Here is a 61,479-nt window from a genome sequence, read left to right on the forward strand (position 1 = left end):
ATCAAGTCATAGACAGACAGGAAGTGAAGCAAAGAATCCATACATGGGGGCACGGATTGACTTGGGAGGGAGATAGAGATGTATGGTATTTTTTTATATGAATCAGGGCATTAAGGCCTATTGGAGGGCTATTCAATTATCTCTTTGGAGGCTCGAGCCCTACAGGAATGGCTGTAATTAGTAAGTGAGCTAGGGGACACTTGTGGGTGAGCTAGAGACCAATCAAATACTCAGTTGAAACACAATTGAATTAAAAGGCATTGCAATCGTTTATTTAAATTCCGTAATAAGAGACAGGGACTTGGAGAATAGACCTATCAACCGGGGGGACCCTTGGGGTCATGCACAGCAGAGCTACCCTAACCCTAACCCCAAAAATGGTTGGTTCGCGGGTTGAGACATCGTGAGATGGAGCATTTGCCGCGGCTTTGTAAAACACTTTCTGTAGGCCTGGAGCCCTCCATAATGGATAATTGTGCATGTCCTTAAGGCCCTTCGTTGTATTAAAGAGACCCCAGGTCTCTAGCTCACTCCCAAGTGTCTTTGAACCCTAGTAATTACATCACTTCCTGTAGGGCAAGGGCCTTAATGCCAGCTCACATATTAAGTACTTTCTAAGCTTCACAACAATGTCTAAAGTTCAACCCTACAACAATGGTACCGCTCAGTAAAGGGCCTCACTCAGACACACACAGCACACCTAGGCACACACCAACACATTCTCTCACATACACTCACACATTCCCAGCCTGGCCATGGATTTCTAATAACCTTCATAAAAATAGCCTTTAATTATAATAACCCTGATAATTATCTCTCTCCAGAGAAAGGCAGCCTACTTGTTGTTCTATCGTCAACAAGATCCCTCCTTTCCCCGTCACTAGCCATGACCCGTCTGCACGCCATAACGCCGTCGATGATCACTTCCTGTTCCAACGCGGGCGTGGAGCAGGGTGACGCCTGTGCAGCCATGGCAAAACCGTGGCAACGAGTGATTCAACCGGGGGAGTGTTTCTTTACATGAATGGGGCTTGTGTAATTATTATATAATACTGCTATTATATAAAAAAAAGTATATCTTGATTCAAATTCAAATAATTATCATGAATTCTTTGGGCCTTTTGCTCAAAGAGGCCTCCAGGTAAGCTACGGATATTGGGGGATGGAAGGCAGTACCTGAGCTGAGAGACAAGCGCCCTAGCCACTACACCATCCTGTCCTATAAATATATCATATATCATATCGTCATCATTAAAGAATGTCTTTCCAACCTCCGGCTGTGTGTGTGGGGTATACTATTACGATTTTTGGACATTTTAATTCCATCGGAAATGTTATAAATCATTTGAGTGGTCCGTCGTCCGCCTGACTAGATGAACCCTCCAGGTGAGGTGGGTGCTGGTTAAACTGAAGGTGTTTGATTTTGTTAAGGTCAAGGTAGTAAGGTCCCTGGGGGTGTGGGAGCTGGCAAGGCATCATGGGACATAACACCAGGTTATTCTAGGTTCATCGGATTGCCCCAACTGTATAGCTGCCATATATTTTACATTTTTCCTGCTTCTTCCTGGGTCTTCAGATCCGCACCACCAGCAGTAGGCTGTACCTTAATATCTCTTCTTTTAGCTTTCCAGAGATCAAACCTTACTTTCTTACATGGGAATATCCTTCACATCTTATTTCCTCGGTCTAATGGGCATGTTTGTGTGATATGGTTTATGATACCATATATTTTTCCCTGACCCTTTTCTTTGATATAAACTGCAATCCTTTAACCATATATATATATATATATATATATATATATATATATGCAAAAAATATGTATTTTGGAAAGTCACTTGAACAATTTCTGACATAATTGCAGTGTGAAGATTCCAGAGCCCAAAAGTTTTCCAAATATATTCGAATTTCAACATTTACATCAAATGTATTTGATCCTATTTTATTTATTATAATAATATATTTGATCCTATTTAGTTTATTTTAATAATGATAGTATTCATAGAGTGTAAAAAGACTGCTGGTGAAAAGAGCAAATTTACCTGTAGGCGTCTGTGGCGTCACGTACGTCAGACTTTCCCTAGACGCTGATTGGTTGAGCAGCTCATCCCTAGTTCCCTGCTGTAGCGATATCTACTGTTGATGTGTCACCTCCTCGACTAGCCGGAGAGATCAATATTCAGTTCATTTCAGATCCCCATCCAACAACAATGGCTCTGGCGCATTCGGTAGGTGAATAATAATAACGTGGTATATCTGCTAGCATGCTACATGATCCACCAAACTGTTGCTAACGATAGCAGCCAATAGAGCTAGCTAATGCTACGGCTAGCCATATCCTCTGTTGCCCTGTACTGTTTCTTAAGCGACTTGCTTAAACGTGTATGGTGTTGAACGTATTGCTGCTATTCATGTCCTTAGTAGTGTATCAGTCTGCCTTTCTAAGTTATGTTTAGCAGTGGTTGATTACATGTCAAAGGACAAGCTAAAGCAAACAAGTGTTGCTAGTCCTGTCAAGCCAGTGCAGCTGGATTAACCGAGCTCACCTAAAAAGCTTGAAGTGTAAATCATTACGTTTAACTTTCGTTCCTGACAGCTGTCTAATCGTCATGTAATGGGGTCCCCCCAGCACTGACCATTTCAAAACGCCTCTGTGAAGAAACAACCATGCACTTTGTGGGTTAGTTTAGCCGGTGGCTTGATGTGTACCCTGATGTTAGTGCCGTGTGTGGTCGTGGTGTTGTGTTGATTGTCATTGTAATGACAGCACAGGTACTGTGGGTCTTTTTATTGACCGATCTACGGTTTATCTCCCCCCACATATCAACACGCACACGCAGACACAAACTTACACACACCCACAATTCCTGAAATAGCTTAGATTCAAAGGGATTGTGGACTTCGCCACACCTGTGTAATCGTTATCTGAGAAGAAGATAATTTACTAGAAAACTACGTTGTGGTCTGTCGATTTTTTGGGGTGTATGCTACAGCTCTAGCTGTATCGTTGCTGGGTTTGTCATTGTTTACTTTTGGACCTGAGAATAGCTAATCTTAACCTATCAAAGTTTAAAATGGGGCCACAGCGACTGAGTGCTCTCTAACAATAACTCGCTTATAGGGGTTTGTTAGGTAAGGGTTACACGTCTTTTGCTGATAGTATTATACTTGACAACTAGTAACGCTCCCATCCATCCGTCTCTTCATCTGCCAGGCGTGGAGGTGAGCCGGACCATGGACGAGCCGGGTGCTGACGGCGTCATGGACGTACCAAAGGAAGCCCTCCCAGCCGACCTGCTCCACAACATCAACAATAACAACCATGGTGATGACAAAGACGGCGGTGTCGGCGACCCCACACCTTCGGATCCTGATGAGGAAGAGATCTGTCTGGATAGTGGGGACGAGGCAGAGGGAACCAACACGCCTCTCGCCTGTAACGAGAACAAGGCCGAGCCGGACGTTCAAAAGGATGCTCAGTCTACACCCAGCGAGCCTGCCCCTCCAACCCAGCACTTAGGTCAGGCGCCAGCAGGGGACCAGGAGGGGCGACCCGGGGCCGGTTCTAACAGTGGAGACCATCAACCTTCAACCCGCTCTCTTCCAGACCGGGCTGGGGAACCACTGCCCCCCACAACTGGCCCTTCAGGTGACCTGAAAGAAAGCTCCCCCTCAGTTCTCGAGGGGAACACAGAGGAAGACCTATTGACTTTGGAGGAGGTGAGAGACACTCCTCCTCCTATTCCTCCTGCTGCTGAGGCTTCTCAGGAGGGGGACGCGGCCCCCTCGAACCCGAGTCCTGAAGGTTTAACGGGGTCCTCCCCGGCCTTCGGAGCCACAACGAGCGAGACCGGGGCGCTCCCCTCCCCCGCCCAGCGTCCCCCGGAACCGTCGCCGCCGCCGACCCTCGCGGCCAACGGCGGCGTCCCGAACGGCGGTGTCCCGAACGGCCCCGCCACCCCGCCCTCCGTCCCGGCGGGCTCCTCCGTCGCCCCCAGCCCGCAAACCGACTCCCCCGATCCGGCCGCCGTCCGCTCCCACGCCCTGTCCAGCCCCTACGACACGGACTGCAGCCGCAAGCTCCTCGCGGAGATCCAGCGCTCGGTGTCGCAGGAGTCCCTGCTGGACGAGCTGGAGTCGGAGATCCTGGCCTGCCGCCTGCCCGGGACCACCACCGGCGGCGGGGGGGGCCCCGGAGGAAAGGGGAACCGGCCGGTGAACGGGGCTCCCAAGGAGCAGCAGAGGGAGGAGGAGGAGTGCATGGCGGCCTTTGAGAAGTGTGTGCAGCACAAGTACACGCAGCAGGAGCACGCCATCAAGAGGTAGGCCAGCACGCTGAACCCCGTCCGCCTACGAAATGGCTTTCTGTTCCATCTGCAGTGATGCTGGATAATGGTGTGGTGTATGGCTGGGCCATATGGACCAAAACTCCTATCTCGATATTTTTTGTTTGAATGGCGATATACAATATATTCTAAAGATATTTTGAATAAAACGGGTAAAGTTTGTAGTTTTAACTACACGCCATGAGTATTCACCATCAACCATTTATTTAGGTTTAAAAGCACAGCTGTGCTTTAACAACAGATATGTAAGGGATAATGTATAGAATGCCAGTCATTATCGGGAAAATAAGCCCCGACAGGGCGAACAGGACACTGATGCGCAGCGGAGGTGTCTTGCGATAATGATCGGCAACATTCTATACATTATCCCGCTTATTACAAGACTACTTGACTGAGCGTGTGTCTCTTTACAATTTATTTGTAAGCAGCATTCGTAGTGTAATAGTAATAATAATAGTAATAGTAATAATAATGTAATCAGCAGAGAAATAGTCCGCCAAAGACGTTGAAGTCGCTTGGAAACCGAAGACGCTGGGGCTGACAAGTTACCGGACTACTTGCGGAGTGATACCAAAGACGTCATTAGAGACCAAAAATCCTTTGTTTTTCTTGACAGCGGTCAATTATGCTTAGCAACAGTGAATTATCAAATATAAATTCACCGCCGGAAGTTGTGAAGGGCCCATGCAAGTGAACAGAGCGTTCCCCGGCATTGACAGGGAGACGTTCCCTCCAGGGCCCATGCTCTCAGGGGCAACACCCTTCACTTTGCCGGCAGTGGGTCTGCTTATAGTTCGGAATATGGTCGGAATGAAGCGGCCACCGATTCTTGACAGGCTGGGTACTTTATTCTTACACACAACCAGACCCGTTCATTACTTCACTAAACTGACACGCACACTACCGCTCGCTCTCCTCGCTCGTCCACTCACTCGCTGACGACACACACACACACACACACACACACACACACACACACACACACACACACACGTATCTCGTGCACACACACACACACACACGTATCTCGTGCACACAAGATACTTTATCATGAGCACCAGATACTTTCTCGTTCTCAGAAGAAATGCTAAAAAATGTTTTTTTACCACATGTCCCTTTACGGGTTCCGTACTCTCTACCACCGTGTTTTTGTTCAAAGTTTGTTGTGATGCGTAACGTGGGTGGGAGAACACTACGTACATGTAAGGGGCGGGATTGAGCAGCTGAACATGGATTGTAGGCTCAGAGAGCAGCGGTCAGCCTTATAAAATAGCGCTCGCAAGGCAACATCAAAATAATATGTAATATACCAATACGGCGATATTGTCTCAACTACATATCGCTTTCAAAAATATACCGGTATAAATTTGACTACCGGTATATCGCCCAGCCCTAGTGTGGTGCATATGTATGGTGTGATGCACACGGTATAGCAGGGTAGAGTAGGCTCGGTCACGAACAAATCAGTTCGAATGAACAAATCTTTAAGACGAACGAACCGAACTGGTTCCTCTCTCTCGTTCGTCTCGTTCGTCTCGTTCGTTCTCAGACTCGACTCCTCCCAGACCCACTAGTCGCTGACTTGCTTACAGTTCGTTCACTCACGTGTGAGTGGTGAGGAGGGACCGACTGAGAGACGTCACGACTCACGAGAGCCAGCCAATCGTATGCTGTTCTAGGACTGAGTCTAGGACGCTCTCGTTGAATTTTAGCCAATGAGAGACAGAAATCAACCGGTTTCTTAGGGAACAAACAAATGGGCTTAGTGAGAGAGCTATCTATTATTCACATTGGCCATCTGTTGCATGGACATATTTAAAGGATACATTGCACATATTTATAATTCGAAATTCGTCCCAGCCTTTATACCACATTTTTCACATCCTACGAGCTCTCGTTGTGAAGGCTAGTCACTGCGCCATTCGTTTCAATGGGAATCGCGACGGTATACTTTCAACATAAAGTGTACATATTTATCATTTGAAATTCTTCGCAGCCTTTATACCACAGATAATATAGGGTCTATAGCATATAACAGCGTTTTCTAATTACAGTTTATTGTATTTTTCACAATTAACCAGTTTTAGTTTTGAAGGCAGTGTTAAACTTGGCCGTAAGATTTAGTCTTGGGCTGCACAGGGTTCTGTTTATGAGAGCCTAAAACACCCGGGACCCCCACCATCATTGCTAAATCAAGTCTATTATCTTGCTGATGTTAAACATCCAATAATCAACTACACCCCCCCATCCCGCTGTGTTTGGTTAAAGTTGTGATGTTGATGTTTGAGAATGAGAATGAGGGTCTGAGAACTGTGCATTCCATGATTCAATTCACCGCTACCGGAAACTCGACTGAACGAACGAACGAACGAGGGGCTGAGTCTGACTGACTCAGAGAACCGTACATGATTCTATTCACCGCTACCGGAAGCTCGACTGAACGAACGATTCGCGAACGACTCCTCTTGGCGAACTGAATGATGCGAACTGAACGACGGAAACAAATCACTAAATCCAACCCTATAGCAGGGTACTGTGTTTGCACACAGTTTATATAATGGAATATTCTGCATACGGAGCCGGGCTCAGTGTGATGTGGACAGCGGTCAAGATAAACAAAATATGTGCTTGGCGATGTTTGTAGACCATAACTTCAAAAAAGGGATTTCATAGTAACCTTTACGAAATGGAGAAACATTTACTTTAAATGTTAACTTTGTATTCAACAAACCTAGTTCGAAAAAATAAATAAAAGCTTATCTTAAAATGGCCCGCTGTGAGGTTTTTCCTTCACATTTCAAAGACCGGAACGTTCCAATATTCTCAAAATAAATATATAAAAGTGCACATTGAAAAATTATGAATTGCCATCATGGCTGATTTTCTCTAATGGTAAATGGACTGCATTTATATAGCGCTTTTCTAACCAGTGGCCACTCAAAGAGCTTTACAAGAGGTGTAAGCCACGCAAAGCGACAAGCCAGCTCGTCAGGAACAATTAGGGTTGGGTGTCTTGCTCAGGGACACCTCAACACCCGAGGAGCCGGGGATAGAACTAGCAACCTTCCGGTTACCAGCCAACCCGCACTACCTCTAGGCCACACCCAGCTGTCACACATGAATCATCAATGACGTGCAGCAGCCAGTAGCGGTTCGAGAACAACTGGTGATGGAGGCCAGGGGGGGTGAACCTATAAGCTAATCTGTTGGTTCTGGTCCATCTGCCGCTCTCTGTCAGCAAGGGAGAGCGCTTCAGAGGTCCTCCAGCCCTTTGGTTAATGTTTCATCTAATCACGTTGAGTGCACACACATCATCACCAGAGCCCCCCAAAAGTAGCCATGTAACTGCTGGATACGTCACACATGACGCCTTGGCAGAGTGTGTGAGACGAAGAGACGCGTCCATAACCTTAGTCCATCATGCAGCTTCAAACCGGCTTTGCATTCCCCGCTGCATTGCAGATGATTGAAATGCACGCCACCGGCGTCTTTTGTCCAGATACGCTGCCAGAACGAAATGCACGTCACTCGATGGAGAGAAACTGTTCCACTTGTTGTGGCTTTGTGTTCATCTAATGTGTCGAGCTCATAGGGTCTTCTGCTGCTCTGCTGTACGTTGTTGAATCCTCCACTGAGCTGATTACAGTAAGATCGTTTCCCCAGCCATGGCGGTGTGGCCATCCGGGTGAGGCACTGGTGAGGCTCAATCAGCCGCAGCAGGACCAGGCTTCAGTCCCAGCCTTACTGCCGTGTTCACTCGTTTAATGAACCCCTATTTTACCAACAGCTGTGATTCGGATCCGTTGGTCCGTCGGTCAGTTGAACATCCAATCCCTCTATCCGGACACTCCCACTGTATTTTATGTGTCTTGTAATGGCTAATGAACCCTGCAGCTGGTGGTAATATAGGGGTCCTCCATTTCTTTATTTTTTTTAAGTGACAATTGCATTCTAGATAGGCGCTATGCATTCCCCTGGTGTCCTTAATTGATTAACCTGAATTAAGTACTTAAGCATGACATGGTTGATGTGTCTGAGTTCCTGTGCAGTGTGATATGCATGTATCCATAAGAAGTAGTATTCATCTTAAATTGTGTGTGTGCGTTTGTGTTCCTCTGTCTAGGCTGCAGGATGAGAACAAGAAGCACCAGGATCTGATCCTGGGTATCTGCTCGGAGAAGGACACCATGCGGGGGGAGCTGAAGAAGAGAGGCGAGATGGAGAGGCTCCATGTGGCCACCATCAGCAAGGTCAGCGTCATGGAAACCACCCCCCCCCCCCCCCCCACACACACACACACACACACAACTGGCCGGCCACTGCAGCACCGTGCTATAGCGTCCGTACCTAATCGTTACCATGGCATCTATACCTAATCGTTACCATGGCTTCTATACCTAATCGTTACCATGGCTTCTATACCTAATCGTTACCATGGCTTCTATACCTAATCGTTACCATGGCTTTTATACCTAATCGTTACCATGGCTTTTATACCTAATCGTTACCATGGCTTCTATACCTAATCGTTACCATGGCTTTTATACCTAATCGTTACCATGGCTTCTATACCTAATCGTTACCATGGCTTCTATACCTAATCGTTACCATGGCTTCTATACCTAATCGTTACCATGGCTTCTATACCTAATCGTTACCATGGCTTCTATACCTAATCGGTACCATGGCTTCTATACCTAATCGGTACCATGGCTTCTATACCTAATCGTTACCATGGCTTTTCTTCTGTGTGACACATGGCTTATCGTGGATATCAACCGTTTTTTTTAACAGTTAATCTTCCCTATTTGGTTCTCAATACTAGGGGTAATTTTTTTGGTATTTCATCTTGATAAATGTGTTTTTTGTATGGATTATTTTAAGATGATTATATATTTATCAAACGTTGGTTATGTGTGGATTATGAGTATATATCAATTAAATAGGTTTGGGTTATACATTCATTCATTTGAATTTGGGTTATATATAGTTCTTCACCCTCACTCTCAATGGCTTTAAATATTCTTGACTAGGCCCAATGATTCGTATGTGTTAGGGATGCAAGAAATGCCACGAGATTCTAATTGAATTACTGGTCCAAATCTCTACTCACAATAATTTCCATCAATTTGCATATATCAAGGTCAGTATAAATCAGTGTTCTGTGTTTGTTACTCCAACACCAGAGCTCCAAACACTTTTTCACCTGCATTTCACTGGTTTAGCTCTAGCCCTTCCAAACAACAGTCAGTGTTCTAACCATTTGGGAAATTCCGAAACGTGAGACAGACATATCCTTATCCCCAAGGTGGAAAGTGGGAGGGTCCCCCCATGCACACAATCACAAAACATGTGCTATACCTCCCATTCTAAGAGCGAGTGATAGAGATGAGGTATAAACATTACGACAAAACATTTGCTGTTAAACCAGTAAGAAGCTTAATAAAAAAAGCATATAATTAGCATGTTGGAAATTTCAACAGCCAAAGGCACAAAATACTTTTTCCTAAAACGAGGCATTTTCAGACGGCAACTGGTCAGGTTAAGGGGTGGATGTCCTGTCTTAGAATGGTCTTGACCTTCCTCCTGCTGTTGACCTCCACGACGTCCCAGGGCGTGAGGAGGCAAGCCGATACGAGAGCGCGCCTCTTTCATCAACTTTCCGATCCGGTTTCCGTCCCGAACATTTTTGTATTTTTGTTGTTCGATTGTTTATGGTTTGATAGATGAGTCCTGGTTTACTGGAGTATATTAGTGCCTCCCTTGTTTATGATTGGGAAAAGGATGCCGTTATCATATAAATAGCCGTGTTTTTTAATCAAGAGGAGAGGAAAATATACACCATGGCTGAATTTGTCCGTGGCTCCTCACTGTAATAGGCAGGAGGGTAAATGTTAAATGCCACATTGCAGCCCTGGACGGAAGGAAATTGCTTTTCCTAATTAAGTTGAGGTGTGGTTTCCCCCCCCCCCCCCCATACCCGTTCCGCTGGTTGTGAAGGCTGGGTCAAATATTCAGGTTACCGTGGGATTGAAGTAAGCCGAACCGCCACCACCACTGCCTGGATCGCAGACAGGCGGCGATCATGTACGGCAGTCCCTGCCCTACCTGTTTGTTTTTGATGTTTTTCTTTCTGAATTTCCTGAAACCCTTCGCTCGGGCGTTTCAGATCGAAGGGCTGCCATGCTCAAACGCTGTGTGTGTGTGTGTGTGTGTGTGTGTGTGTGTGTGTGTGTGTGTGTGTGTGTGTGTGTGTGTGTGTGTGTGTGTGTGTGTGTGTGTGTGTGTGTGTGTGTGTGTGTGTGTGTGTGTGTGTGTGTGTGAGATAAGGGGGCTGTCAGTTTGATTATGTGTTGTTTTCAAGACATGCCGTGATCGGTTGTGCAAGAGGGCTTCCTTTGTCGTTTTGTGTTCTGGATAAATCAATGGTCACAGTCTTGCTGTCTTCTTGGAGTGAGCCCTTGATAGCGTTGTGTCCCACTCCCTCGTGATTATTCAGGCCGTTTGTCCGAAGGGTCAGGTTAAACTAACCGTTTAGGTTATTCGACTCCCAGCCAAAGGTCCCGGGTTCAGATTTCAATGTCCACAGCTTAGCATGTAGGCATTTTGGTGCAAGATGCCCCCCCCCATACCCTACTCCTTAATGACTGAAAGACTCTAATTTAATGTAATACACTTTAGATGGCAGTGTCTGGTTGATGGATCAATAGTTAATAGTTCCCCACCACGACATGTAAACAAGGTCTACTGCCAGAGGCGTTTAGCCTTCGATTAGTCAAAGGATTAATTTTCCGGCGGCTTTTATGTAAAACATTCCTTGTGATTCAGGCTTGAAAGAAATGTCAACCTTCTGTTTCCAGTCGTGTCAGTTTTAACAAAAGCCTTCAAATGTTTTTGACGTACTAGCCGTTGCTAGCGGTAAATCGAGGTGTGGATTAACCTGAATGACCAGATGAATTGTATTTTTAGACCGAGCCCACATAGTTTGTTCCATACTCAGTGGGCAGTGCGGGCCCTTTGATAATTGTTTATTGGTCCTACAAAATATGTGTTTGAGGATTTTAATAACAACTTGAATTTATAATATTGAAATATACTAGAATTATAGTGCAGCTCACTCCTAGACAAGAGTACCAAACAAAAGCGTAGGTTTGAATTTGATTAACAAGCAAACGCAAACTATAATATTAATATCACAAATGTCGCTGCTGTTCCATGACTCACCGCAACAAAGACCCACATTGTCGGATTACATTGATTGCTGGACAAAAGGCTCTAAAAGTCCAAAAATAATCATACCCTATCACAGAATCATGTACAGACTACACACCTACCCAGGCCTGATAGAGTTCAGGCGTGGTGCCTGAATTTAGGCTGGAACTCGGCCATGTATGTTGTCAAGAAAAGTGAAAATAGGTGGGCGCCGCCCACCTATTTTCCGTTTTGAAAATACCCACTGGGCGTGCCTTTTAAAATGCCTAGTCGACACGACGTCAACCTTCCTGACCTTTTGTATGTTTGCACTGAGGATGGTCTGAATGGGACTGAAAACATTTTGCACGCACTTTGGGTAGCACTTTACACTTTTATGCAATTAAAAACCTATTGTTGCATCGGCTACATGGTGTGCGAGTTCCACTCCTTTTATTGTTGTCAAGAAAGGCAATTCTCTATGGTGTCTTTTAATGTATTTGATAATTTCAGGCACAGATAATTCCACTTCCTATCAGCCCTGCCTACCGAATACCTTGTCAGCAAAACATCGAAGCTTATTAATACATCAAATTCCACTTATAAACTCAGTCTGGTAAAGACTCCATATTGTTTAATAATTAATTACATTAATTGGTCACTGGCATTGCCAAGGGAGTGAACGTTAATTTGTCACCTGCGAGGCCAGGTAGCCATGGGGGAAGTACTCTAGACATCAAATCGATTTGAAATGATGTGAGATTGCATTAGATTTCATGGAGCATCATTTTCTGATGCTAAATGCACCCCTTGATTCCCCTTAATAACATAATAAGAAATACATTTCAGATGTCCTTTGACCATCACTTTAAGATTTAGCCGTGTAAGATGCTATTGGCATTTGTTTTCTGATGGACTATATAGCGCTTATACTCAAAGCACTTTACATCATGCACACGTTCAAAAAGCGACGGCAGAGTCAACCATGCAACAGCCTGCTCGTCGGGAGCAGTCAGGGTGAGGTGCCTTGGTCAGGGACACCTCGACACTCGGCTAGGAGAAGCCGGGGATCGAACTAGCAACCTTCCGGTCACCGGCCAACCCGAGCTATACTGCCGACCCCTACATCGGTGCCCTGTCCATCATGTGTCCACCATTGTCTCTTCAGCTGGAGGACCGGGTGGGCGAGCTGCTGAAGGAGCTGAGGGAGTCGCGGGACAAGATGGTGCACCAGGACCAGAGCACCAAGGCCTCGGTGCACCAGCTGCAGCGGGACATGGCCCAGCGCCTGGAGCAGGTACAGGAGCCCGGCGGTCGGTTCACACTGGGTCTACAGGGACACCCCACGCCAGGCTTCAGAGGGTCGGGGCTCAGTGCCGTTGCAGTACAGTGGTTCCCAGCCTTGTGCTCCAGGCCAGCTTCTCTGTTCTCTTTATGCCCCCGTAGAGCACACTGTGACCCGGTCAGCCAGCCCACAAAGTGAACCAGGGTTCAAACAAAATTTATTTTTGTTTTGAACATTTTTGGTGAATGCTTCCCCCACACATCGATCTATAAACATCTGACACACTAAGAGAAAAGTATTAGTTTACTCATGTGTAAAATCATGATACTTAATTCTATGTTTTTTGAGGATTATATCAAATTGCATTTCGTTCTATCGATCTATCTATCTATCGATAAATCGGTAATCTCTGGCAACCCCTACTTCGTATCCGCTGAAGTGGGATCCTGACCCCAAGGTTGGGAAACACTGCCACATTAAATAAATACAGCCTACAGTGTGTTTGAGCCCAGAACCTTTCAGTGGGGATTCAATCCCCCATGCCTTTATCCTATCCCCCACTCAAATGTATGCCTCTTCAGAACTGATCTGGCCCCTTTAGCCAGTACTGGTTCCATCTCTACAAGGAAGAACAGCAAGGCTTACCGCTTGCTAAGCTCACCAAGCTAGCTTAGCCCAACAGTGCTAGCAACATTGTTCAGCGACCAGGGGGGCCATGAGTACAAGTTCTCCATTCATAACCTGGATGTAACCGTGCTGGAAGCAGCCCTCCCTGACAGCTCCGTCACACCCAACAGAGTTCAATTTCACCGTCCGCTGAGCAAAGTGGGAAATTGTGCGCAAGCCATCCTTCTCTGGAAATATGCTCTTCCCCTGATCCCTGCCTCCTGCCTTCTCCTGCCGCATTTCTCCTCCATAGATTGGAGATTATGGATATTTTGGAAAATGCAGGATTTTGTATTTTGGTCAGACCCTCGCCCCTTTGTAGATTTATCTGTGAAAGAGAAGGGATCAGTCTAAATGTTTGTAATATTGTTTAGTGACTATTATTTCGCTATTGGATCCGATTATTTGTCTAGTTGTCTAGTACAAAATAAGGAACTCTATTTAATCAATAATGATCGTTGGTGAGAAACGACTACAATAAAGGTTAGGGAATATGTTTTCCATCCATTGTCGTGTTCAGTTCATAACGGACAACCGGTAAAAGCGTTTTTCTTCTGGTCAGCTGAACAAGAAGTGTGACGAGGCCCGCCAGGAGAAGGAGACCATGGTGATGAAGTACGTGAGAGGGGAGAAGGAGGCGCTGGACCTGCGCAGGGACAAGGAGTCGCTGGAGAAGAGGCTGAGGGAGGCCACCAAGGAGGTGGACCGCCAGGCCCTGAGGGGGAACCAGCTGGCCCAGGAGAAAGGCCGGCTGCAGCAGCTCCACGATGCTAAGGTAATGCTACACGGTCAGCTAGGGTGCTACGGTAATGCTACACGGTCAGCTAGGGTGCTACGGTAATGCTAAACAGTCACCTAGGATGCTATGGTTATGCTAAACAGTCACCTAGGATGCTAAGGTAATGCTAAACAGTCACCTAGGATGCTAAGGTAATGCTAAACTGTCACCTCGGATGCTAAAGTAATGCTAAACAGTCACCTAGGATGCAAAGGTAATGCTAGACAGTCACCTAGCATTACCTTAGCATCCTAGAAAGCCCTGATGCTAGGGTAAAGGTGCACAGTAAATATATGATAACAATGTAATGCTACAGCAGCTCCCTGATGATAGGTTAAGATGACAGACAATTCATGATAAAAACATAATGCTACAGCAGCTCCCTGATGATAGGGTAAAGATAACAGACAATTCATGATGCAAACATAATGCTACAGCAGCTCCCTGATGATAGGGTAAAGATAACAGACAATTCATGATGCAAACATAATGCTACAGCAGCTCCCTGATGATAGGGTAAAGATGACAGACAATTCATAATAAAAACATAATGCTACAGCAGCTCCATGATGCTAGGGTAATGGTAAATCGTGCATTTATGATAATAATGTGATACCGCAGATAACAGTTGATCACTTCATGATGCTAATGCTCCAAATTGACCCGTACGGTAATACAATGTACCTTACTGGATGACAAGCACAATCAGTGCGTGCACTTGAATGGTTCAGGACGAAAAACACAATACCGTAAAAAACAACGCCAGATTTGTGTTGATATATGTTTATGTATGTAGAAACCAAGTGAGGAAGAGAATGACTTTTTGAAATAATTTCTGACAAAATATGCTCTTAAGACATTCATGTAGGGAACAGACAGGGAAGAGAGGATTGAATGCCACAGTTTTTCATAAATATATACCATCAAAACCGTGAGCAGAAATCGTGAAACAAACTGAACCGCGACACACCTGAACAGTAACACCCCTGCCAGTCACTACCGCACACCCTTCAAACAATACAGTTCATTGTTGGTATTGTATGTAAACCTGACACCAGACCAAAACGGACCCCTTTGTAGAATGGGGAAAAACCCTAACCTTGTTGCAGCCTTAAAGGAGAAAGAGAGACACCAAGAAATGAGAGCTGTATCGCTACCATGATGTCATGGGACACGACTAGTATAGTAAATCTTGAAATGTCCCTGAGGAGGAATTTGTTTTACATCACTATTCATAGTAGAAAAATACCATAAAAAACAATAAAACACAAACATAATCATTGTCTGAAATGGAACACAGACAATGACAACAAGTAGGGCCCAAGACAAACACTGGGACTGAATTCTTAGTAAACCTAATATCAATGCACAAGTATTAGTAAGTGAGTAATGGATTGAATTTATATAGCGCTTTTCTAGACACTCAAAGACGCTTTACAGTGAAGGGGGGGGACCTCGCTTGAACAAAAACACCTTAGGTACGATTGTTCAACAAGCCCACAGCTGTAGGGAAAGCAGTCGACCTGTATCTGTTAGAGCCACACATCCTGGTGGGGTAACTGGGGCAGATGCAGGGGGCTGGGAGTGTGAGACGACAGCCTGAGCCTTATCCCTGTATAAGATGAGAGGGATCATGGAGGCTGGCACCCATGATCTTATGGCTCACTTCCACAAGGTGGCCCAGTTATTAGTATTGTTCAGCCTGATGCTGCTGAACCAGTAGATGGGGGACTCTAAAGGCAAGAGGAAACACCCTCATTTGATCCACATTCAAATGACGCAGATACTTCAAGAATTGCCAGTAAAAAGTATTTGAAATGTTGTATATATATAATTATATTTATTAATAATAATAATAATAATAATAAAATAATTTGATCTGCAAAACGGAAGAGGGAGGGTTGACCATTACGAGTTATGAGAAAAGCAGCCAAACATAGCAATGCATTGCAATTTTCTTCTGAGATGTCATGGGATTTGCCAATAAAATGGCTGGGAGGTTCTGCTCGTTTCTCACTCCCCTTGTCTCCCCGTGTCTTCTGCACGCGGCCAGGAGGGCGAGGTGAGCCGGACGACTCGAGAGCTGGACAAGCTGAAGGAGGAGATCAACTCCCAGCTCATCAAAGCCAAGTGGGCTCAGAACAAACTGAAGAGCGAGAGCGACGCCCACAAGGTAGGGTCCACTTCCCCCTCACCACCCCATTGGGCTGTCACGGCTCGGGACTCCTTTATTAACACCTGAAATTAATCTTGAAAACCCCAAATGGGAATCTGGTGCGTCACACATTTGTTAGATTAACCCTAACAGCAAGAACCCGAGATATCAAAATCCCAATGAATCAATGCGAGAATTCACAATCAAATATCGATACTTTTTTATAAAACAGAAAACCACCTGAGCTCGTCTGCATCTCATGCGACCCTAACAGAGGAGGGAGAAAACTGGCCGAGACACCGGATTTTATCGGAGGAGGCTAGAGTCAATACTTATCTCTTTCTAATCTCACTGTAAACAATGACGCATTGCAAGACTTGGCCGGTATATCTGTTATCTGCTATGCGGATATTGCCTGAGATATTGCATGAAATACAGAACGATATCATAGCCAGAAGATCGCTGATGGTTTTGAGGACTGCATTCGGCATGACTATGTGCTTGGGGAACAACATCACACGCAAAAATAAACATATGACATGAGCATTAACTTCATAGGGGAGAGGGTTGACTTAAACAACATGTGTATTTTTATTTTATATATTTTAAAACATCCTTTTTGAAAGGTGTCATAAATGGTCCTGTGTATAACAGGAGGATTATGATGGGTAGCCATGAGCAAGCTACTTCCTAAACACTTGATGTTTGTGCGGCGGAAAGGTGGAAGTAGCCGGGGGAAATCAAGAAATGTTGGGAGGGGGGCAGAGTAGAGCGCGTACCATCAGGGCTCCGTCCTTACGGCAGCAACCCGGGTTCGATTCCCGGCCCTGGTCATTTACTGCATGTCCTCCCTTCTCGCTCTCCCATACCTTCCTGTCTAACTCTCAGTGAATCTGTCATGAATAAAGCATAAATATGCAAAAGTGAATCTTAAAAAAAAAATATATATATATATATATATATATATATATATATAAAAACCTCAGATCTAATAATGAGGTCACAGGACAAAGAAGTTGTGTGTGCAAAGCCCTCAGCTTTGCACATGGTGACTGATTCATCAGTTACATGAAAACCCAACTTGAGTCTTATCTCTTGGAGGGAATCTGTCCCATTAATGTATGATGATGTCTCGTTCAGGCATTGCAGAAGACCAAAGCCAGTTCAGCAATAACCCTTGAGTGAAAATCCAATGAAATTTACGGCAACATAATGTATTATTGATGAAATCTGTCTTTTTGCCTTGAAGAAAAGAAAGAAATACACAAATATGTCAAATTACTTTAAACATGCACTGTTTGACTTTTTCTACTATAGCTAAAAATATCTGAACTAGAACATTCCTCAAGAATACAAAGCAGCCATCCAACGATTCAATCCATCCAGGCACTTTTTTATCTATGAATCGTTTTATTCTGGTCTACTTTCACGCCCAACTGCTCAGACGACAGTAACTGTTACATAATAACTCACTAAATATTGCTTATTGGAAAATGTACATAGTGCATGAATAGCGATTGAGATACATATGTGTATGTCCTATAATTTTAAACAAATTTATTGTTATTGTGTCAAGCTCTTGTAAAGCACTTTTGTATTGGTGTGTTTGGACAAAAAGCTTGATATGAATAAAGTTCTGTTAATTGATTAATGGCCTCTTCTTCCTTATGAAGTTGGAAGCTTTTCCATTAAAAAAAAACACGTTTTAAGCACGCGTTCTCCCATTTCATAGGAGCCTTCTCTAATACAGCCTGAACATGGTCACCTACGGGAAAATAATGTCACATGATTCATTCTTGAATGGATAAACATGCTTGTGCATGTTTTCATTAATGTTTATGTGGTTATGGCTTGCACGTTCATGTATCTATTTCACTTAACATGTTGTGATTGTGTGTGTGTGCTTATGTGTAGGAGACTAAGGATAAACTGAAGGAGACGACAGCCAAACTCGTCCAGGCCAAAGAAGAGACGGAACAGATACGCAAGAACTGTCAAGACATCATCCGAACATACCAGGTGTGTGTGTGTGTGTGTGTGTGTGTGTGTGTGTGTGTGTGTGTGTGTGTGTGTGTGTGTGTGTGTGTGTGTGTGTGTGTGTGTGTGTGTGTGTGTGTGTGTGTGTGTGTGTGTGTGTGATCATAGTACTTTATAAATGTACTGTGTGCGTGTAATAATTCAGTGACAAGTACCCACGTCTCACTAGGGTGCCATGAAAGAAACATGCTTTGCTTCGGGTTGTTTTTGTGTGTGTGTGCGCACAAATGTTCTTGTTGCTTAATTTCTCATCTCTTAATTAATTCCTGTTCTATTGAGGGCCTTCTACTGTTAATTTATGACCACATGGAGAGGTTTGGAAATCATTTATTCAGCTTGGTTGCCTGAAGCCAGTGTACGCTGTCAATTGTTTAGTTGTTTTAATTCATTTTAGAAAAATACCTTCATTGAGAACAAATGATCTGATGTCTCTCACTCTCTTCATATCTCTAGACTTTTATGAGGGGTTCAAGCTAGGGCTAGGCAAAAATTCAATATTATCTTTGAATAGAATTTTATCGTCCTGAACTGAAGATATCGACCTGTGGTGAAACCAGTTTCATATTCTCAATTAATAACGGTGAGAAGATATGCCAATAAAAGGACAAACTTATGAGCTTTGAACGTTGGAGACAAAAGAAAAATAAGTTTTAGTCTGATACTATACTTTAAATATACATATACTTCAATGTAATGATCCACAGTTTGAACGTTTTGAATATTGTTTTGAATTTGTCCCCCAGGGAAGTATATGTGTGTGTATAGGGAAGAGGTTTTGACTGGATGATGACATACATGCATATATACATAACTGCGTACGTACATAGTTGTATGGTGTGTGTGTAAAGTTTTGTTCTGACTCTGGTGTTTGCAGGAGTCTGAGGAGATTAAATCCAACGAGCTGGATGCAAAGCTGAAGGAGACGAAGGGAGAGCTGGAGAAACGCAAGCAGGAGCACACCGACCAGCAGGAGGTAGCTCACATGAACACGCAGACATGTGTAATACACATGCACACACACACACATGCATGATATACATACATTCAAGCCCACCCCGCATACATACTGGCATAAGCACCAGGGTAGGAATTCCCTTCATCCCCTCTGTGTAATACCAGGCATTTTGAAACATTTCCACGGCAATTTGATCAAATGGAATACCTTATTTTTTCTATGTTGCACGACACAAACACAAAAACACTCAATGACCGATTGAAAACATACAGAGTGAAATACATGAATACATGCATGCATGCATGCATGTGCATTCATAGACTTGCATACAAGTTAAGTGCACCTGTTGGATCCCTCCTCCCAGCGGCATTCAGAGTGCCATAATGCACGTACATAGTCAGAAAATTAGAATATCGTGCATTTATTTCAGTAATTCAACTTAAAAGGTCATACTAATACATTATTTAGACTCATTACATGCAAAGTGAGATATTCCAAGCCTTTATTTGTTATAATTTTGAAGATTATGGCTTACATCTTATGAAAACCCAAAATTCAAAATCTCAGAAAATTAGAATATTACATGAAAAATCAATAGAAAAAGGATTTTAAATAAAGAAATGTTGGCCCTATGAAAAGTATAATCATGCATACGTACTCTTGGTTTGGGCCCCTTTTGCATGAATTACTGCCTTAATGCGGCGTGGCATGGATGCTATCAGCCTGTGGCACTTCTGAGGTGTTATGGATGACCAGGATGCTTCAATAGCGGCCTTCAGCTCTTTGGCATTGTTCGGTCTCATGTCCTTTCATCTTTCTCTTGGTTCAGGTCAGGCGAGTTTGCTGGCCAATCAAGGACAGTAATCCCATGGTCATTGAACCAGGTTTTTGTAGTTTTGGCAGTGTGGGCAGGTGCCAAGTCCTTCTGGAAAATGAAGTCAGCATCCCCATAAAGATGGTCCGCTGAAGAAAGCATGAAGTGCTCTAAAATGTCCTGGTAGACGGCTGCGTTGACTCTGGTCTTAATAAAGCACAGTGGACAAACATCAGCAGATGACATGGCTCCAAACCAACACAGACTGTGGAAACTTCCCACTGGACTTTAAGCATCTTGCCTCTCCAATCTTTCTCCAGACTCTGGGACCTTGGTTTCCAAATGCGATGCAGAATTTGCTCTCATCCGAAAAGAGGACTTTTGACCGTTGAGCAATAGACCAGTTATTTTTTTCTTTAGCCCAGGTAAGATGCTTCTGACGTTGTTTTTTTGTTCAGGAGTGGCTTGACAAGAGGAATACGACATTTAAAGCCCATTTCACAGATTTGTCTCTTGATGCACTCACCCCAGCCTCAGTCCAGTCATTGTGAAGCTCTCCAACACTTTTGAAAGGCCTTTTGCGCACAATCCTCTCCAGGCTGTGGTCATCCCTGCTGCTTGTGCACCTTTCCTTCCACACTTTGCCCTTCCAGTTAACTTTCTATCTTTAAGTTGAATTACTGAAATAAATGAACTTTTGCACGATATTCAAATTTTCTAAGCACTTATTTAGACAAACGTATACACATATACACACACTCAAACAAACTCATACACGTAAGAAAGAGATAGACGAAGGTTGTGCATGGCTAGGCCAATCAAAGCAATGATCACACACGGCCACTTTTATCCGAAGTGACTTCCATTGAAGAGGGACACCATTCAGGAGCAGTGGCTTGCTCTGTGGGCATTTGGGATCGAACCCGGTTCCAGTGTTCCCAGTTCCAGTGTAGTGCCACTGCCTAGGGAATCCAACTTGCTACTCCACTACCCTCTGATTTTATATTTATATTGCTCACATTTTGCAAACAATCAAAATTGCATCTAGTTATTAAAGTAAACAAACAGGCCTATTATGTACAGAGATGTGCACCCTCATCATCACAGGAAGGATGAAGGTGTTAACTCTGCCAGTGTGAAGTGGTCTGTTATCCAAGGCTTGTCCTAATAGGGGTGCTGGTTAATGGATTTAGCCCTGATTACTCCTGTTAAATGTTTATTTTATATTTCAAGTGTTCTTTTCCCAGCCTCACCAAGGTACAACCAATAATAATCGGACTCACAGCAGGGCCTCACAAACACGCTAGCTCTATACCTCTCTCTCTCTCTCGCTCTCTTTCGCTCGCTCTCTCTCGCTCTCTCTCTTTCGCTCTCTCTCGCTCGGTCTCTCTCTCCCGCTCGGTCTCTCTCTCTCGCTCGGTCTCTCACCCTCGCTCTTTCTCCCTCTCTGAAAAAATGTCCGTCCTCCAAATCATCAGCCTGTTTTTCTCAAAGCCCAGTTCTGGGGGGACTTTTAAAAATAAATGGCCTAGAAAGAATCAATACACATCCCTGCGATTACGAACAACAACCCCAGCGGACACTGACTGCCGTTTTCCACACTATCCATCCCCTGGCTGCCTCAGCCAGCGACCACATTCCAGCCCCTACCCAAGCGACCATGACCCTAACACTCCCCCCGCTACGATGCATTGTGAGGACCTCGTGTTTACTGCTGCGCTGCTTTTACACCTACTGGTGTCGTAGTCGTACTCATTTGGTCATTTGTTGTTGTTGTTGTTCCCGTTTGTGCACAGGACAAGTGCCTCCTCCTAGTGTGTGTGGTTTGAAGTGGGCCTTTCACCAGCCCTGTTAACGCATTGATCGGCCCACGCGATCCCCCCCTGTGGTCCCCTGAGGCCCGGTCCTCATGAATACATTACAACTGGGAGTGTGTTTTTGCCATGGCCTGAATCGTTTTCCCAGCGAGATTTATTTACGCAGTTCTGGGTATACAATTATGAAAGAATAACTGAAGGATTTTTCAACCTGGACCTTATTTTCCCATTATAAGGGGTCTAAGGAACTTATGCAAAGAAAAATGAAATCGAATTGAGCAAAAACTCTGCAGCTGTATTATGTGAAACGGTCTGTACTGTGATCCTTTTGGGCAGTGGCTCACGTTTAATGTAAGGTTTTGTGAAAATAGGGTACAAGTTATCATTTTTAAAGGTTTAATAGGTTATTTCTTCGGCAAGGTGTCTCTCAATCAGAACGGTAACAAAATGCGTTGTTTGTTGCGTCGTAGCGTGGGAACAGGCGGGTGGATGTCTTCACCTACATTGCCGGTGAAGTTTCCCTCTGAGGTGACATGAAGTCACCCGTGAACATGATTTCTAAGGTTTTATTCATGTGACATTTATTCACGGTAAGAAAAACAGATAACGGATAACAATCAGTGACGTATTAAATAATGGGGTAGGCCAGCGTGTTATCTGTTCTCAGAGCAATCATACAAAAACGAACTCGCGCATAATAAGATTGTGCTTGTTGTGGTAGCTGACGGGGGGGGGACGGGGGGGGGTGGGGGGGCAGTAATCCCATCCCTGTCTGGCAGCAGCACTCCTCTCTTTAGATCCATCATTTGGACAATGTGTCGACACAATTGGCAAATTACTAAGTACCCTTCCATAATCAATAGCTTGACTAAATAGCTCCAACCAGACATCTCCCACGGTTCAAAATGTTCCAAATGATTAAGATAACAGTTTAGAATTGTACCGCACTAGCTCGACAACAGTAAAAGGTCTGTTGAATACAGCGAGGCCAGTGAATACAGGTTGTCCTCATTTGATACTCGGGGGGGGGGGGGGGGGGGGGGGGGATTCGGATGTTATCCTGTTGTGTTGTGACTGCAGCCACTGAGACTAGCTCCAGACTGATTGAAATCGATAGTGTTGTTCCGTGGGTGTTTTGATGAACAATGATCTGACCATTTTGGCTTCATGTATCAGAGCTGTGTTAATGTACTATGATTCATGATCCTTGTTTTAACGTTTTGAGGGTCTCTTATCACAACTGTGTTAGCTATGGTTTGACCTTCAGATTTCTGTTTCATGGATGTTTGTTTTCACCTTTTCTAATGGTCGATGTTCCACGGGTGTGTAATTGACCTCTGACCTGTGTGTACGCTATGGTTCAACCTTTCAGATTCGTGTTCCATGGGTGTGTAAATGACCTCCGACCTGTGTTTTGACCCCGCTAGGTGCACAGGGTGAAGGCCAAGGAGCTGGAAGACCTCAGGAGGAAGTACAAGGAGTCCATGGATGAGCTGGAAACGCTGCGGACCAAGGTCAGCCTCACGCGCACCCCTCTCTCTGCACCAGCGGACCTAAAACCGTCTTTAGTTTTCAAACGGCCTCCCGGCCTTTCACTCATGAACTCTGGATCACCTCTGGAGAACCGGGTCCGGAGATGATCCAGAGGGGCTCTTCCACACGTGCAACACACAGAGATAAGCCGCGTCAGAGGTGTTCACATCGCGGTGTCGGAAGGCTCACCCGCCATCTTCGCTGAATACGTTCTTCACAAAACACCACGACTACCATGTTGTAAAGAAAACACGTTTGAATACGTTTTGCGCATTCAAACCATCCTCGACAAAACACCGTGTCTACCACTGAATACGTTTTTGCGAAAACGTAATCAGCGGTAGTCGCAGTGTTTTGTTAGCAACACATCGAGGACGGCGGATGAGGCTTCCAACACCGTGATGCTGACTCTGTAGATGGAACCGCCATCAACACATCAGCCACGCCCACTCGCTGGTTGTGACTTTAACCAGGGGTCTGGCCGGGTAAACCCTGGGGAAACCCACGGCTTATTTATAGTTATTGGCACATTCTACAGATATATCTATATCACTTTACTTTATAAAATAATAAATACATATAAGTAAATCTTAAATGATGCCACCGCACGGAAATGAGCTGAAGCAGAGCTTTGGTACCCCGTTGCTCTTACTCGTTGTGGGGAATGGACTTCAGAAGGTGGTTTGATAGAAGAAAAGCCAGGAGTCACGTTAGAAAGTGCAGGGCTGTAATAGGATTTCAAAAATAATTAGAAAAATGTAAATAAGAGTAAAAACCCTTGAGCCATGAGTCCTCAATATGGCAGAGCCGACCCTTGCATTTATGCTACACTGAAATTGCACATGAGAGAGAGAGCGAGCGAGAGATACAGATGCATGGTGTATGTAACGTTGTGCTGTGTCTTCAGCTGCGGTGTCTGGAGGAGGAGCGCCCGCGCTGGGAGGAGGAGCTCCAGAAGTACAGAGAGATGATCAACAGGCAGAAGGCGGAGATCGGCCAGCAGAGAGAGAGACTGGGGGAGATCGACCGCCTGGAGGAGCAGCACCTACAGTACGCTTATCACTCACTCACGCACGCACGCACGCACGCACGCAGAGACAAACACACACACACACACATCCAGAGACAAACACACACACACACATCCAGAGACAAACACACACACACACACACATCCAGAGACAAACACACACACACACACACATCCAGAGACAAACACACACACACACATCCAGAGACAAACACACACACACACACATCCAGAGACAAACACACACACACACATCCAGAGACAAACACACACACACATCCAGAGACAAACACACACACACACATCCAGAGACAAACACACACACACATCCAGAGACAAACACACGCACACATCCAGAGACAAACACACGCACACATCCAGAGACAAACACACACACACATCCAGAGACAAACACACACACACATCCAGAGACAAACACACGCACACATCCAGAGACAAACACACACACACGCACACATCCAGAGACAAACACACACACACACACACGCACACATCCAGAGACAAACACACACACACACACGCACACATCCTGAGACAAACACACACACACACACACACACGCACACATCCAGAGACAAACACACACACACACACACACGCACACATCCAGAGACAAACACACACACACACACACGCACACGCATCCAGAGACAAACACACACACACACACACGCACACGCATCCAGAGACAAACACACATCCAGAGACACAAACAGACAAGCATCTCATCTGGGAGCAGTAGGGGTTAGACAGGTCCTTAAGTAGCTTGAAATCAAACGCCCCTAAAAAAAAAATGGGTATCCAAACCAACACAGATCACCGCCATTGATTTATCGATGAGGTATCGATGGATGGACTGCTGGACTATGTATCAGGATTAGTACTACTGATGTCAGCCGGGAGACTTCACCCGTTTGTGCAGTGAAGCGTATGACTGGTGGGGGAATTCTACTATTCAGAAAGCCCTGTATTTCTTTTTAAGTAGCCGCTCAAAAAGACATTGTGTCTTATTTTGTGGACACACTAAAACAGAGTGCGGGGGAGGGAGGGAGGGAGGGAGGGAGGGAGGGCGCCAGAGGGAGATGAAGAAAGTCATTCATTTTAAGGGAACAAAAATGAATGCACCTTTTTTTTTAAGGTACTACATGAGATGAAGGCCCTTCATCTTAGAAGGAAAGGACTAAACTCTAAGGGAATCAGAGCAGCTCTTTGCAAATCGAGTTAGCAGTAGAACAGTCTGGAGACCCGCAGCTATTAGATTCACCACAATAAAAGTCCCGCTCAGCTCTAGCTTTTAGTCTTCACAGTACAGTATGCACTCTGCAGTCATAACCTTGGCCAGTGACAGTTATTTACTCTCTGGCCACACTTGAATTGATCTGGACAGCATTAGGAGACCGTGATGTAGTCCATCGCCCTTTCTTTCCCCTTCAAAACATTATTTCAGAATGATATATTAATCCTTTGTGCAATGCACCAATCACAGAGCCAAAGTGTGTGTGTGTGTGTGTGTGTGTGTGTGTGTGTGTGTGTGTGTGTGTGTGTGTGTGTGTGTGTGTGTGTGTGTGTGTGTGTGTGTGTGTGTGTGTGTGTGTGTGTGTGTGTGTGTGTGTGTGTGTTTGGGGTGTGTGCGCGCACCCCGTACATTTCTACACTTGTACATGCGTGTAGTGAAGGGGTTTACGGTAATCCAAACAGACGTATACAGCAAGCCCTTGAAATACATATCTGCATATCTTGGCTTTCTGTGTGTTGCTGAAAGCCAACATGGCTGCCAGGATGGTCTGTGTATTAGACCAGAGTGGCATGCATTTATATTTCTGTGGCACTTTTCTAAATGCTTGAATGTTTTATATAATAACACAGAAAAAATTAGACCAAGATGGGAAGCTGGTTCGATGTTTATTCAAAGTGAAATTGTCATTTTTTAAAAGAGGCAAGCGTGCGTTCAGTGATGCTTTATCGAGAAAAGCAGAGGGGCTCTGTCCTGGATCTGTTTAGGTGGTTGGGGTTCAAGGGGGAAGGCGCCGAGACGGAGGTGTTTAGTTGCTCCGTCGGGATACCAATATAGTTGTGAGCCAATTTGACTGCCAGTTTGAAAGGTTCAAGTTACATCTGAGAAAAAAGCAGACGGGGAGGGGATGTATTTAATTGATATTGATTCTAAATCGTCCTCTTTCTCTTGACAACCCTCACGTCGTCCCAACGGCCCTGTCAAGCGTGGCTCATCCTCAACCTTTACCCACTACCCAACGGCCCTGCCCCTGTGTGAGCCCCCCCCCCACCCTGACTGTTTGTTGTGCGTCCGTCGCCCAGGGACCAGCAGGAGGTGTCTGCCCTGCAGGAGGAGTCGGGCGGGCTGAACGGGCAGATCTCGGAGCTCCAGCGCGACGTGGAGGGCAGCCGGGAGCGCGAGGCGGAGCTGCTGGGCTTCACCGAGAAGCTGAGCAGCAAGAACGCCCAGCTGCAGTCGGAGAGCAACGGCCTGCAGGGCCACCTGGACGTGCTGCGGGCCGGCGCCACCGACCTCCAGGCCCGCCTTCAGGACACCCAGGGCCTGCTGCAGGACAAGGTGAGGCCCCCCCCGGGGAGAGGTGGGGGTGGGGGTGGGGCCGGCGGGTTAGGGTTTAGTGCTGGCCGGTTGGGAATCTGAGAGGAAGTGCGACTGGCATGACCTCGTTGATGATCAAACATTAAAGACAAAATATGACAGACTAACAGAGCTTTTCTCTGTTTTGATATTCTGAAGTAGACCTACGGTCACGGCCTTTAATCTCAGAGCTTGCTCCAAGCATTCCTCCTCCTTCCCTCCCTCTGTCTGTCCCTCCTCACCGGCTCTGTTCATCACTGCCTCCCCCTCCCCCATGTCTTTTCCTCTTCATTCATCATCCATCCATTCATTCATTGTCTTCCTCTCTCTGAACCCATCCATTCTAAGGCCCAATCCCATTTCTACCCCTTACCCCTTCTCCTTACCCCTCCCCTTTGTTTTGAAGGGGTGAGGGGTAGAAATGGGATTGGGCCTAACCCTCTGTTAAATCGTCCGTCTCTCCCTCTGCACCCCCCTCTCCCTCCCTCCCTCCCTCCCCGCTGCCCCCCAGGCCCAGAGGTTGAGGCAGGAGGAGGCGCAGCGGCAGCAGGAGGTGCAGGCCCTGCAGGGGGAGCGGGCGGCGCTGCAGACGGAGGTGGGCCAGCTGAGCACGCGGCTGGGGGAGGTGAGAGACGAGCTGGTCACCCAGAAGAGGAAGCAGGCCGCCAGCATCAAGGACCTCACCAAGCAGCTCATCCAAGGTTAGCCCCAGCCCCCCATCCACTGCGCTCTTATTGTGATAGGACGACCGCCATGCTTCGTGTGATACGACCATCCCCTCGCTTCTATTGCGGTATGACTATCCTGAGCTTTTATTTTGAAGTTACTCGCCTGTGCTTTTATTTTGAAGTTACTCGCCTGTGCTTTTATTTTTACATTTTGAATGCCCTTCCATTTTACATAACTACCCCACACTTTTATCGTGTGACAACCTCTGCTCTTTGATTGTGATAGGACTACCCCACACTGTTAATTAGGGGTGTAACGGTACACAACAGTCACGGTTCGGTACGTACCTCGGTTTTGAAGTCACGGTACGGTACAGGACGGTTCGGTTCATAGTTATGGTGAAAAAACGGATTGCTTGACAGAACGAACATAAGTTTAATTAGTAACGAATTAAACACAACAGTTTTAGCTGTCGGTATGAAACATACAAATAAAATGATGCAATTCTCCAATAACCTTAACATAAAATTAATGAAAAATCCAGTTTTAATGCTCAGTCTAGGCTCTTTAAGCTGGTATGTAAACAAAGAGTTTGTAACATATTCCTGCAGCTCTCTAAAGCTCTGAAGTTCTCATAAATATAATCAATCATTAAATAAAAGTGCAACTGCAGCCTTAACTTAAATTACAGCTTATGTATTTTATAATCTATTGGTGTTTTCATTGCCTCTCGTAGGTCAGAGGCAATGAAAACACCAATAGACCTGGTGATGGCATTTGCCCGTTCTGAATTCCCAGACAGGTGTAGGGGTTGATTAAATAGTGTAGGGAGCTGGGTTTGAACGATTTGAACAACTTTTTTTCATTTTGCAGCGGTGACAGTAACACCTGGATGGTGCCGTCACGTTAAAATTGTACCGGGGGCGAAAATTTGTGCAAGTTCGATGTGTTCCCATTTGCATAGACGATCGCTGTTGAACAATGTCTGCACACAGCTTTCGACTTGTCCACTCGTCTTTCCCCATTGTGATAATTAACCTGGAATCCAAAGTTCTCCCACACTTGGGATTTAAATGACAGGGGGGCATCTTCAAGCTCCGGTTTTCTGTTGTCGCTCGCCATGCAGTTCGCTCTCAGTTCGCTAGTAGACATCAATCCACACACAGTCGCGATCGCGCTCTGCTACTGCTACTACGAGTTCGCGCACGTGCGAGCCGAGCCTAATAAGGCTAAACGGTCCGGGGGGAACTCCGACTTCAAGTTTTAAGTTCCGCACCGCAAAACAAGCCTTTACATTCGCCATATTAACGCTATGTACGCCACATTTACGGACCGCGGTACACCTCTGTAACCGCACCGAAGTGCCTGTACCGTGACGGTTCGGTTCAAATACGTGTACCGTTACACCCCTACTGTTAATGTGATCTGACTACACCCCCACTTTTATTGTGCTATGATTACCCCACCATTATGTTGTGATTTGACGTCCCCCACACTTCTGTGATCTGACTTTCCCTTCGCTTTATTGTGACATGACAACCCAAGACTTTTATTGTGATAATATTTATCAGCTCTGCTTCTGCTTATTATTCTACCCAGCACTTTAAATGTATTCAAAGATGTAATTTATATAACTCGACAGAACCCACACCAGTGATTTCCCAGTCTCTCTGCAATACCTCCAGACAGCTCGATTAAGCCAGCATATTTAAAATGTGCTTGCTGGGAAGTTTTTTTTATTTGGGCTTATCGAGGAGAAAAACGAATTGAGACACCAAACGTCTTTATCACAAACTCCAGGCACCGAGGTTCCCAAACAGCAGTAGAAAACAGCAGTGAGCGCCACGTCGAGATGGGCTGCTCCTATAATTACTGCACACACTTAAACTGCCATGAGGAAAGCACCAAATTATTCTCACCCTCGGGGCGGCCGTCTTTGAACCTTCCTGATCTTTTGACCCTGTTTGGATTGTTCTAATCGTGCTTCTTTTTTTAGAATCGAGCCTTTTCCTTTTTTTCCGACTCGCTCAGTGTTTTTATATCTCCTCCGTTCTGTACTCAGGAAGCCATTCATTACCTCGATTACTATGACCATCAGGAGGGGGGGTGACTAAAGCACTAGTGGAGATGATGAGGGGGGGGGTGGGGTTGGTAGAGCACTAGTGGAGATGAGGTGGTTAATGGCCCAGCCGCTCAGGGTGGGGGGATGGTGGTGGTGGTGGTGGTGGTGTTCTCTGTAGTAGTGATATCTTGTGATGGAATGGAGAGCACCTGAGCTACTGGGGGTCTACCCACTTGTCATGCAGGGTGCGTTGTTAGCTAGCCTGCGCTGCACAGCTAACGCTTAAGATTAGCTCGGAAGCTTTATCTCTTTCAGCTCGGAAACTTAATTCAGAAGCACTTGTGTGTATCTTTCTCCGACCCGCTCTCCCTCTCCCTCTTTCTCTCCGTCCCTCTCCCTCTGTCTCTCTCTCTCTCCCTCTCTCTCTCTCCCTCTGCCTCTACCTCCCAATTCAATTTATTGGCCTAATTTGCATGGAAAACAGACGAAATGTACATTGACCAATCATAACGATTCAATTAAATTACATAAACAAGTTAAAATGATTCATGAATAAGAATATTATGTTGTACCATATAAAAGCAGTTAGGCTTTTAATTTGAATCACACAGCTTATGAATGTGTGTCCTGAGATCTGTTTGTGTATGAAAGGCACCACAGCACACAACACGCCTGTCTGACCCAGCTCTGTTCAGTGCTGTAGCAGGAAGGGGAGCTGCTAATGTCACTAATGGAGTGCTTGTGTGGGTGCATTTGTTTGAGAGTGTGCATGCGTTTGAGTGTTTATATTTTAATGCACGTGTTTGAGTGTGTTTACGTAGGAGTTGATTTACATCCCTAGAAGCCATTCGTCCCTTGGATTAGACCGAAAGTATGTGTCTCACTCTATTTCGCTCTTTCTGCACCTCTCTCCCTCTCTGTCTCTATTTCTCTCTCTTTCTCTCTCTCTCTCTCTGTCTCTCTCTCTGTCTTTGTCTCTCTCTCCCACTCTCTCTCCCTCCCTCCCCCCCCCAGCTCACAAGAGGCTTGAGCAGGCTGACCAGAACGGGGGCTGTGACAGAGAGGGTAGCAGCATGGGCAGTCGCTCCAGTTCTTCAGGTAATACTACTTCCTGCTTCTTTGCCTACTTCCTGTTAACCCTAACCAAGTTCACACACACTCGCCCTCAAGACACGTCAAGATGGATTCAGGACAGGACTTTCATGTTTTGTTTTGTTTTGTTAAAATTGCTGACTCTGCTGCTTTCATCAGGCAATTCAAATTGGTATTATTTGTGAAGCAGTTTCCTGATTTTGTTATTTATGCGTTTGCTTTCCAGGGTATCGTTGCCGTCCTCAAGAAAATGGTTAGTCTAAAACTAGATGGAGCTGACGAGACATACGACAGTTTAGATGCTGTCGTCTTTCTCGTCGTTCATCTCTCCCTAAGTGTTCCAAGTTAGGGAAAACTAGTTAGATGTTAAAGCTTCAAATATATTTCTTTAACCTTAATAATTAAATTATTCCATTTGGTTTGTTTCAGCACACGTTGTCCTGAAGAACAGATACAATTAATTATTACAAGTAAAAGTAATTACAACTTCTGAGAATTTGCTAAATTAGAGAATGTGCAAGATTTTATCTTTCTAGCTAACCTTGTCTAAACTTTTAAAATGAAACGCTCTGCTCCTCGCCTCCTCCCTCTCCCTGTTCTCTCTAAAGCCGTCTTAAAGCTTGCATTTGAGTAGCTAAGAGAGTGAAAGTCCCATTTATTCATTTAATAACATCCACGGCCACATTCAATCGCCAGCACATCCATGTAGCCGTGGATGCTATCACATCCAAGGCTACGTTGTTGATCAAATCCTGGGCCAATCACAGATGTAGGTTGGCCAGAAAACGAGAACCCTCTAGAAAATTCTAGAATGGGATTAATCTGTTTCTCTGCAGAAACAATGAATCCTTACAAGTGGATACACAAAATAATGTCAAAGAACAAGAAAATCTTGCATATTTTAGTAAAAGTAAATAAACATTGACATTCCAGCATTAATTGTCCTATTATTCACAAGTACAACACTAGGGAGAGCGCCCTCTCTGGCAAAACACTGGTTACTGCAGCTCAGTCTGATTGGCAGAAATTGGCTGTTATGTAGTTAACTATGGCAAGGGACATCACACTACACTAATTGTGTTTGCTTCTAAATTTGGTGCAGTCTCTTGGATCTATTTCTGCGTTGCTCTACTTAGAGCTAGTCAATTATTGAGTGTGCTTGTTTGTGTGTGTGGGTAGTTAGAATAGACATTAGCCTTGGTTATGGGTATAGCAGGGTAGAGGAGGGGTGGTCTTGCCTCTGGCTGGTGAACTCTGGGTCCTGATTGGCCCTAGCTAGTGGTGGCAGGATTCTGATTGGCTGGGGACCATGGCTGTAATGGTTTCCGAGCTGTCTTGTGTATTGGTTTTAGTGGGATCCAATGCAGCACTTTTATTCCCTCTTTCCCTGTTTCATTTGTGTTTCCATTTTTTATTTATATTGAATTGATTGCCATCAATTGATATCAGAATGGTTAATTCATTTTTCATATAGTAGTTGATTATAGATACTGTATATCCTTTGGTGGACGCTTTTATTAAACTGTTTTCCAATACTGATTGAACATATTTCGTAGTATGGGTTGCCTAATTGGGAATAGAACCTCTAAACCTGGCAGTGTTCATTCTGAACTCTACTTCTGTTGATTTTTTCTTGATTACAATTTTCTACCAGTTGAGGAAATTTTAAATAGAGAACTGTACTTTCTCTATTCTCCTGTACTTTCCTTGCCTTGTGTTACCATTCAGACATTGAAATTTGTGTTTGGTGATTGATGTGGTATGATACAGGTCGCAATTGATTACCACATTTGGGTGCAGCCTTTCGTTGTCCAACAACGTCCAGCCAATCAGAGTGATGCTCTTATTCTCCTGCTCTTTCCCAGACTGGTTGGAAGTGAACATTGTTGTAGCAATGTCCATGCTACACGCCACTAAGGTGGCTGCGATTTCTTTGTCAATTTGCAGATAATGACTCATGGCCTGGTGCCATGCTGGAGATCTCCTTGAGTGTGTGTGTGTGTTGATGGCTTGTTCAACCTGTATATTGATTGCTCAATCTGCAACAGGTGTGCAACTTCACCTTGCCCCAGATGCCAATCAGTCTGACTCGGGCCAAGTGAGGCTGCTTAAACCAACCATCTGCCACACACACTCCACAATTGTATTCAGTCTATTTTCGGATCAAACTGTTTTGATTTCTCCGTTGATTGCTAAGCTTTCCTTGGGCGGCGCCACTATTCTTTGAAGGTGACATAGTATAACCCCAGGTGTGGTACATTCCCACTGCCATGTCAGAAGAGACCAATTTCAAAACGGCTTGTAATGGCTAATCACACTCACCTGGTGGTATAATATGTGACCTTTAACATCTGTAGACTTTGGCGCTCCCTGTTGATCATGAACTGAAGCTCCCTTCCCCTAGCGCTGATGGGTCCTATCATTTCCTGTTCATTTCTTGAAGAGGCTTTCAACGGGCCGGAGGCAAGCCTGATCTGCAGAGAGAAACCAAACCTCTCTGAGATCATGATGGTCTCACCATGCTAATACCTCGCCAGGGATTAATAAAGGGCCATCTTGCCCCATGTTATGCTATTATTAACCAAACGTCCCTTCCTCCCGGGCCCTTTGCGGTTCCAGGTTCCCTGAACACCCGCCCCGGCGGCGGCGGTATGGGCGGCGGCGGGGGCAGCGGCGGCGGCGGGGGCAGCGGCGGGGGCGGGGGCAGTGGCGAGGACCGCTCCCCGGAGCAGCAGCACCTGCAGACCCCGTCGGTCATGGTGGTGGACAGCTACCCCGAGGTGGACAAGACGCTGCTGGTGGAGCGCATCGTGAGGCTGCAGAAGGCCCTGGCCCGCAAGCAGGAGAAGATGGAGTTCATGGAGGACCACATCAAGCAGCTGGTGGAGGAGATCCGCAGGAAGACCAAGTGAGTGGGCCAGGAGGAGTGATGTGGAGGAGGATGTGATGAGGAGCAGGGGGCTGAGGAGATGTTGGTGGGAGGTGATAAAGGCAATGGGGTCGACCTTCAGGGAGGAGGTGAGGATGAGGCAGAGGATGAGGAGGTGATAAATAGGTGTTCGTGAGGGAGTTCTCTAGCACATCAGCGTTCGCCTTAAACTGCTGACGGACAGCGGAAGGTTGCACCACGATGAACCAGCCGCCGGGACCATTGGGGCAGGAACGCTGTGTGATTAATTGATTTCACCTACAGGGACTGCAGTCTCATTCATAAAGATGCAAATGTATGCTAATTCCCGGCTCATGTAGCAACATTGGCTAATTATTTGCAGAGGTAAGGGGGTGGAATGCAGTCTCAGGCTAATCGTGTTTTGCGTCCTCCTCCTGCTCCCCTCCTCTCCTGGGAGTGAGGCTGCAAACACTGCTCACACCTCCTTCACTCTCCCGACACTCGCCTCGCGCCATTGACAGTGTTCTCTGAATGACCTTGAGGAGCTGTTGTGGGACAGACTCGGCAAAGCCTTGCACCCTCCGCAATACGTCAACCATTCCTGCATGCACACATTCGCGCACGCAAACACACACATACACACACACACATTCACTATCTCACACACATACTCAGTCTGTGTCGCAGCCACACTCTCTCACAAACGCATACACTCTCTCTCAACACGCACACACACACACACACACACGCGTGATCGGGTGATGTAAGGAGGTATTTGAGAGGGGGCGGGATGGGGTGCGTGATGGTCAAGGGTTAAGGGTGTTTGTCTCCCGAGGTCTCTCTTAGGGGAATGGGTTCTATCTCAATGTACCAGATACGCGTCAACGGTCCATGCCCCTGAATGAGCAGAGTGTTGGACCGTGAGTCACTCTGAATGAAAGTGTCTGCTATGTGGTTGAATGGAACATGGTTGCGACTGGGGTGAAATTCTCTCGCTGAGAGTTTATTTATTTTTTTGTGTCCATCAATACTGTCCAGATCCCTCTCTCCCTCAGGGCTGGTCAACCTGAGCTCTCTCTGTCTGGGACTGGTTAACTCATCTGGTTCAATCGATGTGTACAGGGATCATCTGCTTGGCAGTTTAATAGGAATTAAAGAGGCTTTTCATTAGTATGTGTATCGGTTGAGTCTGTGCTGCCGACACACACACACACACACACACACACACACACACACACACACACACACACACACACACACACACACACACACACACACACACACACACACACACACACACACACACACACACACACACACACATTTATCCCCTGACCTTGATGTGCACACTTTCATTTTACATTTCCCTCTGGTGCTCTCGCTCTCTGTCTCGCTCTTTTTGTCTCTCTCTTGCTCTCGCTCTTATATTAATTTGTCTATATCTATATCCATCCCCCACTTCTTATCTCGGTGTTCAAACTGGTGTCAGCACTCGGTAACCCGAGGTCATGCATCGGGTGGTGGGGGTGGTGGAGGACGTGCTGCATCAAGGTTCCCGTGGCAACGCCACACCCATCACATTAATGGCCCCCGGTGAAACAACAGAGACCTGACGCAGGGCATCCTATCACCTTGTGGAGGGGACTGCAGCGGGCCAGGGGGAAGCCATGGAGGAGTGGGAACCCTAACTGTATTTATGTATTGGTTAAAGAAAAATGCATTTTCACACTTTCACAATGCTGAATGTGTCTGGATGGAGTCCTTGTTTTTTTTAAGTATTATAGAGGATACAACAGTGTGCCCTGAAAAAAAAACATCTTTCAGTTGTTCGGATAATTATATCTAGTTTCTGCTATCGGTTTGAAAGTAATTCCACCTAGAAGATCGTAAAAAAACACCTTAATGTACATGGCTTTTACTGTGGAAGGCTGGACAGGATGGGGGTCTTATCAAAACTAAATGCATGCACAGTTTAATTCGCAGTACAATGGTGTCCTCTTTGTGTGCGGTGTGTGGCGGGTCTCCTCCTTCCAGTCGTCTGGCAGCCTGCCGTCGTCTCAGACTGAAGCCTTTAGCCGTGACCTACATTGTGGCCTTTATAAAGCAAGAGGACGACTCCCCCCGGCCGACGCCGCTCTCGATATAGACCCGGGATCCGCGGCCCTCCATGTGGGTCTGTCCTTGCTGTCATCCCAGTGGGGGCGCGCTGGGTACGGCAGCCCAGGCCGTCCGTGAGACGGGCCGAGGTCAGCCCGGAGATTGGAGGGACATCAGAGGACACAAGTTAAGAAACGTCTCGTCCTATAGGAGCTCGCTGCTATTCATCTGCAGTCGCTTGTCGTTTTTTTTGCTTGAGCCATACAACCAACATAAGCTCATTAAAAGTTAACAAACCGGGATTCTTTTTATTTCTTTATATATCATAAATCTGCTTGGTCAGTCCCTGTGTTGAATGGAACAGGTATAAACTGAGTCTCTCGCCATTAATGGCCTCTCTGAGCTGCTTCTTGTTCTTTCCTTTTGGAAAAAAAACACGGACGCCCTCAGAATCCAAGCAGCTCTCTGCAGCGAGAGGCATGAGAACAGATGGGAATTTTCTGCTCGTTAGACTGGAAAATGCTTTTTCCTCATCCGAGACTCCTTAGAAGCCTTTGGGTAAACCTGCAGCTAACGATAAGTAAAGTTGTTGCACTAATCGGCTGATCATTTGGTCCCAATGATAAATAGTCACCAAAGCGCATAAAAGGTGTTCATTGTCTTGTCCGCTTGTCTGACAAGATGGCAAGTAAAAGTCAAGTGTTCATTGTATCATTTGATCAATGAATTGATTCGTCCTTTTAGCATTCGTTAAACCTGACACGGTTGGTATGAAGTCCTCTGTTTAAATGGATGAATGCAAAATCCAAAGGCTTCAGGCAAACATACAGACCTGTATGTAACATGTATGTTACACAATCATGGGCAGACATGATTGTGTTCTTATGATCTCCCGGCTAGCAGTGAACACTTGAACAGATATCGTTCAAGTGTTCGCTGAATATCGTGGAGCAGTTGTTCGCAACCCCAATCGACTTTGGGAGTGGGAGTGTACCACTATATTGTCATCAAGAGTCTTTGGCCAAAAATATATCTTAATATTAATTCACATGCAGGGCTAAGCAAAGAGTGCTCGTGCCCCCTTCACCCACAATCACTATTGCAAGAAAGCCGTGGCCAGTTGGAGACAGTCCTTGAGCTGCTTATGCTCCATCTGTGTTTGTTGACTAAACACATAAAACATTACAATGGAAAACATTACAACGGATAACAAATGATGGAAGGCACAAAACAACACTTAAAATGTGTCCCTCAACCTGCAGTGGTACACATTGACAGTGCTGTAGAGACGTGCATACATTGGCTACCCTTGAACTGATCCTGCTTACACTCGATCTGTCAACTCTACTCCCTTTCTCACTGAGCATTGGACTGTAAACAAGGAGGCACCTAAAGGATGAGGAAGTATTGGCAGATAGTGGGAGTAGCCAGGATCTAGAGTGGATCGACCGGTGACCACCCCCCTCCCCCAGGAGGCTTAAGCCATTTGAGACTGTTTAGCCGATTTGATTCTGAGAGTGGGTACATTCGGACGGAATACGTCTAATTATACTCGCGTCAAAGACATCTGGTCGTCTTTATATAATGGGAAGTTGATCGTCATTCAAATGAACACGCATATGATCCTCCTCCCCGGCAGGAAAGACCAAGCAGGCACGTAGCCCTGCCTGCCGGCTCTGGGCCCCGCCAGTGACGAAGGGAGTGCACACCTGCGGAGGCTACTCAACCGCACATAATTCAACATGATTGGAAACGTAGAGTCAGAACACCGTGACAAGTCACTCAGCGCCCATCACCGACCCTCACTGGCGCACCGAAGCACTGGGTCTGTGTCACTCAACCTTCCCTTTACAAGGAGGTGAGCAGGGCAGACCGGAACAATGCCCCGGAAATGACCCCACCCCCCAACACCCTTCTAGTCGAAAAATATTGACAGCCACTCTCTCCCTTTTGGCCGCAGTTGGAATGAGGTCAAGCAAGCGTTCTCCTGCTCTCTCTCATCCCTTTGTCGGCCGCCATCAAGGCTGGCCCAAGGGCAGATTGAGAGTCTGCATCTGGGGAAGAGATAAGGACAGTGAGCCACTTCAAAGCTATCCCCGCAGTCTCCATGTCAGCCGAGCCACCGGACCCCCCATTGGTGGGCTTTGACGTTGAGGCTGTCATTGATTGGTTCTTGTAGTTGATTTAAAGCGGCCACCATTGTACTTCCTCAGGATATGATAGGGTGTTTGACTCAGAGCGTCATGGCTCTGGGCTCCATCCCACATAACGTCAAGTCTTGGGCAAGATGCCCTAACCCCTACTTACTCAAAATCGTGTGCCAAAAACGGAATAGCAGTTGATGATTTAATTTGCGAAGCTGTGTATTGACGGAGCCCTGCGCCCCCCCCCCGTCCCCTGTCCCCCGTCAAACGATGGCATGCTCTTTAAACAGTCTTTAAATAGTCTTTGTCTGGTAAAACGTGTCCTTACTTATTTTATTTTCCATTCCCATTAGTCGTCAATTGACCCGCTCAACACACAAAGAGGAAGCCTTACGTCCATAGGTGGTGCTCACTGGTCGGACTGGTTCCATAACCGAGGGAGTGGCCTTCCTGGGGCTCAAGGCTGCATGCTTGTTTCTAACCCCTGCACGGTTTAAGGTCTGGCCTCTGCCACACAAGATAAGGAAGGTCCCCTTAGAACTCACCGGCCACCACCCCCACCTGTCCTTGCATGCTTCTCATTCCAGCGCCCCGCTTCACCTTGTTTCTTTGATTTTGTATTTGTTTAACCACAACACTGTTGCATCGGAGCTGGGGTCTCACTGGGGGACCCCAACCACAAGTGTAGTACGAGGTAAGTGTCGTTCCCTGTCTTCTGTCTGTGTGGCTGGTGCGAGTGGCTTTAGTATACTTCCTGCAATGTGCAAATTCAACGGCTAAGGTCCATTGTGGCCCGCTACGATCCTATACGATCCGATGTCTCCGCTTACCGGAGATCCACGCCCCACGATGGCGCTAGATGGATCGCGGGGATCGCAAACTACCGACAAGGTGTTGAAGAAACCTACATATGAACATATGTGCCGTTTCAATGTGATGCAACACTTACAAGACAATTTAGGTGTTTTTGCCATTGAAACTCGCCTACTAACTATTTAACAATTTTTAACACGGTCACAGAGAGCTACTCGCAAGTAGCCAGTAACACGTTGCCTGAAATAGTACATGAGATAATTGTCCACTCAGAGCGGATGTGCTGCAATGTCCCTCAATTTCAGACAGCTGCGATCAAAGCGCCCCTTTGGGTGCTAAACTCTTTGGCATGAGCAAACGTAATTTCCCTTTGCACGTGAAGTATACTCGGGCCTTAAATGTGGGATGGAGACTTCCGTCTTTGCGCTGACATAGCTAGCGGTCATGTTTCTGCTTTGCTTCTGTAGATTTCGTCCACTGTTATTATTTTTAAGTACGTCGAGTAGATGTAGCTGTATTGTGTGCAGGGATGGGGCTTTTATTTTGAAATACAAAGACCTTGCGGATTTTGAAGCATGTTGCCCCTAGAATGACCCGTCTTCCTCCCCTGTTTCTTGATAATTAGTATTTGTATGCCGTCTGTCCTATATATGGTACGCCCTTGACTGAATACATGTTGTAGAGTTTCTGCACGGATGCACAGTGGGTGACCAAAGATTTCCGATTAATGCATGGTGGTGGTTCACTCTTCACTTCTTACCACCCCTTCTGCCACAGTCCACCGCATGATAAAAAAAATCATCTGTAAAGTAACCCTGATGTTGGTTTGTGAGGAGGAGAGTAGCATGAACCCACATTCTGCTTTGCTACGCATGAGCGAGTTCCCTACTGCTACTGTTCGCTACCGACTTTTGTTGCTATTATTTGGAAACACCCTGCCCCTCTCATATATATTTGGGCTTGAAAAGGGAGGTGAATTTACAAGGCGGTGCCGGAGGAAACTGATGGTGGGTTATTGTTGTTTATGTTGCTCTGTTTGATTGGAATGGCACACTATACCACGGAGACACAGAAACAGGAAACCTACCAACACATTTATATTATAGTGACCTCTCTTATTATAGATAATAATGCTGTTGTAGGGTTCCTTAGTGTGACTGAATGGCGGCCTGGTTTGAAACGATGACCCTGCTTAATCTGCTTGTTAGCGCAGTAGGAGCTGCTGTTGTTTATCTGTTAAACTCCATGCCTCCAGCTGAGAACCCTCACCTCTGCTACACACACCCAGGCCCCAGCTCAGCTCCCTGGGCTGGCTCTGCCCCGACCATGTGGTTCTCATTGGATCTGAATACACTCACGCATGCATGTACAGACACGCCTGCATTTATACACACACACATGAGCACAAGTACAGAGACACACCGACGCCCGCACTAACATGTACACACGTTCGTGCACATGCACGCACACGCATATACATACCTCTTGACATGTAGGTATATTCACTGGAACACACTCGCACACAGTTTCACCGTCATTTATCAATGGAAGGTTGACTGAACATGAGTAAATAACGAGTAAATAAACACATTTATAAATACTAATTAATTTAGTAATTAATTTAGGACATTTAAGAATGAAAAAATAAGGCTCTATTCATCCCACCCCCTCCCTCTCTCCCCCCAGGATCCTCCAGAGCTACGTGCTGCGGGAGGAGTCGGGGGCGCTGTCCTCGGAGGCGTCGGACAACAACAAGGCGGCCCTGGGCCGGCGGGGGGGCATCATGGCCTCGCTGTACACCTCGCACCCGGCCGACGCCGGCCTCACCCTGGACCTCTCGCTGGAGATCAACCGCAAGCTGCAGGCCGTGCTGGAGGACACGCTGCTCAAGAACATCACGCTGAAGGTCGAGCGAGACGCGCACACACACACACGCACACGCACACGCGCACACTCGTGGTCGCACCCCGACTCGGCCAGTGGTTTGGTGGAGGTTAAGCCACACTCTCTCTCTGTAATTGCCAATCATGGACCCATTCACATGCACCACGGTGGCGTTATTGCGAAAAAGGCAACGCTGATTTAATTTGCATCAAGGCTGATTATTGACGGCTCGAGACTGCAAATAATTGGTTTAGCCAATCAGCAACAGGTATGCAGCCCGCCGCCCTGCGTCGTCACTCTCCACCTTAACGCGGTCTCCATGGCCGTGATACATGGGGCAGAAAACGGGGGAGGCACTTATTATTCCTCAACACTATAGTAGTCCATTACTTTCATAGATCCCTTATTCTCACTGCATATGTTGAGCCCCGTCGCGTCAGTCAAAGTGGTACTCGGTATCACTCAGTGGTGCAATTTATCTGTTCTGCTAAATTATACAGTGACGGGTTGGTTTTATAGGACACTGAAACGTGACATTCACCTGTATTTATAGTTTGCATGTATTTTATTTGTAGGACGGAGCTCTCTGTCTGCAGACAGACGTCTGCTTAATTACATACATGTTTACTTTTAATACGGCGCCTCTAATATAGACAAAATGGGATGAAGTTTCAAAAGATGACCCATATATTATTAAAGTCTAAGTGAAAGCCCCGTTTCAGCTGGAATCCGAACACGTGAGAGTTCTATGAAGGGGGTGCATGTTACGACCCATGGCAACATTAGGATACTTTTCGAGTACCGTTGTTGTTTATAAGCATTATGATGAGCGATGTTGCATATGAAATGCGACACGCACACCGTGGCGTTGTATCAGATATTTCCCAAGAAGCTTAACCCTCACTCGAACGCTGGTGCCACAGGTAAACTGCTGCTCAGGCAGAGCTTCACCATGCACACACACCATTGTGTTATACTATGTTAGGTGTCCAGGCCGCCTCGCCCCCATTGAAGGTAATAATCCTCATTGAGGAACGAGTTGTGTAAGATTAGCCTGAGGAAACCCCTTTAGATGGGTGTGTGAGTGCTAGAAGTAGAACCGATAGAATGCATTGCAGCACGATGCTAACAGTCTGTATGTATAGGAGAAGAAGAGCTCTCCTTAGTGTCTCCAACACCTGGGGGACGCTTTCCTTTTGTTTTGAGTCTCCTGGGGGCCTAGCAACATCATTAGCCTAGCCTAGCATCTGTGCTGGCAAAGTTCTGATGAAATATAACGGCATTGGAGAGCAATGATCCTACTTCTCCGTCCCATATAAGTGTTTCAGTGTTAACTCTGTGCAGCTGTGTTTAACAGCGTCTGTTCTCCTCCTCGTTCACAGGAGAACCTGCAGACGTTGGGGGCGGAGATCGAGAGGCTGATCAAACGCCAGCGAGAAACTGAATCCACCGTCCGGGGGAAGTGACATCATCGTGTCACAGGAAGGAGCAAATGAAGGACCACGGCAACTCTAGGTTTTCAAATTCCCCCCCACCCCCAATTTTTTTTTTTGCAGGAAGGAGTTTGAACTCTGGACTCTGGAATCCGCGAGGCTGAAACCCGAGCAGCTTTGAATGTCAGCGCTCATAACAGCCGCTTGTCCAATGGGATGCTTTGATTTCCCGACCGGTGGCCCCATCCCCGTAGCCCCGTCCAGCCTTTCTGACCATTCCTATCGCTTTCAGCTGGTTTTCCACCCTTCCAACGCATGTAGCTAGCTCTTCTAGCTCCAATTCCTCTCTGTCTTGAAGCGCTTGAGCGGCCATAATGAAATTAAATGTGAATGTACACTTCCAGTGCATTCTAGAAATGGTCCAAACTACCGATGAGATCTTCCCGTAGAACAGAAGAACAATTTCCATTTTTTAAATGTGCGTCTTCATCCAAGTGGAAAACCCATCGGCCAATCGCCACCTGAGCTCCAGGGTGAGTCCATGCTGGAGATGATGTCATCATTTTGCCACATTATTGTAATTATTATTTATTCCTCATCTGCTGCCAAACAACGCCTCAAGTATTTCAGAAGTCTACTTGGACAAAATCTAAAATGATTTGAAGCAGTAAAAATAAAGGCAAGAATTCATATGCACTTCAACTCCCAGAAGCCCCATGGGGACTCTAGTCAAACCATTGAAGAGTTCCCCCCCCCCCCCCCATCTGTCACTCTTGTCGTAAACCAAGGGATTTGTCTGCCCAGGGTCCTAAAGCCTGTAAGTTTGTGGCCCCTGGTGGATTGAAGTGACATCGGAGGTCCCTCACTGTGTGTTCTCCAAGCAGCCCAAGGCACTGTTTTCAAGTGTCGGAAGTCTCTTACTTTGAAAAACTCCTTTCAATGGCATACATTTAACACAAATCCAAGGTCTGAATGTACGTCTGGTCTTCAGTAGATCGATTTTGAATGTTATTTAATTTATAGAGTGACCTTTTTGTTTTAAGTTAGGTTTGAATATATTTTTTTAGTTTGTTTTGAAAATCATGTGATTCATTTTTGGGGGGCTATAAGTGCTTGTTGAGATTTTTTTATTTGATAAAAGTGGATTCCTATATTTCATATTACCAAGCCTTGATCGGGAACCCGTATATTTGGGAATTATTGTTATTAATTATCATCTACTTTCAGCAGAATTAATAATTTGTGAGATTAGCATCTTCCTCGTGATGTTAGGATCATGTTGGCAAAAACATTAGCATCATGTTAGCAACCTCATCCACATAATTTATTTAAATACCATTAGCCATACCCTTTATTAGCTATATTTAATACCCCATCGACATTGCTAGCTGCCAAATGCATCTATCCTTTATGTTCCCAGGGAAGGCCTGTGCCAAGAGTGTGACTCCCACCCACTCCATGAGTGACGTATTGTTGTCGTGCGTCTCCCCATGCCGGACCCTTAGTGAATTTAGTGTTGCGGGATAAGAGGGAAAAGAGTCCTGTTCCTCTCGAGGGACGAGGGACGGCCAATGAAGAGGAAGCCAACGGGAATGCGACCAGGGATAAAGTGCAATGCCTTTGCTTTAATAGTTCTTCTGCCCTTTTCTTGTCTCATTTTGTTGTAAATTAATCTGTAAAGTGTAATTATTTTCGTCCATGTTGTGTGTGCATGTATGGTATGTTTGTATGTATGTATGCCGTTGTGAGCGTTAGCACAGGTTACCCTTGACGGGACTGTTGGCATCCGGTTTCTGTCCGGTGCTGTGGTGAGCGGTAGCATAAGCAGAAGCGTGAGCTAGCCTGTCTGGGGCCGAAGTGTCTCTCTGGTGACGGACCCCCGCCACCAGAGGTCGTCGTGGTCGTTGGGTTTGAATGTACACGCATATCAACGCACACTGGCCGACGGTTGTGTGGATCCAGTCGCACATCCGCAGACCCACCATGTACAGGATCTGCTTTCTCTCTGGTGGTTAGGTATGTGTTCATTATGCAGTTCCCTAATGAAGCTCCACCCCCTGCGAACTGACAGCTGGTTGTGGGTTCTTAATTGATGTTCCCCACCCATATGGCTCGGGTGGGAAGGTCACCTTTCTGATGTGCTGGGATGTCTTCATCAAGCGATATCCCGCAGTCCTGAAGGGTTTATCATGTGTTTGCCTTCAGAACACACCTCCTCTACTCCAGCCTCTGAAACCATCAACGGTCCCAATGCTGAGAATCCCTTATCAAGTCGTCCATCCAACAGATTCCCCGCTCCTCCCTGGCATTTAACGATGAAGGCAAGCATTTGGGATTGGAATGTCACCTGATCTTAAGAGGAAAAGCGGTTGGAATATGGAATTCTGTCGAGACCTTCATATGTTTTGAGAATGAATCTGGTATACATATTTGATCCTTCTTGTGTGTGTATATATATGCATATATATATATATGTGTGTATATATATGTAGATAATCATGATGGATTATTACAGTCTTGCATAGTAGCAGTGCGACAAACCAAGTTATGCAACTGATGCACAGAACCGCTGTTGGGTTGGAAGCGAGTTCCTGGTTCTCTCCCTGCGTGGTAAGACTCGTGGTAAGACTGCGTGGAAACTGACGAAGCCACCGCTCGAAATCCAAGCCATGCTGCATTGTTTTGTGAAGGAATGCAAGAAAAAAAGATATTCAATGTTTGAAGTATGCGTGGGTTTGAATCTGTGACTTTAAAGAGCCACCAGACACTGACATTAAATCTGCACAGATGGCGAGCCCTCTGGTGAAACTCCGGTCATTGCAATATGATATTTTACCATATATGCCATTAAAATTAGCCAGTGCAGTACCAGCGTTTGACCAGAGGAGGCGCCCTTCATGCTGTGTGGCTTTAATTATGAAGTTTCAGTGTTTGTATACTCTTGAAAGTCCTGTCAACTGATGTCTCCTCTTCTGCCTCGTCATGATTCAGTTGTTTTGTGAGATACCCAAACTGTGATTAACAATATACTTTTGTGTGTGTGTGTATATAACCTGTACAATGCTCCTATCATTTTTAGAAATACTGATTCTGGATTAAATTTGTACATGTGGTGTTTCCAGGGAATAATAAAAATTAAAAAAAAGTCTCTTAAATCGTCTTCATCCAGTTTGATTCAAGACCCTGAACACACACACACATGAACACACAAACATGGATGCACTTGCACAAACCCCTCTAGGTCTTTGAAGCTCCTAATTTCGACTTCCCTTGTAATACTATTATGCATGTCAATGATGGCCACCATTCCTCCTAACCATCCCCGGAAGCATTGACGTGTTCATGCTCTCTCTTAATTAAGGGAGTTTCTCTTCCAGGGTTCGGGGCTATTATAAATACATGCTATTGGAGATAAACTATGATTTAAGGGCTCTACCAATTACAAAAATGTACTTCACTTCAACCAGCCAAATTTCCCCTTGGGAATATAAAGTACATTCACTTAAATTTCAGTTCTTATACATAAGAAACTGTTCAAACTAATGAACTGGGATACAGCATGCGGGCCCCTGTCCGCAGGGCCCCCCTCTGAAGGCTAACTGGGGTCTCTGCTTGAGAGTGGATGCAGAGAGGCCAACGCTGTATGCCGCCAAAGATTTATATAATGAAAGTTATATAATGTATGAGTATGTATTATTGTAACCGGGGAGGCTTTGCTAGGAAAAGGGAAGAAAGTGACGTCCAAGTGTGGAAAATTGCAATAGGTGTCTTCTTTTCAGACATTAATCTTAATCTGTCTGCTTTACTTTCATTGAATCCGCTCAGGCCAATTGCATTGTCTGTTTATGACTAAAGTTTACTTATGTTGATAACTAAGATTAGTTATTGACTCATCGGACAGCGCTGTCTCTTCAGTGATCCAGGCCTTCAACCTGCCCTGACCTTTCTCGGGCCATGTGAAGTCCTGTCCGGAGTCGCGGAGACTGCATCCCCAAGGATCGACAGAATGTACAGTCGACGCTCACGAGAGACTTATATTCTCCAACTGCCCTTTACACCAGCACAGTTAAAACGAGAGAGAGAGAGAGAAAGCTTATCTGATTTCAATTTCAACCTTAATTACAGGACTGAGATCTAATTGTTAAACCGACTCGTCCTGTCTCAGCCGGACAACACTCTGACTACCCCAGCATATTTGGCTCCAGCCAATCTTCCATGACATCTCCGAGACAATAAGCAACTTTATTAATAAAACTCCTCAGAATAGCAGTCTGACTGACGGGCAGACGTTATGTGTGCTGTAATTCCTCAGCAATCTTCACTAATCCCCCAGAAGGGCCATGCTCGGAGGCTGGGATTGGCATGCTCGGAGACTATCTTGTTTGGTGCAGAACGCCAACGTCCTCACGAAGAGGACCGAGCTGACACCCCTCCAGCCACAATCACACCAGGTGATTAGCAATTAAAGCCATTTTGGAAATCTGCCTCTTCTGACATCACAAGTGGGCGTGTCCACCTAGATTTAATGCCGCCTTCAAAACAATCAGAGTTTCCGGGAGTTTCGGAGGTTCGAACCTTAAGCTCTGAGGAAAGTGCTTTGACCACTGTTGGGTCAGAGTTTTCGTTCAGAGTTTCATGCTGAGGTAGAGCTACCTGAGTCCTCCAATTTCACGTCACAACAATGGCTGCCCGTTTCATTGATAGACGAAAGTGAACTTGCAGCAAGCACTAAGAGGCGAACTTAAAACCCATTCTAACATTTGCATTACGATACATTATAGATTACAATTATAAACATCACCTGGTAAATTCTCGCTCATTTTCAACCGTCGCAAGCAGTTCTAATAACCGATTCATCTGATTAAGCAAAGAAGCGCAAAGAGGGTTTCTCCGGTTTTATGTTATAGCCTACGCAATTCTGAGGGGCGTTTCCTGAACGCTCTCATTTCGGAAGAAGGAAAGGTTTACGTAAAGACACGTAAGAGCTTCCGAACCTCCGAGCTGTTTTGAAGGTGGCATAAGACCGATAGATGAACAATGTTTGCTACAGTCCACTGGGTAGGCTGGTACACATCTGTGGACACGCGCACTTGTGATGTCAGAAGAGGCCGATTTTCAAAACAGCTTGTAATAGCAAATCACACTCACACCTGGGTGTAAAATATGTCACCTTTAAGTCACTATAAAATTAATCGCTTGGAAACTTCGATTTGAAAGTAGTCCTCCAGCTATCCTTATATGTATTTACATTTGGCTGTTCAGCAGATGCTTTTAGCCAAAGCCTCTTGGACATGAGGCTGACTACAATAAAGACTGGAGTAACTGCAAACATTGTACAAAAGTGGTGCACGAGCAGGTTTGTAGAACAAGTGGAGAGAGTGCAGAGCATCTCAGAATAAAACTAGGTTAGATTTAATTTGAGTTGGGGTAATCAAACACAACACAACAAAGTACACTCCAAGTAAAAAAAGTGATTAATAGCAGCAATGAGTTCAACATTTACTGTTGGTTGATGTATCATCATTTGCAGAATTGTGCGTAAGCTAACTGGGTCAGTAAATACACAATAGACCAAAACAGGAACAGCTCATTAAGTTAATACTAGGTCTGTAGGCGAGCCAGGGGCCATCATTTACATTAGGGGTGGGAAAAATAATCGATTCTTCGATGCATTGCGAGTCTGTGTAGAACGATTCCGTCACGATTCAGATAAATTAATAATTGAAAAAAATAAAATAATAATCTGTTCGCCTCCTGCAACATTCTGTTCGACAGAGAGGGATAATTTGAGTAGTTTTAAAACTATTTAATTTATCTTCAATGTGAATTGGCCAACCTGATTTGTCTGGACGCGATTGCGATTCACCTTACCATAGCATGCACGCAAACTCACAGCCAGACACAAGAACGACAAACAAGCATGGACAAAATGCTTCGAGATGCATCGACAATCGCTTTAGAATCGAATCGTTGACCTCTGAATCGGAATCGAATCGAATCGTGAGGGTGCCGAGAGATTCCCACCCCTAATCTACATCATGAGATGCACCGGTGCTCCCCCAAAACTATCCTGACAAAACCTATTTCATGATTCCTGATTTTTGATGTCTGTTGAGGTGACTTCCAACTCTGTTTGTGTTTTGCGTGAACACAGACTTGCTGTTTGGACATGATGCTTGTTGAAGGAGGACATTTCAAAACGGGGCCCTGGCAGATGGAGAGTGATCCACGCCAAGTCAGACCATACGGACGGCAGCAGTAGCCACACACACACTGAGAGGAGGCCACGTAACACACACCACCCTGGACAGACGCATGGCAGGAGATGCTGCTAAAGAAAATACATATTATATATAGTCTTGTGAGTGAGTACCTTTGCACACAAACACACACACACACACACACACACACACACACACACACACACACACACACACACACACACACACACACAAAGCTGTTAAATAGCGGCGTGGCAACAATATATATATACATATACTGTATATATAATATACGTTGAATTATGCCATTTTTCTTCTGTGTTTGTGTGTGTATGGAGCGAAGGGACATATCTGAGCAAACTGCTCAATATCAGCCACTGGTACAGGCCGTTCAACCTGGTATACGATGTGAACTGACTGTGTTTATGTTTGGAAGCTCAGGGCATGAACATAGACTGGCCGTCTATGTATGACGTTTGTTTTGATATCTGTGTGTATGACGCTTGAGTCCTGGGCCGAGTTCAGGGAGCAGCAGGGGAACAAATAACATCACGTATTGGTAGAGTGAATGCCAGTTAGTTTGTTTCTTTGTGTGTGTCTGTGTGTCTTTCTTTGTGTGTGTGTGTGTGTCTCTCTCTCTCTCTCTCTCTCTCTCTCTCTCTCTCTCTCTCTCTCTCTCTCTCTCTCTCTCTCTCTCTCTCTCTCTCTCTCTCTCTCTCTCTCTCTCTCTCTCTCTCTCTCTCTCGTGGCTTTGACAGCCTCTACGTAAGGTAGGCTTGATGTGTTTGCAGGAACAAAATGTACACATATTCGTGTTTTTGAGTGAAAAACTACTGGTTCTGGACTGAAATGTTCTAGAAAAAGATTTCAGGACATCATGTCAAATGTGCGAGCATTTTTTCCTAACATAGTTCTCTACCCTAGTTATTATGGCCGAGTGGGAATCTCTGGAACCCCTAACCCGTCATTCTCTACCAATTGAGGACAATATATATATTTATTATCCTGAGATCGAATTAATTTGTACTAACTAATTTTAATTTACATGTTTATAGGCTTTAGGTGCTGTAGGTGAGATTTAGGAGCTATAATTGGAGTGCCATAGAGTAAATATTCCAAAAGATACTATAATAAAAATGTAAGTTTAATGTAAGCTTGCCATAAAGGGAGGTGTCAACAAGGGCACATGTTCTCACAAAGCATTTAGTATCAAACTTAGTAACAAATATATCAATAAATAAAGATTTGTACTTTTTTGAGTTACTAGAATCTATCCGATTAGATATAGTCACTAAAATAATATTACCTAAAACAAAGTAACTATTAAAACGTTTTTTTGTTACAAGTAAAGTGTGACAACTGAATAAAGGTTAAAAATACATATATCCCATGATTTCAAATTGAGACCGCTAATTTCTGAACAAATCAGGGCATCCCATCAAGAAGTGTTTTTTCCTATCAAAAACACTTCTCATTGGTGAAGGAACATAAGGAGAAATAGTGCAGAGAAGGAGGGAACTTTATTTATTTAACAAAAACAAATCTGTCCCTCTCTGCTCTTCTACAAGCTCCTACAACCCATAAATCAGCAGCTTCAAGTGGAACGGACCGACAGAAAGCCGTCTTGCTTCTCATAATAGAAGTAAGCAGGGAGTTCTCTTAGCCCCCCCCCACACACACACACACACACACACACACACACACACTCATCATTAGTGCGCTCTGGTGGTCACACAAGCGGTTACAACGGTTACCCTCATCATGGCTCTCCCATTACACATCCACGGGTCATTACAACCACTAAATCAAATCCCTTCCCTCGTGTCGTTCCCCGGGCCAAAATGTCTGCCGATACACGAGCGATTTGGACATAACGAGTGTTATGAGACGGTGATAAGGCCACTCTATCTGCATCACCACACCAGCCCGGCCCAAACAGGGACCCCCGTGCCAATGCACTAATGCTTAACAATGAGTTGGCCCTCGGCCAGCAGACTGGGGCCCCACAGCAGCCGGAGCTACATGCTATCGTCGTCGCTAACATCAGGGCAGCTGGATCAGCTGGTTCTCCCCATTCCCAGGCTGATGGATGGGGAAACGTAGGTGTGTTCCCATAATGTAATGCAGAGCATAAGTGCTGTTTGATATTCCCCTCCACACAGAGACACAAAGGAACCTGTGGTTTACAAAGGGAGGGAGCTCACTGGTAGAGCAGGGTGGTGGTGGAGGCCTGCCAGCAAGGAGGCAGGGAACACTTTACTGAAAGGGAATCACAGCGCGGCTGGTCATTTTAATCTGGGTAACAGTCAATAGTCAAGCATGATCAAACGGGTCACGTATTGATCTACGATTTGGACGAATAGAAGAATAGAAGAATAGAAGCTATTAAAGGGGCAGTTTAGTCCCAAGATGACTAAAGTCATTATTAAAATTATATGAGAGAGAGAGAGAGAGAGAGAGAGAGAGAGAGAGAGAGAGAGAGAGAGAGAGAGAGAGAGAGAGAGAGAGAGAGAGAGAGAGAGAGAGAGAGAGAGAGAGAGAGAGAGAGAGAGAGAGAGAGAGAGAGATTATATAACAGTGCTGCATTCGGTCCACAGGTAATCAAACTCCATGAACAGCATGCAAGGCAGGCATCTCTTGTGACCTGGAACCTTCCTGACCACTGACAGTAGAGCTTCTGGGCTGTTCAGAAGGTAACTCAGTCCTGCCAAAGACCTGCTGAGCAAGGCACTAAAGCAGAACTGTTTTTTGCCGCAAGGTGAGAGTGGTGAGGCAAAAACCATGAGGGAATTACCTTGCGGAAAGGTCATGTTGTTGTGTGTGTGTGTGTGTGTGTGTGTGTGTGTGTGTGTGTGTGTGTGTGTGTGTGTGTGTGTGTGTGTGTGTGTGTGTGTGTGTGTGTGTGTGTGTGTGTGTGTGTGTGTGTGTGTGTGTGTGTGTCCGCTCGAGTTACACACCAAACCAGCATTGCATTACATAACACACCATATTGAGAAGAACTTACAGTTTTATAACAAACATATTTTTATTTAACAGCTGATAAAAGGTGTTTAAAGACAAAAAACGCTGAGAACATTCAGAGTGAAAAAAAAGGCAACAGCCACCATGTTGGTTTTAAACACAATGAAGCTAATTCACGCTTCGGTACAAACAAGGAACCACACCGTTACGTCTTCAACCAAATACCACAACACTTACACGCCGACAGTGGGATGTTTGCGTATATCTCCAAAGTCTCAACGCCGCACAAAAAGCACACTCACATGTTCTTCACAGTTTACAGTTGGTGTCTCCTCATGAGTCCTCATAGACAAGGGACGGTTTATAAAAGGTGCAGCAGTCTCGCTGACGTGCATAACAACGACAAAGAGGGACGTGTCAGGGTGACCATTCATATGTTGAAAAGTCCCAAGCAGAAAGAGCTCTCACACATTCTTCCGTAGGATTAAGGCTGGATAGGGTTTGTTCTGATGAAGGGGAAGAAGGCATCGGCATGAAAGTGGGCCAAAATCAAGATGTCTCTCTGACTGTTATGGAAATGAATCCCATGATGCATTGCACTCCCCAGATCTTTACCCTGGTTTCAACCGCGCCAAAGTCACATCTTATCGCAACCGTCTCCAAACGAGTGCCTGTACTAAACCATCTGAAACCTAAACTGAACCATCTCTTACCTGAAACCTACACCCAACTATCTATAACCTGATACCCACACCTAACCATCTATAACCGATACCTAAACTTAACCATCTCCAATACCTAAGATTAACCATCTCTTATATTATACCTAAACTTAACCATCTCATTACCTAAACCTGACAATCCCTTTACCTAAACCACTTTTTTAACTATACCTAAATCAACCCCTTAATGATACCGAAAACAACCATTTCTTCATCATGGGAACAGAAAACCAGAACACTTTCATCCCAACAGGACACGTTTACCCAACTGTCGAAACTCAAAGTGAATGGCAGCGTCCTGGTAAGCAGAGCAGAGACGTCTGACGTTCTGATATTCGACCAATTGTGTCCATCATATAATGCCTTTTTTCGGTCCATACAAAATGAGCAATCATACAAACTTAACAAAAAATGGTCCGTTGTAACACTTGACAATGACGGCACGTTGATTAACCATTAACATTAGTTAATGCAGTATAAGCATTATTATATAGCATTAGCATAGGGGTTAGGCTTAACCCTAACCCTATTAAATAATGAAGAAAGGAATACCTTAGTTAACATGAACTCCATTACCTTATTTAAAATGAACACCATTTGTCAATGAATACCAGGCCATTAGTTAATAGTTAGTTAACTGTTAGTTAAATGCATGTGAAGTGTTACTGGTCTGTCGTTTGAAGGCTATAGTTGTAAGAACAACACTTCCAGTTGAGAAAGCCCCCTTAGCTCGTTACTGAAGTCAAATAATTGCCAAATAGTGATTTAACCAAGTCTTCGAATAACATTGTTCCTGTGTGGTTGGTTTGGCAATACGTCCTTAGAAGTAAGCTAGCTCTGTACGTGGTGTTTAAGGCTAACCTCGGGGCATCACCCCTGCTGGCCCGGTGTTACTACAGGTACACTGGCCAGTGGCCACCAATGAACTAATAAAATGGCAATATGAATCAATCATTTGTTTTCAGATGTAAATGGTCTGTATAAAACCAAAAATACACAAGAAACTCTTTAATTATACATCTAGAAGTGGCTGGAATAGTTCTTACATGTTCATATTGGGAGTTATTAAGACTTTCTGATCGACATCTTGATAACTCTCTTTCATTGTCATCTAATTATAGAATATGTCCATCAGAGTTGATGTGTGTTTGGCATAATCCAAAGTGTCGATGCAGAAATAGCTAACTTGAGGCTGAGAGAGACAGAGACAGACAGACGGAGGGGAAATGTGGGCGGGGCTTACCAGATATGAATATGATATTGAATATGAATCAATCAGGATACAATATATATACGAATATAAAGGATATGTTGTCATATCCCGGTGTGTGTGTGTGTGTGTGTGTGTGTGTGTGTGTGTGTGTGTGTGTGTGTGTGTGTGTGTGTGTGTGTGTGTGTTCATCCAATTATTTAATTGTAGGAAAGTCAAATAAATAGAAATGTTATTTACATAAAAATGTTTAATATAAACAAATAGTTCAAGTTGCACTTGTTTTTTTGGCCATGAGGTAAACACGTTTTTTCTACACCCAATAAACACAACGTCTTCCTGGGGACGAACGAAGCGTCCAACGTGCACTCTGCTTTACATCTGGTAGTAGTACAATACAAAGTTAAAATGACAGCGTCTTCAGCGTGAATCGGCTCCTATGTGCGATGTGCCACTCTGTACCGAAAGACAGAAATGAGACCGACAGGCGCTGCGCTCCGGCGGTCCAACCTGTTCGCGCGGACGCTGCGCCTCGTGTGCGCTCCGGTGGTCCAACCTGTCAGGGCGGCGCGGCGCTGCGCCTCGCGTACGCTCCGGTGGTCCAACCTGTCCTTTCCTGTCCTGTCGGTTTATAGCTGCGACTCGGAGCGGGAAAGCTTCCCGCCTCCCTCGCAGCTGCTGTCGCTGTTGTCCAGCGCGTGACAGTCCGACCACATCTCCAGCGTGTTGGGCACGAGCGTGTTCACTAATCCCACGGAGCAGCGTGACAGGTCGCACGAGCTGATGTGCAGTCGCCGGTCCACCTGTCTCGGGCAGCACAGCAGCCGCTTAAACGCCTTCCGGAAGTCCGGACTCCGGCAGTAGATGATGGGGTTGAACGCCGAGTTGACATAGCCCAGCCAGTTGAAGAACACGAAGAGGTTCTTGTTGACCACCTCCGCGCAGAACACGCGCACCACGTTGACGATGAAGAAGGGCAGCCAGCACAGCGTGAACGTGCCCATGATGATGCCCAGCGTCTTAAGCGCCTTCTGCTCGCGCAACGCGAGCATCTTGGACGGCCGCTTCTTGCTGGACTTACACGCGGCGGCTGACACCGTGCTGCCCTGCAGCGCGCTCAGGAAACGGCCCTCGCACTTGTCGATCTTCCGCAGCTGGTTCTTCGCCTCACGGTACACGCGCGCGTACACGAAGATCATGACGGTGAGCGGAATGTAGAAAGAGATGACGGACGACGAGATGGCGTACGCGGGGTTGGTGATGAAGTCGCAGCATTCGGGGTCCTCGTAGCACGCGGTGTCCACGCGGTCCCGGGACCAGTGCATCAGCACGGGCAGGAAGGACACCATGGCGGAGATGCCCCACACGGCGCACACCACCGCCTTTGCGCGCGCCTTGGTCAGCAGGCTCTGGTAGCGAAAGGGCGCCGTAATGGCCACGTAGCGGTCTATGGCGATTACGCACAGCGTCTCGATGCTTGCCGTGACGCACAGGACGTCCACCGAGATCCAGAACTCGCAGAAGAAGGAGCCGTAGAACCACGCGCCGCGAACCTCCAGCGCGGCGCCGAACGGCACCACCAGCAGACCCATGATGAGGTCGGCGCTCGCGAGGGACACAATGAACACGTTGGTGAGCGTCTGCAGCCGCTGGTTGCGCGCGATGGCCAAGATGACCATGATGTTGCCGAACACGATGGTCAGGACGATGGAGCCCATGAGCAAACTCATCCCCGCCGCCCAGCGCTCCGACGCGCCGGCGGCCGCGGCACCGGCACCATCGGCCGCTGCCGTCACGGGTTCAGTGTCATTGGGAAAGTTGGCGAGTTGCGTGAGAGCACCCTCCCCCATGACGGTTCGCGCTGTGTGTGTGCAGGCAGCGCGAGGACATCAAGGCAAGCGAGCGTTGCTCCGCCGTCGGCGCCGTGCGTCCGCGAGCTCCGATGGTGCTGATGGTGCTGCTGCTACTCCCAGCGCGCGCCAGCTCCATCTGGAGCCACTCTTGCGCTTTCGTGCTCTTCTTCCTCCCGTGAGCCGCTCCGGGACATTATAAGCCTCAGTGACGTCAGTGCACTACTGAGCCAATGCGCGAGCCGCCGTGTCAGTTGGATCTTTGAACAACAAGCTCGAACTCCTTCGCCATTCAGGCTAATAATAACGAACGCAGTTCGTAAATACGAAAATGTTCCGCTTGATAAGGTCATATCGAGGTTTTCTGGTGGCCTTAGACCTATCAGCACCTGTTTTACGCACTGCTCTGCTTACAACAAGCTACCTGCAAGTCCTAAGAGGGACTTTAAATTCATAAAGTCACCCATTCAAATGTTGTATTGCATGCAAACATACAACAAAAAACCTAGTCCAAACACCAAAGAGAAGCCAAGAGCATTAATTCAGTCCATGAAAAAAAATGCTTTCCATTGGTGTGTTTTATGAAACAATCAACAATCGAAAAATGGAAACATATAGCCTAGGCCTATGGACACATTCAATTATTTTATCATATTATATTAGATATTATATTAGAAATACTATTTAATATGAGATAACTTTTACCCGCACACGCACACGCACACACACACACACACACACACACACACACACACACAATATCCGGTTATGAATGAGAGTTGCATATAGATGGTCTGTAATCTGTTTTCTTGCCTGTTCATAATACCTTAATATGTACTAGGTTTATTTTGCCATCACATAGATGTGGGAAATTCCATCTCTGAGGTTGGAAGTTGGTTCTTAAAACCAATCCCAGAACAACAAACCCAACCCGAAGACTGACGTTTACCCTAGGGCAGCTGAGAGCCACAGAGAACCACTATGTCACGTCCCTAATTACCCAGATGAATCCCAGTGACCTCTGACATCCCGCCGTTTGACGAGCGGCCCGGTGCTTCCCGGAGCAGAGGGCAACAGACCATGAATGTGCTAAAATATTGACCCTTGTAAGTCGCAGGACTTTGCGAAATGACCCGTTGTTAACGTGAACAGGGGGTTTGGGGGGAGAGAGAAAGTTGGGGAGGGAGAGAAAGAGTGAGAGAGAAAGAATTGACCATTTTGCCTCAGAGGATATTAGATCATAGCTGGATCATGGATTTTTGAAATTCATCTTTGCCAAAAATGACCATAAGTGTGTCCTCATCGTGCCTGGGCTATATTTAGACCGGCACTTTATCTATGGAGGTGGAGCCTCTCGATGTGCCAGCTTAACCCCCTCTCTCTGCTCTCCACAGGCCGTGCTGGGTTTTAGACTCTCACCTCCAGTACCCTCCATGATCCTAAAACAGGAGCTCTCACCGCTGAAGCCCTGTCCCTCGTGGGATCGAGGAGAGTGGATGGCAGGTGGGCCGGAGTAGAACCCTCTCACTGGATAGAGGAGAAAAGATGAGGCCACAGGAATGTAAAGATTTCTCTCACTGGGCGGCATGTGGTTCAGGAGGTAGAACAGGTTGGCTGGTAACCGGAAGGTTGCTGGTTGGATCCCCGGTTCCTCCTTGCCGAGTGTCGAGGTGTTGCTGAGCAAGACGCCTCACCCTGACCGCTCCCGATGAGCTGGCTGTCACCTTGCATGGCTAACACCACCATCGGTGTGTGAATGTGTGCATGAATGTGAGGCAATATTGAAAAGCGCTTTCAGTGGCCACTGGTTAGAAAAGCGCTGTATCAATGTAGTCCATTAACCGTTTAAAAGCTGGTGTCTGTGGCTGTCGAAGGCCTCATTCGGCCCAAATTAAATGATTGGACGCTTACCCGTTTTCAACTTAACACTGCCCCTACACGCAGGAGTTGAGTCTCCAACAAGGCTAGGCAGACCAATGGCTAAAGCTAGCGAGCTATTCATATGTTTTGGGGGAGTAGCTTTAGAGGGAGGCCAGAATGGTGGGGAGGGCTTATTCCCCGCCTGATTTCCCCAAATTGCCGACCCTAGCTTTAATAATGTGTCTTTAACTATCTATAGTTTTTTTTTTTTTTTTAAAGGTTTCATCAGATTCTGAACTGATAAAAACAATAACAAAATGATTCAATATGTCTATATACTTCAATACTACATAAGTAGAAAAGTAGATGATAAAGTGTAGAATACCGAGAGCCAAGGGAGACATGAATGACTCCTGAGACACATGGCATACATGTGGAGAGCGGAGGGGCTGTCTGGGCTGCGGCCTGCAGGCATCGTGCTACAGACCTGTCTGGTGCCACTGTGCCGTCAGGACTGATCAGCCAGATAACAAGCATCACGTGGACCCCCCCCCCCCCCCCCCCCCCCCTTCAGACACACACACACCTCCCTAAATCATCCCCCTCCAGTGTTCCCACCACCTGTGTGTGTGTGTGTGTGTGTGTGTGTGTGTGTGTGTGTGTGTGTGTGTGTGTGTGTGTGTGTGTGTGTGTGTGTGTGTCCTATCTATCATTAGCCAACCAGCGGTAAAGTTAAATACATGCCATTAAAAATGCATTGCTCCATCGCTATCGCTAACGGCGCACTATTAGAGAGATGGAAAATGGAGGGAGGCGCTGAAGTAGTGAGGCGTTGGAGAGGAAGAGAAACGGTTGGGAACCAAACAATCCCAGGAGAAACAACCCCCCCCCCCGACCTCGCTATCGGACGGAATGAGACATCACCTCCAACATGGAAACACTTACTTTTTTATTGCTTTTAAAACCATTATTGAGACATTTTTGTTTCCATCTAGCACAACACATGCGCGCGCACACACATCGTCATCCAAGGCACTTGTACCGGGCAGGGAATCCAACAGTTGGGATTTCGTGCCGGAGGCGTAATTAGAATATAAACGCAAAATGGCTGCAGCGCAGTCCCCATGACAACATGAACGTTCAGCGGACAAAACAATAAAAAAAATTAAAAAAACACCCACAAAAGGATTAGACATCGTACAAAAGAATGGAAGAGCAAACTTTCCATTGCATGGCACTCCATAGTCGTGATTGGCTGACGTAGTGCTCATGGGCATCACACTGTTGATCCGCTGGACCTGTGCTTTCACAGTTTGACCAGGGGCGAGTACAATACAAAACGTGTGCGTTGTGCTCAACCCCTGATCGAACCGCTGCACAAAAACAACAAGAACAACACTGTTTGTACACCGTAATGTTAAACTCAAGGACACATGCCGGGAAACATGTTTAAGGAGCATTTAAAGCGTGCGGGCGGAAATCCCAGACATCTCCAGTTAAAGCTGACAAGTTCGTAAGCCTATTAGACAAATGAAGACCTACTTACTTTACATAGCTACCGTGATACCCAATCATATAATATATTAATTTACAAATTATGGAAGACTTATAGAGTTGCATAACGTACATTAAATAAAATACCTATTGTCAATCCTATTATAATTTTTGTCCTTTTAAACCCTTGGGAAGGATTTATAGAGTTATAAGGAGCACAATAGATTTATAGATCACTCCCGTTCGATCAGTGAGCAGGTTTGACACTGTAAGCCGCTGATGACGTCCAACGGTGACGCTGGTTAATGTTGGAAAGGTGATTCATGGCAGTTTGGTATAATTGTATCAGCTGGTTAAACGAGGGTGAGAGACACATACAGATTCTATCGACTTGGCATTACATGGTGCACCAGAATTCCTGGTGATATTATCAGGTTCATACGGATTATCAGGTTCGTACAGATTTATCGTCAGACTTCATAAATATTCTGGAGAGAGACGGACAGAAAAACAATGATATCAGGAAATATCAACAGGCAAGACCAGACGGAGAGAGAGAGTCAGGGTGAGAAAATGAGAGAGAGGGAGAGAGAGAGAGACAGAGTCAGAGCGAGAGCGAGAGAGACAGAGTCAGAGAGAGAGGAGAGAGAGAGAGAGAGAGAGAGAGGAGAGAGAGAGAGACAGAGTCAGAGAGAGAGAGAGAGAGAGAGAGAGAGAGAGAGAGAGAGAGAGAGAGAGAGAGAGAGAGAGAGGAGAGAGAGAGAGAGAGAGAGAGAGAGAGAGAGAGAGAGAGAGAGAGAGAGACAGAGTCAGAGTCAGAGTCAGAGTCAGAGTGTGAGAGGGATAGAGACAGAGAGAGCGAGACAAAGTCAGGGACAGAGATAGCGGGACACCGAGACAAAGCGAGAACCTTTTACAACAAGGTGTGCGTCATCGCCACGGTGACCGCCTCCCCCTCCCCCTCCCCGGGCGGGCGGGAGGAGGTGTAGCGGCTGGCAGAAGGAGGCGGCCTTCATCATGCAGGCGCCCGCCCGCCGCCACGCAGAAGTACACCCACACACTGAGGGTGAGGGAGGGGGTGAGGTCGGGTCCACCCCCGGCGGGGGGGCGCGGGGCAGCCGCGGGGACACCGACACGGGGGCCGCCACGTCCACGATGCCGCCGCCCAGGGACTGGCCCTCCAGCAGCCACTCGTTACCTAGGAGACGGGGCAACCGGATGAGCACCCTCGCCACCAATGTATTGAGGGGATTAGGCCCACAAGTGCATTTATTTAGGGTTCTGAGTTTAAACTAAGAATTCTGAGATTAAACTCAGAATTCTGAGATTAAACTCAGAATTATGAGATTAAATTCAGAATTCTGAGATTAAACTCAGAATTCTGAATTTAAAAAAGTCATCATTGGGACTAATCCTCCTAATCCTCTTTAAACCATTGGGATGGGATGCGACTGTCGTCCTGTGCAGTCTGACTCATTGAACAGGCCTTCATCACAGATGTGTGACGGTCGGTGAACACAGGCGAAGCTCATCCCGTTAACTCGGACCCCTGAGATCCATGCAGCTCCGTGGTAAACATCATGAGACACACCTGTGTTCGGCCCTGCCCTCACACCTCGAAACTGAAGGCCTGTTCAGAGTGGAATACAGAATGCTGCAGGTGTTGGGGAAAGAACAACTTCCAGGGTTGGCCTTCTTGGTGGATGGATGTTTGGGGGAAATTAGCAGCAAAATCCATTTCCATTGATTTTGCCCTTTTCAGACGGAGCAGGATTACAGCTGACCTTGTGCTCCGCCCGCGCAGACAGAGGACAAGTTCGTCGGTTCAACTTATTTCCACGAGATGCAAGTACAGTCCCCCAAACATTAACACTCGAGTCAAAAAGTTTGATTCACCGATTGGTTTGATATCTGGCTTCATGTGCCCTGACTCTCTATTTGGGGTATATAAATGTTTATGATATAAACTAAAAGAGAAAATATGTATTGCGTTCTCAAAATCTGGTCCAATAGAAATTAACCCCCAGGTGACGTGGTTATGAGGCTAACGTTAGGCTAGCGTGTGTAGCGTCACATGTCATAAGGACATTAAAACACTAAAGCCCTTTTGTTATGTATTTATTTATGGTCATTTATTGAATCGTCCTTCTGCTAGTAAATCTTCGCCAAGATCCGGAGGGTGAAAGGGGCTTTTCATTTGGCTGAGTATCAGGCTGCATGCAATGCGTCTGTCTAGTGTGAAGGTGAAACGATGTTGGAGGTGCTTTTCCACGTCATTGTTCACCGACAGTCACCTCCAAAACAATGGAGGGTTAATTACTTATCTGTATCTCTTAGGAAGTTTGGTACCTTAGAATACCCTGTGTCTTTAAAGCATACAACTTTAACCAACGATGGTGATCCACTTTACTATCAGAGTTGATGCATTACTCAATACATTAAGCTTGATTCCAAACCAAAAGTTGCATTTTTATACCATTCTGAATTTACACGCAATCTAGAATCCACCGAGAAGCCAGCCCCTTCCTTCTCCCTGAGGTGGGGTCCCGGACTCACCTTCAGCAGACAGCCTCCAGAAGCTGGGGGCGTCCTCGGTGGGCTTGGCCCCCTCCGGTAGCTCCAGGCTGAGCTCCAGGCTGAGCCTCTGCCGAGGGCCACCTCCACCGGGGCCAGCTTGATGTGGGGGGCCGATTTGGGCAGCGTGGGGGCTCTGGTGCTCGGCGCTCCGGGCTGGGCACGCGGGGGCCCCGAGTCGGTGACGTCGGGAAGGGAGATGGGGAACTAGGAGGAGGGGTGGAGGGTTAGGACGGGGAGCAGGTTATGATGCATCTACAGCTTATAAGGGCGGGGCATGAGCAC

At 46.0% G+C, this 61,479-nt stretch overlaps 3 protein-coding genes and 1 long non-coding RNA gene across 5 annotated transcripts in view; 1 reads left to right on the forward strand and 3 right to left on the reverse strand.

Annotated features, from left to right (window-relative positions):
- The first annotated feature begins 2,069 nt into the window (after positions 1 to 2,069).
- ccdc186 (coiled-coil domain-containing protein 186) lies at positions 2,070 to 45,457 on the forward strand. 2 transcript variants are annotated; one of them, XM_060036445.1, is made up of 17 exons: positions 2,070 to 2,228; positions 3,215 to 4,322; positions 8,470 to 8,596; positions 12,706 to 12,834; positions 14,051 to 14,263; positions 16,320 to 16,439; positions 18,336 to 18,440; positions 19,333 to 19,431; positions 23,472 to 23,558; positions 24,485 to 24,627; positions 26,945 to 27,200; positions 27,730 to 27,919; positions 30,964 to 31,047; positions 31,268 to 31,294; positions 33,661 to 33,949; positions 40,672 to 40,891; positions 42,252 to 45,457. In XM_060036445.1, the coding sequence occupies exons 2-17, from the start codon at positions 3,235 to 3,237 to the stop codon at positions 42,333 to 42,335; spliced, it is 3,261 nt and encodes a 1,086-aa protein (XP_059892428.1). In that variant the 5' UTR covers positions 2,070 to 2,228; positions 3,215 to 3,234; the 3' UTR covers positions 42,336 to 45,457. The 2 variants fall into 2 exon arrangements, with proteins under 2 accessions (XP_059892428.1, XP_059892429.1); XM_060036446.1 differs by lacking the exon at positions 31,268 to 31,294.
- A 5,875-nt stretch (positions 45,458 to 51,332) lies between these two features.
- LOC132446424 (uncharacterized) lies at positions 51,333 to 53,536 on the reverse strand. The gene is made up of 2 exons (XR_009522836.1): positions 52,260 to 53,536; positions 51,333 to 52,176 (listed from the first exon to the last, which is right to left on the reverse strand). It is a non-coding gene; the product is annotated as an uncharacterized LOC132446424 (long non-coding RNA).
- Positions 53,537 to 53,603: 67 nt separating this feature from the next.
- Positions 53,604 to 55,910, reverse strand: adrb1 (adrenoceptor beta 1). Its single transcript, XM_060036699.1, has one exon. The coding sequence runs from the start codon at positions 55,264 to 55,266 to the stop codon at positions 54,046 to 54,048; it is 1,221 nt and encodes a 406-aa protein (XP_059892682.1). The 5' UTR covers positions 55,267 to 55,910; the 3' UTR covers positions 53,604 to 54,045.
- Positions 55,911 to 58,053: 2,143 nt separating this feature from the next.
- nhlrc2 (NHL repeat containing 2) overlaps positions 58,054 to 61,479 on the reverse strand; it is a 16,657-nt gene continuing 13,231 nt past the window's right edge. Inside the window, 6 exon segments of the mRNA XM_060037279.1 lie at positions 58,054 to 59,599; positions 59,601 to 59,648; positions 59,650 to 59,706; positions 59,709 to 59,818; positions 61,177 to 61,263; positions 61,266 to 61,401. Coding sequence (XP_059893262.1) covers positions 59,534 to 59,599; positions 59,601 to 59,648; positions 59,650 to 59,706; positions 59,709 to 59,818; positions 61,177 to 61,263; positions 61,266 to 61,401 — 504 coding nt within the window. The 3' untranslated portion in view covers positions 58,054 to 59,533.

The sequence above is a fragment of the Gadus macrocephalus genome, chromosome 18, assembly GCF_031168955.1.
Source record: "Gadus macrocephalus chromosome 18, ASM3116895v1".
Lineage (NCBI taxonomy): Eukaryota > Metazoa > Chordata > Actinopteri > Gadiformes > Gadidae > Gadus > Gadus macrocephalus.

Excerpts from the sequence above, each read along its gene's own strand:
- ccdc186 (XM_060036445.1), top strand. The coding sequence starts at position 3,235 with ATGGACGAGCCGGGTGCTGACGGCGTCATGGACGTACCAAAGGAAGCC. Across the intron at positions 16,440-18,335 it reads GCGAGAGCGACGCCCACAAG|GAGACTAAGGATAAACTGAA; the intron begins GTAGGGTCCACT and ends GCTTATGTGTAG. Across the intron at positions 24,628-26,944 it reads CTGGAGGAGCAGCACCTACA|GGACCAGCAGGAGGTGTCTG; the intron begins GTACGCTTATCA and ends TCCGTCGCCCAG.
- adrb1 (XM_060036699.1), bottom strand. The coding sequence starts at position 55,266 with ATGGGGGAGGGTGCTCTCACGCAACTCGCCAACTTTCCCAATGACACT.